Here is a 60,948-nt window from a genome sequence, read left to right as displayed (position 1 = left end):
CACATAGAACCAAACACATGAGCAGCTTCTTAATGGTGGGTGGACTAATGTGTGGAGATCAGAGGCAGGGCCAGCAGGATGCCCAACACTAGGAGCAGGGCTAGGAATGTGGCCCCATTCCTCAGTAATCTCTCCTTTCATAAAAGTAAGAGGCTCTTGTTATCTAAAGCATCTACCTTTTTTATACAAAGTTTAGAGTGAAAAGTTGACAACTCTTAATGCAGCTCTGTTATAAAACTTTTCCTCCACTCAATAAAATCTACTTTTATTTTTCACAAGATGAAACTCATTCACTTTATCCAAAATCCCAGTATTAGAGCTTGAAGAGGATGGATCAAATCTTTTCCTTCCAACTTGTATCAAACAATATTGCTCCTTCGCTTCTAAGGATTAGGATTGTATGTGGCAAAAATATTTATCTGGTTGTTCATAAGAGCATTTGATATGCTCTTATCTTGAGACCAGCTTTTAAATCCTCTTGAAATTTCTCACCAATATATCCACAGATACGACAGCAGAGTTCGCCTAAACCAAATGTAACAAAACCTTAATTAAATCAAGGACTGTTTTCATTCCATTAATCCAATCAAAGGGAGGCCTTTACTTCAATATACATTTTGGTGTGTTATTTAAAATATTTGTATATGCCTTATTGGTGCCAAATGGTGTGGCTTAGCAAAAATGTCATTAAAATAACCATCATAAAGGGGGAAACAGTAGCTCTGTAAGAACAGTTCAGTGGGAGACTCAATTACCTAGAGGGGTGGTGCGTTCTTCCTTGTTGCAGTTTTTCAAGCAGAGGGTGATCAGTCATCTTTTGGATATGCTATACCTTTGAATTTCTTCTATTAAGTAGGTGTTGAAATGGATGACCTGTAAGTCCCTTCCAAATCGTACAAACCTACGCAACAAGCACTTGTAAGGTGACATTGACAAAGAAGGATTCTGCCCTTCCATTGTCTCAAAGATGGAGCTGGATCAGATAGGAGCATCTTTATCCACACACAAAAGTTGTAGCTGGTTACCAAAGGCCTTCAAATATCACCAGATACATGCAGGAGACACCTCACTACCCATAAAAGTTCTGCTGGGAGGATTTTTGATATGTTTAGTGGGAGAGGTCAAACGCAGAGAATTCTCCTTTGTAAGGAGTATCAATGTGGAGTGTCCTACCTGCAGACGTACTGTGGGGTGTTTCAATTAAGACGTATTCATCGAATCTGCAAAGAAATAGCTATATTGTGGTTGGAGCTGGAACTTGGATCTGCAACACTATCAATTACTGCCCTGGCATTCCTCGCTTCTTTGCAATATAACAATAAGACTATTCTCAGCCCCCCCCCTTTTTTTTTTTGCAGGCTACCCTCAGGTTGATATTAAGATGCAAACCGAATCAGATTTCACTCCCATCACTGCACACAACTCAAGACACCCCTGGCACACTCTCTGTTTGACTCCAACTTTACAGTACATTTAGTGAACAACAGCTGAAAAGATGGAATATGAAGCCATCGTTCTCTTTTTTTCACATCCCAGATTGACAGCAATCCCACCAGGATTCCCTCTAGTACTACAGTTTGAAATCTTATGGCCAAAATCTTATGGTAAATGTCAAGGTTTTGAAATGTCAGCATTGCATTCTTGTTCTTATTTTCCTCCAAGTCTGTTTGCCACTGCCTTGCCTTTCATCCACACCTCAGTTTAAATCTATATGCCTCTATACAATCTGCATGCACACAGTAACCTTAATTTGCACGTAAATGAGATGTAATTACATCTGTTCTATTTGTTCTTCTGAAATAATTTTAGAAATGCATTTTAACCTTGGTTTTTGCTTCATCGAATTCGGTAAATTAGCAGCTGTTTATCTTTGCTTTTTAACTCACTGGATATCTCATTAACTTTATTGCTCCTTGCTGAATTCTTCCACAATTGCTCTGTAATTCTAGTTCTGAGCTATGAAAAATTGGATGTAATAGTACTGAATGCCATTTAAGTCACCAGAGCAATTGAGAACAGGATTTGCATTTCCACATCCATAGATGTCAAATATTCCTCTTTTCATTCAACTCACACGTTGTACATTTTATTTCATAGACATTTAATGACCTTTCCCTCCCTATCTCCTGTCTGTCAAAGATCATGAAATTCCATTGAGACTGACACAATGGTAAGATGGAAAAGAGAATGTATGGGGATAATGTATAAAAGAAGAATTCATAACTCATTTCTCCTCCAAGGCCTTCGCTGCCATTGATGCCTGGTTGTTTTTTAATATCTATTTAAAACATTTTTGGTCTGACTTTGTAGCTGCTGGATTTATTGCTGTACAGAGCAACATGCACACCCCTTATACCAGGCAGAGGGGGCAGGCATTTGAATGAGCAGAGGTATTCCTCTCTTCAGCTCTCCCAGCTAAGCCAGCTGCCTGCCGTCCACTGGTCATGTGGGTGAATGTGAGGCAGTGAAAATCCCCCAAATAAGGCATTCTGAAGGCAGGGAGGAAGCATGGCTGAGCCAAGATGCACTGGATCCTAACACAGTCTCACTGCCAACTACATAGCACCATCAGACCCAATTTGGGCTGGGCCACTGTGCTCAGCCTGGACCTGTCACAGAAATGAACCTGGATTGGGTCCAATAATCCTGTTCCCCACCTACCTTCCACCATGGGCATTATGAGCAGCAGGGTTGCTCCACACAGCTTTGCTGGCAGGTGTGTGTGTATGTAGGATTATACCCTCATTTCCCACTAAATTATATGTAGACTAGACTCACTGGAATTAATGGGTCTAGGATATCCATTCATTTCAGAGTATCTACTCTAAGTATGACTAATATTGGCTACATCTCCGGCAAATGAATTTTTCATGAATTTTGATTTTGAGAAATACATTTGCAGCGGTTTCTAAACATATATGAGAATGAGAGGTCTAAAATGAAAATGAAAAACCTACTTATAAAAAGCAATTTTATGGGGGGGAGGGGATTAGGCTGAAGCTATTTGTATTTTGTATTTGTATTTAAAATATTTATATACCACTTTTCTATAAGATATATATACAGTGCTTTTTCTGGGGGGATGGAGGGGGATGCATACCCCTAAACATTTTGTGAATCTAAGTTTGGCCTCATTGGGGGGCAGTATTTCAATATGAGTAGGAAAATGAGAGTACCCCTAAACATTATTTGGGGGGGGAGCACTGTGTGTGTGTGTGTGTGTGTGTGTGTACACACACACACACAGTGGTTTAAAACTTCAGGATAAATTGACCCTAGTTCACACATGAGCTATTGTCTTTTGTGTTCTGATTTGGGAGAATAGATAAGGAGGCATGAATGTAATTATTTGTGCATTTGGGGTGCAATGAAGGGACTTGCACCAATTTCGTGAAGACTTAAGGAGTTACTATGAAAATTACTTAATGGCCAAGTAATATATCAATCACCTGGGAAAGTGCCAAAGGGTTCAGAGCTCATAAAAGCCAGAACATGTGACAAGGGCATCTGCTGCAGTTGTCTTCCTCTTCCAGTTTGCTTAGGAATTGATCCCAACACACAATGGCTTTTTATGATCATCAGGCACTTCCCATGAGTCAGTTGGATGACATTTCCCCCCTGCAGTTCTTCAGCTCTTATTCAAAGTCTTTCCTTGCCAAGGAATGCTCAAAGCAGTGCTTTTCCAGTGATCATTCCACAACTATTATCTCAGCCCAGGGCCATCTTCTTCTTCTTCGTTAACTTTCAGGATCGAAATAACAGACTAGAGAGATTCCTGCGATAATGCTGCATAAATCCAAACAGAGCACCTAGCAAAGGGAAAAAGCAGTAAAAGCAGATAGTTTGAACATATGGAACTGTATACGGTAATTCCAAGTCAGGCTATTGGTCCATCAAGCAGTAGTAGCCAAATGCTGTCTACTTTGTCAGGGAAACAGTTCTGCAGTGTTTTAAGGCTTGATCATCCTGGTCCTTTAACTGGAAGTGCGCTGGATTGAAACTGGGCCCTTCTACATTCTAAGCATGTGCTCTGCCACTGAATTAAGGACATGAGAAGAATCCTGGTGGATCAGACCAGAAGCCTATCTCCTCCAGCATCCTGTTTCTTACAGTGGCCAAAAAGATGACTACAGACCCTTCAAGTGTCCTTCTTTTCCAGGGACATCCCTGATTTAGAGGATCTGTCCTGGTTTCTGATTTGATCCCAGAATGTCCCAGTTTTCCTTAGAATGTCCCTATTTTCATTGGAGAAATGTTGGAGGGTATGGAGTTATCTGACCCCCGAGCCATCTGAAGGCAGTCCTGTACAGAGAAGGTTTTTTCAATGTTTAATGTTTTATTATTTTTTTATATATGTTGGAAGCTGCCCTGAGTGGCTGGGGCAACCCAGTAAGATGTGTGGGGTATAAATTATCATTATGGAACGGGACATCCCTATTTTCATCAGAGAAATGTTTGGAGGGTATATGCCTATCGATAGGGCAGGTACACCTTGCTCTGATCATTTCTACCAATAGTAAAAGAAGTCACTTTATTGGGACCGGATAGCCAAATGAAGAAACAGACACAGAGGTTGGGTTGAACTAAGGTCACTTTATTTAAGAATATATTTTTTATAAAAGAAAGAAGGAAGGAAGGAAGGAAGGAAGGAAGGAAGGAAGGAAGGAAGGAAGGAAGGAAGGAAAGAAAGAAAGAAAGAAAGAAAGAAAGAAAGAAAGAAAGAAAGACAACAAAATCCACAGCAGTGACCAGAGGAGAAATAACCACTGGGAAGACCATAGAGAGAAGAAACGCCATGGTGTATCTGAAGCAGCACAACCAGAGGCCTTTGCCTGCCCCAGCTGCAACAAAACATGTCTCTCCCGCATTGGTCTAACAGCTTTACTTCACACACACCCCCAATGGTGCACTCCTTCATTGTCTCCTAAGACAGATGCATGCCAACAATAACAACAATTACAGTCATCATCATCAAACCATTAATACAATTCAGTATAAACTCACGGTAGTTCAAAATATCAGAAATGCTGGCTGCTGAGCACTATCATTCATACTTGCCCTCCAAACCAGAATTGGATATTGCATTCAAACTAGACCCTTAATTTGGTATTACCTATCAATTGCACTTATATACTTTTCATAACTTATGGAGCTGTTCTCTTGTTCTATGGTGGGTAGCAGACCTAGGTTCATCCAGTGCCTGAACAGGGCTCTCCATATGTACAGTCACATAACCAGCCCAAGACATTTTGTTTCCTGAGGTGAAGGTCTAGATGCATTCCCTGTTCCACGTACAGAAGCTGACTGGCCTAACAAGTTGGATGCTGGCAATGTCCCCACTGTGGAAGGATGTGTGGATCCAGAATTGGCCTCCACAATCACTTACAGACTCATTGTTAAAACCGTGTTTATGGAAGACAATCTTAGTGAAAGCCAAAGAAGAAGAAGATTACCTTCCATCACAGGATAGCTTAGAAGGTGAAGGGAAGGCTGCATTGGTCTCTTTCCAACCCCCCAGCATTTGCTGCCTGAAGCAGCCCCCTTCCTCTTCCAGAAAATGCGCGGAGATTGGAGGCGGAGCCTGATGCTTCTGTGATGCTCCTCCTCTTGGCATGCAATTGTTGAACACATGGAAAAGAGTGGTAGCCAATGAATGGAAAGGCATTTCATCTTCTCCGGAATAAAGAAAAGCTGTTATCTCGAGAAGGTATTTATAGTTTAATCAATTTGTGGTGCCATTTCCATTTAAAGTTGCACATATCCAGCCACTCAATAGTGTTCCTCTCTGCAGAAAAGCGAATTTCTCATATTGACAAATTAAGACTGCCAAGTGGGCAGGTACAGATTGCTGAAGAAAATAGAGCTGTGTCTATAGCAGTGACTGATTATCTGCTGAAGAACTGCATGCTTTCTTCTGGAAGTAATAACAGAAATAATTTGATTAGACTCTTATTTTAAATGTTGAAGATTCGGGGGGGGGGGGGCTGGGCTTAAATGCTATAAGTTATTGCCTGCGGCTGATAGAAAAGACATTCATCCTGGATCTCCTGGGTGTGGAATGAGTTGCAATTTGAAGAGAAAGAGAAATCCATTGCAAGTGCTCACTATTTTAAGTTCCCCAGATTTCCATGACAAATGAAGCAATTATTATATGTCAAGGATGCAAACAGTAATTCGTCAACATTTCAGCTTATTAATTCTAACATTTGCCAGTCTGTGTAACATATTTATCACATTTTATTGCTTGCTGATGAAAAATCAAGCTTTGTTCTCTCAATTATCTTTGTACCGCAGCCAGGGGTGGACGAAGGGGGGCGGGTCGCCCCGGGTGTCATCACTGAGGGGGGTGACATTTGGCGGGCCGTCCACCCGCGACTCCCAAGCCTACCCTGAGCCTTCCCCCTGTGTTTTGACAGCTCGGGGGAGGCTTGGGAGTCGCAGGCATGTGGCGCACCATTGCCCCCCACTCCCAGGCTGCTTCCGGGGGGGGTGAGCCTCCCCTGAGCTGTCAAAAGGAAGAGGGAAGGGAGGAAGGCTGCTGGCAAAGCAGCGCGTGCCCCCCCACACACACACGCTCAGGAAGCAGCCCTCCAAGGGCAGCTTGCTCCACACACACACCCCCATGGCCATCTCACCCCCATGGGACACTCGCCCCGCCCCCATGGCCCCACCTCTAGGTGCACAGTATGTGCACCGCTCCGGGTGATGGAGCAGCTAGCTCCACCTCTGACCGCAGCATCAGTGAAAAAGCATCTGAACAAATTGTTCCAGACCCCAGCCAGGTCCATAGAGCTAAAACTGTAGCCCAACTGTTGCTTGGCATTCTTATTTGAGCAAGTAGTATTGGTGGCACTCTGGAGAGGACACAATAGAGTTTGGGGAGAATATTTTTGGGGTCCCCTAAACGTGTGCTGAGAACAGTTCTAAACCCTGAAGTCTCTTTGAGCTCCCTCCAAGCTCATGCCTAGGACACTAGTCTCAATTATTGGCTTTGTATCCATTTTAGGAAATCTACACAGTTGATTGATTCATTTTTTTACAGATGGAGATTTTTTGTGTGGAAAGATAAACGAGAAAGCTAAAGCATGCATCAGGCAAAGAACTGAGGAGGTGGGTTTTTCAATAGTTAAAAGCCTCTTCCTTCTTCATCTTGTTCCCTGGTATGCTTGGGTTTCTGTATTTATTTTATTTATAAAAATGTTTGTATACCACTATTCATTGAAAAGATCAAAGTGGTTTACAACAACATGCAAAAATTTCCCCACCCCCCCAAAAATGCCAGAGATCTACTGTTACAGGTTAATGTACAGGTTATGCTTAATTGCCTGCATAAGCTTGGTGGAATAGAAACGTTTTTAGCAAACCAGTTTTTAAAGACTAGAACATGTTTTCAAAGACTAAATAAAACAAAAGGAACCTGTGAATCTTTATTGGTAGAGCATTCCTTGGGCAGTGGCAGACTTGGGTACTAAGGCGCTCTGGGCGAAGCCAACATTTTGTGTCCCCCCCCCCCGCCTTTGCGCTGCCTTCCCAAACCCAGCTAAGCAAAGCACCAGGCTGTGGGAAGAAGCTGACAGGCTTCTGTCAGTGTCCCAGAGCCCTCCCACCTCCTTTCCAAAGCTGAGAAAAGGCACTGCTAGTCACAGGGGACAATTGAGTTTCTAGTGACAGAGACATATCCAGGAAAAACCCCAAGCTACCTGCATGCTCCTTCAGAGGGAGGGAGACCCAATCCCAAGTTATTGGGTAACTTGCCTACTATCCCTGTTTGGATAATTGGAAATACTATCAGATGAATAAGAAGAAGAAGAAGAAGAATTTGGATTTGATATCCCGCCTTTCACTCCCCTTCAGGAGTCTCAAAGCAGCTAACATTCTCCTTCCCCTTCCTTCCCCACAACAAACACTCTGTGAGGTGAGTGGGGCTGAGAGACTTCAAAGAAGTGTGACTGGCCCAAGGTCACCCAGCAGCTGCATGTGGAGGAGCAGAGACGCGAACCCGGTTCCCCAGATTATGAGACTACCGCTCTTAACCACTACACCACACTGGCTCTCAATAAGGAGTTAAACTTACTTAGCCTTCCTAAATTTTGAAAATATGTTTATGCTGGCATGCTGTAATTCTCTGCCAGAAGCATAAATGGAGGCTTGAGCTAACTGGGCTCCATTGGAAAGGGCTGTCAAGAATCTCTATGTTGTGTGTTGCTGCAAAAAATTGAATAGAGTTAGGAAGTATTTGATGCTCTGTTCTGTTAAAAGAAGTTTGTTAATAAAGAGGAGAGCTCAGATGATCTTGAAGTGTGTTTGGGATGGATGCAAAGTTTTGTATGTTTTGTTTGCATTATACTGCATGCTATACTCCATGCTGTTTGGGGTCTGTTACTCCAGATGTATTTTATAATGGTTCTTTTACCATATAAGTAAATCCAATATGATATTACTCCATCAGCAGGAAGGTTTATCACATTGAAATGGTTTTGTTTCCTACAGGATGAATTTGGAATATGGCCTGGACCCTGCAATCATATGGCACCTAGGATGGCTAATTGGGCTCTGAAACTGCTTGGGGTCAGGATATCTCACTAAGTGCCTCCTCCTTTATAAAACTTCTCAAGACTTAATCAGTGTCAAAGGCTCTCTATTCCACTACCATTAGAGATTCAGCTGGTGAACTAAGGGACACACGCTGCTTTTTCACCAAAACTTTGGAATGCCATTCTTATTTAGATCCATCAGGTTCCATTTTTTCCTACGAGTTCAGGTGAACTCTGATAACTTATTAGTATAGTTGGGCTTTTTATGCCTAATAATTTGCTGATCGTGGGATGCGGGTGGCGCTGTGGGTTAAACCACAGAGCCTAGGGCTTGCCGATCAGAAGGTCGGCGGTTCGAATCCCCGCAACGGGGTGAGATCCCGTTGCTCGGTCCTTGCTCCTGCCAACCTAGCAGGTCGAAAGCACGTCAAAGTGCAAGTAGATAAATAGGTGCCGCTACATGATCCGGAAGCTGTACGCCGGCTCCCTCAGCCAGTAAAGCAAGATGAGCGCCGCAACCCCAGAATCGGCCATGAGTGGACCTAATGGTCAGGGGTCCTTTACCTTTAATTTGCTGATCCTGCTCTTTTTACTGGTTTTTATGTTTGTTAGGTTTTTATTTATTTTAGTGAGTACTTGTCTGTGTTTTCTGTTCTTTTCTGGGCATACAGTTTTAATGAAAAAGTAAAATATAAGTTGAAACAACAACAACAACAGTCTTTGATATGGTCTTGCATGGAAATACAGTCAAGAAGACCTTTCTACTTTGCAACCTTCAGAAGAAGGGCCAGTCAAGGGCAGGATGCCATAGGGCAGTTTGTGGCTTTGCTCTCTCTGTTTTACTTAGCCAGTTGTTGAAAATACTGAGGATGATTCATGTATAACCAAGATGTTGGAAGGAATTGGTGGCTCAGCTGATATTTACAGAAGAGGTGCAGGTGGGTTCAAGGGCAGAAGCCATCATTATATCAGGCAACTCTTGTTTACAGGGAATACAATATCAATACGCCTCAATACAATATCAAATGCCACAAGAACGACCTAGGAAAGAAAATAATCCGGGCAAACACTCCACCAAGGGTTTAGATAGAAACTGGCTTAGCTTAACAATGCCATCTAGTGTTGAATGTATGGCATGGAATATAAATAGAATTGATGGTGTTTATCTTGGGGTTTTTATTTTTCCTGTCTGATACTGTGTAAGATAAATTAGATACATTAAACCAAAACTATACTGGTACCAAAAGAAAAAAAGAAAAACCAATATAAATTGCAGGATATACATTGGGAAAAAACATTGTCTAATAAAATCTAAGTTGTAATATAACAAACTATTCTTGGTGGCAACTTAATTATCCATAATATGGGTACTGAATAATATGGGTGACTGTTTAGCTTGCCACATTTAAATGTCCTTGTTCTCAAGTACTTACTTACTTCCTTACTTAATTTTCTAGCAGTGATATGGGTAGTAGCATCCTGTTCTGTCAGCTAAAAGCAATGCTATATTTCTACAAAAAGGGGTGCCAGAACTCACTGTGAAAAACTCCTTTGTTCTCTTATACTGGCAATGGCACCCACCTGAGAGGCTCTGGAACTGAGTTCCAGCTGGAAAAAAAACCCTGGCTAAAAGTAACAAGAAATGTATAGTATGGTAATAAAATAATACTAACATCCCACCCTCCCTCCTGAAGGAGCTCAGAGCAGCTAACAACAATCATACAGCTAAAATCAGCATGAAAATAACAATTAAAACACACCAAAATACCAATAAGATAGTGCATAGTGTGCAGAGAACATTCAGACATTCAAGGTCCCACTATGTGCCAGAGGCCCAGACAACACTGTCATCTAAAGGAAACAAAGCATGATGGATAACCAGATCTTCTTTGAGAGGGAATTCCAAAACCAGGGTGCTGCCACCAAGAAGGCTCTGCCCTGTACCACCCTTGGGGGCCAGTGCACCCTTGGGGTCATTGAGAGAACCATTAAAAGGTAAAGGACCCCTGGACGGTTAAGTCCAGTCAAAGGTGACTATGGGCTGCGGCCCTCATCTCGCTTTCAGGCCAAGAGAGCCGGCGTTTGTCCACAGATAACTTTCCAGGTCATGTGGCCAGCATGACTAAACCGCTTCTGGCGCAACAGGACATCGTGATGGAAACCAGAGCGTACGGAAATGCCATTTACCTTCCTGCTGCATCGGTACCTGTTTATCTACTTGCACTGGTGTGCTTTCAAACTGCTAGTTTGGCAGGAGCTAGGACAGAACAACAAGAGCTCACTGTCATGTGGATTTGAACCGCTGACCTTCTAATTAGCGTGTCCAAGAGGCTCAGTGGTTTAGACCACAGTGCCACCCGCATCCTAGTCCTAGCCACAAATCTTAGAAGCTGAGATGGTATATAACTTTTTTCCCCTTTGAACTTCTACTGCCTAATGTCGTTTCATCACCACATTTTAGTGGTTAGATTTTACAATAGAAATGATGATGATGCCCACAAGATCATAACTATGCCAATATACCGGTAAGCCATGTTATATTTCCTGGAGGGTATCCATATAAAGGACAGATGTGCAAGTGCCATTATTGAATGACAACATCTAGAAAAGAAAAGAACAGAACAGCCAAATGTAACACAGAGGTGAATTACTGAAGTGACAGGAAAAGATGTCAAGTGAAGGTAGTCTTCTGCCAAGTCGGAAGAGAATTTTGTATTGTATTATATAATCTCCCATCTTAAGTCGTACTCCCTCACACCTTCTATTTTGCCTTCTACAGAATAATATCTTTCAGCACTAGATGGCACTACAATGCACTGTATTCAAGATGTGTGGGGGTAGGGCAAACAGCTCCATACAAAATGAAAACATACATAATTCTGAAGGGGACTTTTGGGCTAAGAGCAAAACTGCAACAACAACAAACAACCATTATTATACAGTGGTACCTCGGGTTACAGACGCTTCAGGTTACAGACTCCGCTAACCCAGAAATAGTACCTCAGGTTAAGAACTTCAGGATGAGAACAGAAATTGCATGGTGGCAGCGGGAGGCCCCATTAGCTAAAGTGGTACCTCAGGTTAAGAACAGTTTCAGGTTAAGAATGGACCTCCAGAATGAATTAAGTTCTTAACCTAAGGTACCACTGTAGTATTATTATTATTATTATTATTATTATTATTATTATTATTATTATCATCATCATCATCTCCAAACACTCATTTTATTTTCAGCAGTACAGTGGTGCCCCGCAAGACAAATGCCTCGCAAGACGGAAAACCCGCTAGACGAAAGGGTTTTCCGTTTCGGAGGCGCTTCGCAAGACGAATTCCCCTATGGGCTTGCTTCGCAAGACGAAAACGTCTTGCGAGTCTCGCCATTTTTTTCTCGCTTTCCCCCCCTTTTTCAAAGCCGCTAAGCCGTTAATAGCCTTTTAACAGCTTAGCCGCTAAGCCTTTAATAGCCGCTAAGCCGCTAAATCACTAATAGCGCTAATCCGCTTAGCCGCTAATGGGGTTGCTTCGCAAGACAAAAAAACTGCTAGACGAAGAGAATCGCGGAACAGATTCTTTTCGTCTTGCGAGGCACCACTGTATCTCCTCAACCGTGGATGCCTCATTTCTGCACCACCAGAGAAGCACAGCCCTACACTTTATGGTTTACCACATGGATGTCATTCAGAACAGTCTTTGTGTGGTATCCGTATCATACACACATGGTAACATATATGCCACTTTCCACATGATACTTCTGCCTAGTTTGCCAGCATCAGTCTCTGAAAAGGACTGTAACACAATATAATATGAAATGGCACCGCCAGACAAGAAGAGGGGGCTTCTCTGGCAAACTGCTCAACTTTTCAGTGAAGAAACACAAGCCTCTTTTCTTACTCTCTCTTCAATCACTTAGCAAGATCTCCATTCCAGAAATTCCTCCAGCTTAGTCCCAGCATACCTTCGAAGTCAAACTTTCCCCCAGATCCTTTCAAAGGTCATTTGTTTGCTCAATGGAAGATTAAAACAAAAATAAATCCCTTCAGAAGGCGAAGGGTGTGCTTATGTAAGGTAATCCAGCAGACACAGAGTAAATTGCATTCTCCTGGACGGGATCCATACTTTGAATACCAAACACTGGACATGGCCCACTGCCCAGGTGTAGAACTAGTGCCAGTTCCTAAGCAGGACATTGATATTCACCGTGTTATTTTTAAGATTTGCCTGCCACAGTGCATTTGAGTTTGAAATGATCGAGGATGCGGGTTGCATGAGAGAGTCACCTCGTCTCCTGCTACACATGGGGCCCAGCAACTTTAGAAATGTGGGGCTGTGTGGTTTAAGACAGATGTCCATCTCTGGCGAAGAAAAAATTGGGAAGATGGCGTCAAAGATGTTGGTTTCAAAATATTGGAGGGTATGCAGGCAGCCAGTTCCATTGGGGCTCCCTGTCAGGCCAGTCAGCTGGTTGCCAAGTAGCCCCACTTGTCGCAGAATAATTGGGCGCATGCGCTAAGCTCCCAATTGTTCCTTTATAGCCATGCCTTTAACTGGCCCACACCTGACTTCACACATGTTGGTGGAAGTGGTTTGAGGGAAATGGTTTCATGATCCAAATTCATACTGCTGCCAGGTCTAATTAGGCACATGTGCTGGAAGTTGCCCAATACAGAAATTACAGTCTATGGCAAAACTATGTTAGGTACAAGTTTGCCATTTATGTTCACAATGTTTTAAGAAATAAAAAAATTGTCCAGTAGCACCTTAGAGACCGACTATGTTTGTTCTTGGTATAAGCTTTCGTGTGCATGCACACTTCTTCAGAGACACTGAAACAGAAGTCACCAGACCCTTCTCTAAGGTGCTACTGGACATTTTTTTTTATTTTTTATGTATCGACTGCGTCAGACCAGCATGGCTACCTACCTGAATGTTTTAAGAGTTCTCCAAGTGATAGCCTCTCACCTGTAGCAAACAGGGAATGTAAGCTGCTGAACAGTCCATGGAATTGACTCCTGTTGTGTCTGAGCCTAATGTTTTGCAAATTAATCTCTCATTAAGCTGGTAATTAGCTTGTGTTTTGCCTTACCCACTACCCTGGGGCAATTTGCATGGCAACCAGTCATGTACTGATTGTGCAGTCATGGAATCAAAGATAACTAGCTGCCTCCCCCCCCCCCTTTTCAAAAGCTTGTTTGCTTTTGCTACATTGTTTTGCCACATTATTTAATGCATCATTTAAAGGTTGTAAAACAAGAAAATCCATACTAAAAGCTAACCTCAGAATGTGTCAAATGTTATCAATAAACTTTCCCACAACACTCCTACATACTGGAAAATGTGCAAAACTAGCCTTACTTACGACAGGTGGCATTCAAGCAAGATCCTTTGATATATTCATTTTGAAACGATTTATAGAGAGTAACTCATAAATTGAAATTAGTAAATAAAGAAATAATAATATAATACATATTTCAATTCTGTTCATTTTGTCCATCACTGTCTGGCACTAATCCTTTGGTATTTTCTGTACATTTTCTTAACCCTCTAGACTTGTTTGTTTGCTTTAAATAATGCAGATTTAATCCAAGTGAAGCTGTCTACAATGGGTGGTATTCTACAAAATTTTACTCAGACCAGACGCATTGAAATTAATGGACCCCAGCTTGGTCAAGTTCATTAATTCCAATGGGTCTATGCTGTGTAAAACCTATTTCAATACCACTTTATATACTCATACCTACCCCAATATATTTGGTATGACGTGAAGAAAAGGAGAAGAGGAAACCTTGAGTTGGAATTATGAAAGATCTTATTATAGCAAATATTCATGAATACAAACTATGGATTATGTTGCAGACCATGTTGCAGTCAACCCTACCTATTGGCTAAAAACCATGTTGAATTTTGTTCATTTGCAAACAGTGTATCAAACTGGGTACACCTTTAGGCACTGAAGCTTAAGAGTAAATGAATCCAATGCACTTTTGTTTTTCAGGAAATGAGAACAGCTGTTAAATCCCCCATCGACTTTAGAGCCAACAGGCAAGCAAAGGAATGTACAGTATATCCCTAGAAATGAGATCACTGCTTACCAGTATTCCACGATGCACCCAGCTTTGTAAGCAATATTATTTGTCCACCCCTGCAAAATAAAAATCCCGGGACAGCTTTGTTGCTGCATTTGGTTTTGCTGTTAATCATTTCCAAATCCATAAGTATTACTCAAGCACAGAAGAGTCTGTTCCTTTAGGATGGTTCCAAGGACCCAAGCGAAACACAGTGACTTTTGAGGTTAAAATAAAAAGGGGGGTGTCTGTTTTCCCCCACTCAGTCTGTGAAACTATACTCCATTTCACTTGCAGTGATCAGTATCTGGATTTCCATTAAGAGAGTTAACTATCTAATGGTTGCAGCATTGTTTCCTGAGGCCCATTCCTGAACTGGGTTATCACCACAGACTGATCAAAAAACCTGAGCACGTTTTAAAAATAATTATCCAAATAAACGGCACTCTTATTTAGAACCTCAGATTCATAACCCTGTTAAATATGCCACTAGCCTCTTGACTCCAGAAGCCCCCATATTGACCTGGCAGAATGTGGAAAAAAGAAGTGTAGCACACACAGCAAAACTTTGCTGACCTCGATTTAAATGGATGATGAGGTACTCACATCAGGTATGCACACCAGGCTGGGAGCTCCGGAAGACTCAAATGCCATTTTTAAAAGCTGCCTAACCTCTAACCTAATTGAGTCATTGAATACACTTTGTAATTTGATTCATTCTGGAGCCCTCATGGAAGCCTAAAAGCACCGCCACTCCCGGTCCGTTATTAGGATAATGTAACAATCATACTCTCCAACATTTCTCCGATAAAAATAGGGACAACCTATTCCAAAAGAAGAAGAAGAAGAAGAAGAAGAAGAAGAAGAAGAAGAAGAAGAAGAAGAAGAAGAAGAAGATAATACCCTACCCATCTGACTGGGTTGCCCCAGCCACTCTGGGTAGCTTCCAATACATGTATTAAAATAATAAAACATTGAACATTATTTTTTTTTTAAAAAAGCTTCCCTATACAGGGCTGCCTTCAGATATCTTCTAAAGATTATATAGTTACTTATCTCCTTGACTCAGGGGGTCACATAACTCCATACCCTCCAATATTTGTCCGATGAAAATAGGGGCACCTTAAGGGAAAGTGGGACATTCTGGGATCAAATCAGAAACCGGAAAGGCTTCTGTAAATCCTAGGATATAAGGAAATTTGAAGGGTCTGATTGTGCTAAGGTTGTCCACCAGATATCTGCACATAGGGCACGTATTTTTTGCTCTATAAGACCCACTTTTTCCCTCCTAAAAAGTAAGGGGAAATGTGTGTGTGTCTTATGGAGCGAATGCAGGCTGCGCAGCTATCCCAGAAGCCAGAACAGCAAGAGGGATTGCTGCTTTTGCTGCGCAGCAATCCCTCTTGCTGTTCTGGCTTCTGAGATTCAGAATATTTTTTTTCTTGTTTTCCTCCTCCAAAAACTAGGTGCATCTTATGGTCTGGTGCATCTTACAGAGCAAAAAAATACGGTACATTCCACACACCCTTGTACTCACTACTTGTGGCAAGGAACAAGAATCCCAGTGCCCTGCCTGCTTGGACGCCCTGCAGTACTCTAGAAAATTTCAGAAAAGGGAAACCAAAATGGCCAAGGGGCTGGAGCAACTCCCCTAGGAGGAATGGTTTCAACATTTGAGGCTTTTGAGTTTAGGAAAATGGCAAGGGGGGGGGGGACATGACAGAGATGTATGAAATAATGCAATGGCATGAATAAAGTGAAAGATTTCCTCATTCTCTCAGTATAGTAGAACCCAATGTCATCCAACAGAGGCCCAGGGCTGAGCAGTACAGGAATGGGGTGGGGTGTTTCATGTGAGAACCCACGCAGCAGCAGAGAGGCATCATCATGATTAAACTGTGATTTAAGACCAACTGTGGCTTGTCGTGTCAGTACAAATCTGAAGCCAAATCTAGTTTATAACATGCACACCAATAACAGATGGGTAGCCGTGTTGGTCTGCCATAGTCAAAACAAAAAAAATTCCTTCCAGTAGCACCTTAAAGACCAACTAAGTTAGTTCTTGGTATGAGCTTTCGTGTGCATGCACACTTCTTCAGATACCAATAGTTCAGCATGAGAAATAGTAGAGTCAGCTGCCATGTGATGAAATGGCCACAGGGAGCAGAGCTAAGAAAACCGGTAACGTGAACACAGAAGAACAATTCACTGGCATCTTAAAACTGCAATATAAAGTATAGCATCATTTTTTGTTGAGAGAGGAGTAAAAACCTGCAAGTGGGTGACTAAATGGATTGATGGATCTGAGGACACTGTGTGGTACAGTTTGGATTCAAATCCTGATATTCTATCATCGATCTACTTCGTTGTTGTTGTTGTTGTTTAGTCGTTTAGTCGTGTCCGACTCTTCGTGACCCCATGGACCAGAGCACGCCAGGCACCTCTGTCCTCCACTACCTCCAGCAGTTTGGTCAAACTCGAGCTGGTAACCTCGAAAACACTATCCAACCATCTCGTCCTCTGTCGCCCCCTTCTCCTTGTGCCCTCCATCTTTCCCAGCATCAGTGTCTTCTCCAGGGAGTCTTCTCTTCTCATGAGGTGGCCAAAGTACTGGAGCCTCAGCTTCACGATCTGTCCTTCCAGTGAGCACTCAGGTCTGATTTCCTTAAGAATGGATGCATTCCATGGGACTCTCAAGAGTCTTCTCCAGCACCATAATTCAAAAGCATCAATTCTTCGGCGATCACCCTTCTTTATGGTCCAGCTCTCACTTCCATACATCACTACTGGGAAGACCATGGCTTTAACTATACGGACCTTTGTTGGCAAGGTGACATCTCTACTTCTCAAGATGCTGTCTAGGCCTGTCATTGCCCTTCTCCCAAGAAGCAGGCGTCTTTTAATTTCGTGGCTGCTGTCACCATCTGCAGTGATCATGGAGCCCAAGAAAGTAAAATCTCTCACTGCCTCCATTTCTTCCCCTTCTATTTGCCAGGAGGTGATGGGACCAGTGGCCATGATCTTCGTTTTTTTGATATTGAGCTTCAGACCATATTTTGCGCTCTCCTCTTTCACCCTCATTAAAAGGTTCTTTAATTCCTCCTCACTTTCTGCCATCAAGGTTGTGTCATCTGCATATCTGAGGTTGTTGATATTTCTTCCGGCAATCTTAATTCCAGCTTGGGATTCATCCAGCCCAGCCTTTCGCATGATGTATTCTGCATATAAATTAAATAAGCAGGGAGACAAAATACAGCCTTGTCGTACTCCTTTCCCAATTTTGAACCAATCAGTTGTTCCATATCCAGTTCTAACTGTAGCTTCTTGTCCCACATAGAGATTTCTCAGGAGACAGATGAGGTGACCAGGCACTCCCATTTCTTTAAGAACTTGCCATAGTTTGCTGTGGTCGACACAGTCAAAGGCTTTTGCATAGTCAATGAAGCAGAAGTAGATGTCTTTCTGGAACTCTCTAGCTTTCTCCATAATCCAGCGCATGTTTGCAATCTGGTCTCTGGTTCCTCTGCCTCTTCTAAATCCAGCTTGCACTTCTGGGAGTTCTCGATCCACATACTGCTTGAGCCTTCCTTGTAGAATTTTAAGCATAACCTTGCTAGCGTGTGAAATGAGTGCAATTGTGCGGTAGTTGGAACATTCTTTGGCACTGCCCTTCTTTGGGATTGGGATGTAGACTGATCTTTTCCAATCTTCTGGCCACTGCTGAGTTTTCCAAATTTGCTGGCATATTGAGTGTAGCACCTTAACAGCATCATCTTTTAAAATTTTAAATAGTTCAGCTGGAATACCATCACTTCCACTGGCCTTGTTATTTGCAGTGCTTTCTAAGGCCCATTTGACTTCACTTTCCAGGATGTCTGGCTCAAGGTCAGCGACCACACTACCTGGGGTGTACGAGGCATCCATTTCTTTCTGGTATAGTTCCTCTGTGTATTCTTGCCACCTCTTCTTGATGTCTTCTGCTTCTGTTAGGTCCTTTCCACTTTTGTCTTTTATTATGGTAATCTTTGTACGAAATGTTCCTTTCATATCTCCAATTTTCTTGAACAGATCTCTGGTTCTTCCCATTCTGTTGTTTTCCTCTATTTGTTTGCATTGCTCATTTAAGAAGGCCTTCTTGTCTCTCCTTGCTGTTCTTTGGAAATCTGCATTCAATTTCCTGTATCTTTCACTATCTCCCTCACATTTTGCTTGCCTTCTCTCCTCCGCTATTTGTAAGGCCTCGTTGGACAGCCATTTTGCTTTCTTGCATTTCCTTTCCATTGGGATGGTTTTCGTTGCTGCCTCCTGTACAATGTTACGAGCCTCCATCCATAGTTCTTCAGGTGCTCTGTCCACCAAATCTAAATCCTTAAACCTGTTCGTCACTTCCACTGTGTATTCATAAGAGATTTGACTTAGATTGTATCTTACCGGCCCAGTGGTTTTTCCTACTTTCTTCAGTTTAAGCTTGAATTTTGCTATAAGAAGCTGATGATCTGAGTCACAGTCAGCTCCAGGTCTTGTTTTTGCTGACTGTATAGAGCTTCTCCATCTTTGGCTGCAGAGAATATAATCAATCTGATTTCGATGCTGCCCATCTGGTGATGTCCATGTGTAGAGTCGTCTCTTGTGTTGTTGGAAAAGCGTGTTTGTGATGACCAGCTTGTTCTCTTGACAGAACTCTATTAGCCTTTGCCCTGCTTCGTTTTGATTTCCAAGGCCAAACTTGCCAGTTGTTCCTTTTATCTCTTGATTCCCTACTTTAGCATTCCAGTCCCCTATAATGAGAAGAACATCCTTCTTTGGTGTCACTTCTATAAGGTGTTGTAAGTCTTCATAGAATTGGTCAATTTCAGTTTCTTCAGCACCAGTAGTTGGGGCATAAACTTGGATTACTGTGATGTTAAAAGGTCTGCCTTGGATTCGTATCGAGATCATTCTATCATTTTTGAGATTGCATCCCAGTACAGCTTTCGCCACTCTTTTGTTGACTATGAGGGCCACTCCATTTCTTTTACGGGTTTCTTGCCCACAGTAGTAGACGTGATGGTCATCCGAACTGAATTCGCCCATTCCCGTCCATTTTAGTTCACTGATGCCCAGGATGTCAATATTTATTCTTGCCATCTCATTTTTGACCACCTCCAACTTACCCAGGTTCATGGTTCTTACATTCCAGGTTCCTATGCAATATTTTCTTTACAGCATTGGACTTTCCTTTCGCTTCCAGGCATATCCGCAACTGAGCGTCCTTTCGGCTTTGGCCCAGCCACTTCATCAGCTCTGGATCTACTTGTACTTGCCCTCCGCTCTTCCCCAGTAGCATGTTGGACGCCTTCCGACCTTTCGATCTACTTCACACCCTTTCAAAAGTGGGGAAGCTTTACTCACCTTGCAGTGATGGATAAGTTATGAATGTGTTTACTTCAAGAAAGAAAAGGCAAGAGTCTGAATATGGAAAACATTTCCAGTGAAGCATTACATATATCTGTCTGTGTTCAGCCTTGGTCACTTCACATCCATGACTGTCACCTGCAAGCTCCAATTAAATTCCATGCAGCTGTTCACAATATTCCTAGCTTCCTCCAAAAAACAATGACTTTTTTATAACACCCCTCTAGTGGGAAGCAGCCAGATAAAAAATAACTCAAGCTGCAGTTTGATGCTAGTCACGACAAATCATAGTTGCACACACACATAAAGCAAAGTGTGTGACTGCTACTGTCCCACAAACCTAGACCCAAGAAGAACTTTGTAACTCTTATATGTCACTGACACAGAACACCTTCACGGTAAGGTAGGAAAGGATATCTGCCCATACCAGCTCTCACTGTGACAGCATTGAGACCACGCTGGGAGGTGATGCTTTTTTCATACACCTTTTCCATTCTTCTTCTGCAGAACAAACAAGCCACAGTCTGACCTCTGGCTTTGTCTCTACCACATTCGGCTTTTCTTGGGGGGCTTTTGACCCTTCTCAGCTCCTTCCCCAATACTCTTGCTCTTTTCCTAGCAATCCTTGCATTGAACCATGGTGTGTTAACCATGGAAGGAAGAAATGTCCCATTCTCAAGGCCAAAAGGTGGACCTTTCAGAAGCCTATTTATTTTTTGAATTTCTATCTTCCTTCAAGAATCTGAAAATGGTTTGTGGAGGCAGTGTGGGGTTTTTTGTTGTTGTTTTTTGTTGTTGTTTGTTTGTTGTTTTTTTGCAGTAAGACAATGTCATGCCTTCATATTGTTTCGGTATTCTATGTGTAAACCACCACCCCACATCAACTCTGAGTAGTACCCAGTGTGGGTCAGAGAACCACCATTTTAATTCCTCACAATGGCCCTGACACAGATTCTTTCCAAGGCATTGTGAAATCTTAAAATGGAAGCTTCCAGACTTAAAATGGAAGCTTCCAGATTAAAAGAATGCTGATGCCTGCTGTAGATGCTGTTGTTACCCTCAGGTAAATCCACCACCACTGGGAGGGAGCTCATTGATGTAGGATGAGCCTTGTAGCAAGACCTTCCCTGCCTCCACTTTATCAGTTCTGTAAACTAACTGTATACTTTCAGCCAACAATGGAATCCAATTAAAGATTTTTAAGGCTTGCTGATTGTTTTTCTTGTTAACTGGCTTGGACCCAGATTCGGAGTAATGATTGGTAATTCAGCATTCTTGTGCAGTGGCTAAAATAAATATGGGAGCAGTTGTATTTGGCTGTAATGAGCTGATCTTCTGTACCTTCGCCTTGAAACCTGCATTTGAATAAAGGATATGCTCTTTAAAAGTGAGAGGCATTTTCCCATGTTATTCATCCGTATAACTTCTCTCATTTTTGCATGTGCTAAAAGAAATTACATGAAAAATCTATTTTGCGCTCGCACAACAACTCAAGTTTGACGTTACAGGGTGTCTGAAAGACAGTGAAAATGAGAAACTAAGATTGATCAAATTGACAACAACCTTCTCATCAATATGCAAGTACAGTATTCATTTAATGGGCGCTCACAGATTTATTTTTCAAGGCAGTATCCCAGCTGCTTTGTATTGTATTTCCTTTTCTTATCGTCCCCTCCCAAAAAAGCTCTGTGTGTTCTCTGAAGCAATCAGCAAAATTTCAATATTTTTAACAGTCCCATCATTACAGTCAAGCACAGAGATACATGAGTATTTACCAATCCTGTAAGAAGCCATGGTCTTTTTCAAAAATCATTAGAGGAAAGAAAAATTACAGCACTTAAGGTTTCAAAGGCAGAAAATTAGCAGCTTGTAAAATGGACCCTGCTATTGGACAGCTCCTCATATCAAAGAGGTAGAGATAACAGAAATATCTTAATGGCCCTCCCGTATCAAGCATATTCTCAAGAGGGGAAACATCTTTCTTGTATCACTCACATCTGTCTGTCTTGTTATTATCCTGTCCAATCAATACTGAAGATAAATAGCATTTAATGAAGAAAAACAACCAATACAATCCTAGGCACTTTGTCTGCCGCTAAAACTGGGTTCTTTTCCCTTACAGAAATGCAAAATTAAATTATGATAGAAGCTTGGTTACGTTCCTCTGTTGTTTCTGGATAGGTTTGAGTGTATTCTTTGCTCTCCTGTGATCAGGCTTGGTCACAGGTTGCTCAATGTCAGCCAGTGTCATGCACATGGAGCCCCAGACATCTAAGGGCATCAGAGACCTGCTACTGCTCAGTCTTGTCCCTCTAAGTAGTTGGACGCAGACACTTCAAGGGTCACAGAATCAGTTAGCACGCCAAAGTCTCATTGCTAAATCCTTAACACTCAGAAGAAGCAAATTTAAAGTTGCACCTCAACACCAAACCTAAGGAAGTCACCTCCATCAAGAACAGTCAGACATGTCTCTTGTTAATAGGGCTCTGATCTTACATTGTGGTGATGTAATGCAAGCTGCTTCCATTTCTTCAAGCTCCTACTGTAAAGCGTTGGACAGTGGTAAATTAGCAGCTTTGACCAAGCTGCATTTTCCCTTAGTTTTAGAGGATGGCCTCAGTCAACTTAATTTTCACTCAGGTGTTGCTCTTCTGCTTCTCAGAAGCAAGTCCAAGAACTGTAGTTCAGCCAGGTGCTAGACATTTGCTCTCAGAAAACAGACTTGCTATTGTTCTTCCGCCTCCTTGCCGTTGCTTCTCTCACATAATCAACACAGCAGGAATTCAAACTCTTACCATAGTGAAGAAAATACCTGAGATTTATGACTCTAACTTCCCCCCCTTACTTCTTCATATTATACCATGGCATAGATTGCATTCATGCCGCCTGGCTCCTCATGACATTGCACAACGTCGCACGGGCAATGTCCGGACATCACATGATGTCATGTCAGGGCCCCCTCAATGTCATGAATTGTCAGGACAAAGAGGAAGAGGATTGGTGTGGCAGGAAGTACTCACAGGGTGATGGAGGATGGCAAGGAGGTGGGGGTCAATGCCCAGGAACCAGAGCAGCAGGACCCATCACCAGAGCCAGAGGGGGCCCTGTCTCCATGAACACGGTGGGCCCTGAGGCATAGGGAGCAGTGGGAGGTAAGCTCTAGGAAGCTGAGGTAGGCAAGGGCCTGCAGCCCAGATCCTTAGCTGGCCAGGTGGGGCTTGCTAGCTCTGAGAGGGGGTTGTGAGTCCTCAGCTGGAAAAGGCTCAGAACAGGTGAGGGTCACATGCCTCGTCAAGCCCAGATGTCGCAATCGGTATGCCTCGGCCCAGTATACTTGAAGGAACATCTCCACCCCCCATCATTCTGCCCGGACACTGAGGTCCAGCTCAGAGGGCCTTTTGGCAGTTTTCTCACTGCGAGAAGTGAAGCTACAGGGAACCTGGCAGAGGGCCTTCTCGGTAGTGGTGTCCACCCTGTGGAACGCCCTCCCATCAGATGTCAAGGAAATAAACAACTATCTGACTTTCAGAAGACACCTGAAAGCAGCCCTGTTTAGGGAAGTCTTTAATGTTTGATCTTTTATCGTGTTTTTAATGTTCCGTTGGGAGCAGCCCAGAGTGGCTGTGGAAACCCAGCCAGATGGGCGGGATATAACAACAACAATAATAATAATAATAATAATAATTTTTTATTATATGCCAAGTACCAAAAGGAAGCAGAGCAGAGATGCTGTTTCTGGTCACCTTCCCACAGTGGTTGGACCACAGCTTGGATGGTCCTGAGATCTCATCGGGACTGTGCTTATGCGGGGCTGACCTCCAGGTGCCCTGACCCCCAGGTAATTATTATTATTATTATTATTATTATTAATGATAATAATACCCCGCCCATCTGGCTGGGTTTCCCCAGCTGCAGAGGTGGAAACCTGGCCTGGCTAGACTTTGGACTCATTGGCTTGCCAGATTATGCACTAGCATTTGCCATGGGATTTGTGCACCCTGCCAGGTCTTGCCGCCAGGTGCCCCATGATTCAGGACAATCAGCTTGAGAAGATGGCACCTCTGCCATTATCCTGACCATGGATTATTAGTACTTTGCCCTTGAGCTAGGGAACTAGTTGAGCTCATTCCTCCAACCTACCTTATCAACCAACGGTAACGTTAACCTTGTTACACGTATGATCAGGTTCATCTTACAGGCAGTGGAAAAGTAATTAATTTAACAACTGTTTTGAGAGCAACTCTGCCTGGCATTCGTTCAAGATCAGATTAAAATGAGCCCACATACCTTGAAGATGATCCCGCAGCAGATATGCCAAGGGCAGCATTGATTGCATCTGGCCTTCTCGGATCCTCTGGATGAGAAGAACTCAATATGACTACATTCAGCGGGGGCTGCCTTCACCCGAGAGGTTTCTCTCTCTTCCGGCACTATAAACAAACAACTTCAGCAGATCAGATAAACGAAAGGGTCGTGAATGTTTGATGGACGGATCTTCTGAGAGTTAAGACAGGCTTCCTGGAAGGATTTCACTTCAGCAGAACACAAAATCAGAGTTTATCGCAGGGAGATATCGTTCCCAGAAATGCCAGTGTACAGAGTGGCCATTCTAGGAATTGAATCAGAGAACACAGCTCTAGCCAAGCTGTGAGGTAAAAAAAGAAACAAAGAAGGAAAGACCTGGATTTAAAGGCTAAACTGAAAACGACAAAAAGAATTGCCAATTGCTATAGTTGAAGTTAGGGAAGAACTGTAAATATTCTCCACATCTCCTGCTCGTATGCTTGTTTGGGCTGCAATTCTGAGGTGTGTATCTGGTTATACAATGGCAGTTTAAAAGCAGGTGTCACTGTTGCAGCATGCCTGTCCCACTCAAAAATATCTCTGAAACCTACTGCATGTGGAATGCTCCTGTTCAGGGTTCCAGAGCATCATCTTCCCCACTTCCTCCATCAGTTCAACATACTTTTCGGGGGAGAAAAGGATAACAGCCCTCACAAAGCGTGTTCTCCAATAAATGAGAGCATGTGTTGCGGTGTGGGCCACCGGGCCAGGCCTCTTGTTGCCAGGCAGGTTAATAGTTGTTGCCTGGCATTGTGATTGGATAACCGGGTTGCTGGGGCAAATTGTATGTTGCAAATTGGATGGATGGGACCATAGTCTTTAAATATTGGTGCACTCTGGTTTCTCTTTCTCTTTGCAGAGTGCATCGGATCACCCACCCGCCCGCCCTCTTTTCCGGTTGACCTTGCTTTGCCTGTCATGGGGTCGTCTGCCTTGGCGCAGGGGCCTAGTAGGAATTTTGCCATTTGGTGATTGGCTGTGCCATTTGGTTTTTGCCTACTACTCAGCAATTTGTCACAACTTGTAAGGTTGCAGTTAGGCATTGGTTATAATATGCTGTTGGTGGAGGGGTCAGGATAGGCCGTGCCTGCCCCTCCCATTGCGCTGAAGGGAATTCCGTTAAAGGAATCCTGGGGCTTGCCACGATTTCGTCCAATCCCTGTCATGGGACCAGGGCCGCCCAATCCCTGTCATGGGAATCCTTGTCATAGGATCTGGGCCGGCAAGCTTTCAGGGAGCTGCTGGGGTGAGCGGCGTGGGTCCGACGCTTAGCTCAAATGACCCCCAAGTTTGACTTTCCCTTCTACTGGCTACCGATCGGACCTCGGGATGTCAGTTCTGTCCCAGGCGGGGGGACAGATAGTCATAACCAATGTCTAAACAACCACTCACTGATTTTGTATTTTAATAAAGTTGTGGCCAAAATAGTGCCCAAAAACCAAAACTAAATTACGTGTTATGTGTGAAGTTATTTGAGGGGTGGCCTGGGGACCTACACACGCAACTTCATGACTAAGGGAAAAGTGAAGGGGGCTCAGAGGCTTTGTAGGTGCCAGGGGAAGACATCAAGAGCACGATTTCACCCATGGGTGCCCTGTTGGAAACCCCTGTCCTATGTATTTGCAGCCTACAAGCCATGCAGCAGATGCGTCATTACCACTTTGTTTTGAAACAATTGTGTGTGTGTGTGTTTTAATGCTCTGTTGCTGTGATTCATCCCTGAATATGGGAGCTGCCTATCTGAGAAATCGACAGCTACAAACATGGCCACCTTTTCAGGGAACCACAAATCAAACAGCAGGCTTGCTTTGCTTTTTAGAGAGCTGACCCTGTCCTCTGATATTGCATTTCATAGTCCATCTGCACCACCAGCTTCAGATATCATAGGGCACAACAAAACACACTGTCATTATCACTTATCCTGAGAAGTGTGGGCGTAAATAATGGGCCATTTGTGGAACTCGGATAGATCTCCATGGAAACGCTTAATCACTGACATTTAAGCTCCTGGTGGTACTACAGGGAGCAGCTGACTGACCTATTCAGTTTATCAAGGTAAAAAAAAGAGAGAGTCTCTGTTTTGAGCTGCAAGCAGCAATATGCTGACAGCCCATCTTATTGTATCTTTCTGCTTTGCTCTCTCATCAAGAATAACCTTGAATTTTCCAAACACTCCTTTCTTTGACCATTTCTCATTTGGCATTGCTCCTTATTACAGGATTATATTTGCACTGAAAGAGAACTCTGAAAGATCCGCCTTTAATGTGAGAGGTTGTTGCTCTTGTACATTACTGTAGTCCAGCAACAATTTGCAGAATTTTTATCCTTTCCTAATATCGACTCATCCTGGTTTGTAACACAAGAGATGATTATGTGCAGCTGTTGTCCACCCATTCGGGGTGCAATCAGGCTTTCTCTTTAAATCAGTGCAATAACTTGAAGTACGTCATAACTGCAAGGTTTGCTGTTTTGGTTAAAAATAGCATTTCTTAAAATCCAAAACTCTCAAGGACTTGGTAGCATAGGAGAGATTCTCACAATCAGTTCCCGTGTTTGCTGTTTCCTGGTGCGACATGTCATGTGAAACATATGCACACACACCCTTGCCCATGTGGAATGTATACAGAGGTTCCCCCATGAGAGTGACAGCGGCAGTTTCTCTATTGTGCAAACAGATCTATTTCTACTATTGCAAGATGAGAGCTTTTTAAAAAAAAAAAAACAGCTGTTGTGTTTACAACATGGTGGAGCTTTAATATGGATGTTTTTTCCGTGGACACTAATTGAACTCATCCCCTTTCAGTTTTGCAGCTTTAAAAATATTTCATTCATTTTCATTTTCATTTTAAGTGGGGAGAATGAATGTATAAACTTTCCTAAAGCATGTGAGGAAGGTGTCCTGGCTACCACCCTTGAATTCTCAGATTGGAAAAATCTCAAATGTTTTATTGAAGAATGCAGTACCTGATCTGTGCATCAGCTCAGGATACAGCTTACAAGGTTCAAAGGGCACACAGAGTCTAGGACACATAGCTAGACACAAGCAGAGATGCTGTAACAAAATTTGACACACCTCTCCTGCTCTACTTTTAAAGGATTGGGGCCTGTCATTTGCAGGGTTCCCATCGCAAGCAAGAAGACTGACTTTGCAAGTGTGGTCTCCCATGGTTGTGGTAGGGTCTGGGTCTGTTCATGTCTGCATTGTTGGCAGTGAGTCCAGCCCTCTAACTCTCCCTCCTCCTCTGAAGCTGCGACCCACACCTAGCCCCTTCAACTCTGAGAGGGCCAGGCTCCCTTCAAACAAATATCTAGGGACACCTCAGCCCCCTAGAATAGGTATGCCTGGTGTGTATGTGTAGCATTAGACAGCAAGAAGCTTAACACTTCCTAACCATAGAGAAATCTTATGTCCAGGTGCTGACCTTATTTAGCAGGCGTTAAATGCGTTTTTATTTGTAAGAGGCTCCCTCCAGGCTTGAAATATTTGGGGATTGTTTTTAAAATCTGAGAATTATGTCTTCACATTGATCAGGCATGACTCAACCTGGTGAAAAATTGGCTTTTTTTCCCAGCCTTGTTTTTTTCAATAACCCAGAAATTCCAGTTATTTTTATCAGCAACATTGTGTGCTTTCTGCCTCACGGTTGTTACATTGGGGGGGGGGGGGCAGGCACAGCTACCACAGAAAGACAGCCAGGACAGAAAGATAAATGAGGGATAAACTTAGCATCCTGCCACCTTTTGATGCTGAGCTGTGCATTAGAAAAAGGAAAGTCAGCTCCATTCAAACTTCCAGCTGTAATTAATTCTGAAGTGTCTGGGGAGATTTTGGAACATTCTGTTTTACCCGTATGCAGTTATAAATATGCTTAGCGTACTTCCAACCAGTACAAGGTATGATCTCTGCTTTAGAGTTCAGCAATAGATTATTCAGATCATTTTTATATTATTCAGAGTACAAATCAAATCTCCGGGATTTGGGGGCATTTGTCTGTACAGATTGTTCCATTATCCAATGTCATAGAACGAATCCTGTTTAACCAACAGCTAAAGAATAATTAATGTTACGAAGAACTGTGTGTCTTACTTTGTTATTGACTAATTAGAACAGCAGGGACTACCACTGATTATTTATCCTGTCTCCCACAGACGCATCTACATGGTTAATGAGGAAGAAATAAAAACGCTGTCACAATATATTACACATTCATTTCTAAGCCTGGTACATTGTTACCTAGGTGTGACATTTTTCTTAGTTTGCTTACTTAGGCGGCTGTGCCAGCTACAGCTGCTCACGGGCACAGATTGCTTTGCCATTGTAATATATGCTCTGATAATATCCCGAATTGATTACTATAATGAGCTCTTTATGGAACTGTCCTTGAAGACAGTTCAGAAATTGCAGCCAGTGAAGAATATGTCTGCAGGGTGTTAACTGGTAAAAGGTAAAGAACCCGTGGACAGTTAGGTCCAGTCAAAGGCGACTATGGGGTTGTGGTGCTCATCTCGCTTTCAGGCCGAGGGAGCCGGCATTTGTCCATAGACAGCTTTCCAGGTCATGTGACCAACATGACTAAACCGCTTCTGGTGCAACAGAACACCGTGACGGAAGCCAGAGCACCTAGAAACGCCGCTTTCCTTCCTGCTACAGTGGTACCCAGTGCCTTTTTTCGGGGGAGATGCAGGGGTATGCATACCCCTAAACATTTTGTGAATCTACTTTTGGCCTCATTGAGGGGCAGTATTTCAATATGAGTAGGAAAATGAGAGCACCCCTAAACATATTTTTAAAGAAGAAAAAGCACTGGTGGTACCTATTTATCTGCTTGCACTGGTGTGCTTTCAAACTGCTGGATTGGAAGAAGCTGGGACAGAGCAAAGGGAGCTCAATGTGTCACGTGGATTTGAACCACTGACCTTCCAATCGGCAAGCCCAAGAAGCTCAGTGGGTTAGACCACAGCGCCATATAACACCAGTCCTGAGGGATTTGCCCTGGTTACCTATGTGTTTACTAACCCAATTCAAGATGTTGGTGATGACGTATAAAGCCCTAAACAACCATAAGTCCAAATACTTGAAGGAAACCTACAACCAACAGGAGAGACCCCTTTCATGACCCCCATTCCCAGGTGAAGAGTATAGGGGCACACCAATGGATCCATATCAAGATCCTGCATCGTGTGAGGGGGAATCATGGTCCTGTGAACATGTGGGGGGAGTCCTCTGATTCCCTTCCCTAATACCACAGGAATCAGTGTCCAAATGGAAAGCTTATGAAAAACGTTAACTGAAAATGGAAACAAGCCTTTTGGTTATTACTTGTTGCAGAAGGAACAGAGACCAAGGCCCTCAAAATAACAAACAGCATGTTTTAATATTGCAAGTTCACATAAATGCTGTTTGTTTATGATAGAGGGCTGTTTTTAATAATTGACCAAAAGCATTAGGTTGGCCTTAAATTTTACCATTAAAGTTCATAAGCTGTATGCTTAAATAGCATAAATTTCATGTCACGAGGCTCCTCAGGATGTTTGCCACGTAACTGTGGTAAAATGCATCCATGGTCATGGTATTTTTATGGAATGGGCCTTCCAAGCCCAGAGTCATCAGCTGACTCAACCATATTTGGAGGAAGGACTGTAAAGACCAAGAGAAAATGATAGCGAGGATTATAGACGAAATGATGGCTATTTGCATAAAATATTGTTGCATATTTTAATCACCTAGTGATGCCGTCCTTGCTGCTTATGTTTGGACTAAGCTGGAATTTTCTGTTGCTATGTGTTTCCTGTTTCCTCATCAGTATAAAATGATGGCTGCCATCTTGGATGCCTATGATACAAGCAGGTACCAGGGCTATCCAGGAGCTCAGCAATGAAAGCAGTAAGTGGCAATGTCAGTCCATGTCAGTTAGTAAGGGGTTTCTGAATCCCTGGGGCCCCTATCATGCACCCAACCTGGCTAACCACTGGTACCGAGACTCAAAGGGAAGGGTGACACTGCAGAAAAGACCCTCTCTTAAGTGGCTGCCAACCATAGTTCCATAGCTTGTGTCACAACCATGATTGCAGATTGCTCATGACAGAGAGGTACTTTTTTGGGGTATCCTGGTTCTAAGCTATTTAAGGTTTTATATAAGATGGTGTGCGGTGATTTGCTGCTAAGATAGTTGTAATCTTCTTCTCCATTGTGGATTTGGGAAGCAGAGAGGGATATGATGAGGGACAGTTATCTAGAGCTCTCCATTGACTCCAGTGGGCATGTGTATAATTTTGCCACCTCTTGTTTTGACGGTGGGACCAACTTCTGAGCAAACAGAGGATTTTTATACAGCTGGCCTTTTCTCCCTGCTATAATGCACAACGCCATCAATTCTCATTTCTTGTGTGGCAGTGTGCTGGGGGCATAATGGTTATGAAACAGGTGAAACATTAATGCTTCACCATTCAAAGCCCACACTGTTTTGTAGCAAGGAATTTAATAGCAATCCGGTCCCTAAATCCAAGCAGGCTTAATTGGAAGATAAAAAATGCTCTGTAATGGACTAAACTATACCAAGATCTAAACACTCCCCAATGTGTGGGTACTAAAAGGATGATTTCACTCATCTCTTCAACTCATCTCTGCTGAATAGCTGCTAAGAAGCATGTTCAATTCTTAAATCTCTTGTGAGTAGCTGGCACTTGAGGGGAAAATTAGTATATAATATATTCCTCCTACACAACATTTTCAAAAGAAAGTGGAAAACAAAACATGTTTTTCTCCCACGTACCATTTTAGTTCAACAGTCATCTGACACATATTTTATTGGCTTTTTTCCTGAGCTGGAGATTAGAAATTTATGTACAGAAAATGGCTTATAGAGGAGGAAGCTAATTACATTCTCTGAACTCCCCAAAATGGAGACTTGGCCCCTAGACCCTACTCAATAAAGCTGCAACCTCGTGATTTGCACATGCGGTAAACACAGAGCAAGGCGGTAACTGCTTGATTAAATTGGCTCCACAAAAATAAGCAATAAATATCATATCCATAGTGTGATTCTACTAAATACATATCATGAAATTTGACCTAACATACATTCAAGCTAAACACAGGATCACTTTTCATTAAGTGAGTAAACAATGCCTACGGTAATTGCCTTCCCTTACAAGTGGGAAAGACACTTCGACCTAGAAATTACTTTTTACTGAGGTTGGGCCGTTCGTTCCCCTGGGGAAATCATGTCTATTCTGAGCATCCAGACTAGATGTTTGCTGGAAATTTGGCCTGCAGCTTGGTGGGGGAGGAACCCCACTGGCTCCAGGGGGGATTTTTCTCCTAAGGCTTCTAGCCGCAGATATTTTTTTTGTGGAGTGGGCAGAGGGCGGGTTCTGTTCATGCTTCCCCTACCCTTCTTATGCCTTCCTGATAATTATCTCCCCATGCCTGTCATTAAGAACAATTTAGACGGGCAGCTGTCTGTTGTGCATTGCTATAGATTGGGGAACCCCCACCCAAAAACCCCCCTAGAAATCAATAAATGGTAGGATTTTGATTATTTAGCGTATTGAAGGGACGATGGAGGTCGGTGGAAAAGTACAGGTTAAGATTCTTTTCTGAGCCAGGGCCTCACCTGGAATACAGGTGACCTCCCAGGACAAAGGAAGTTGTTGGCTCATCTGAGAGCCTGGGCCTGGACAGAGGTTGCCATGGTGATGGGGTATGGGTTTGAAGTGACAGGAAAAGAGAGTTTTTAGCAAGGTTTGCTAAGAAGGAGAAGTGGGAGGAAGAAGACTGGGATCCATCTTGGGTAGGCTGGCTGAAGGCTGGCTGGGAGAGATGCCTTGGACTTCAGGACTGCACTGCTGTAGGAGACAAGCCCCTTTTGAAATTACCATGCTGTAAGATCTGGACTCCCTCCTTGCAGACTGAAGGTGTAAATAGGTGAATAAAACATGTTTCTTAAAGCCAGGACAGTCTCTGCCATGTCTCAGTTCTCCAAAGGACCGTGGGCGAGTGCCTGGAACCTCCTTGGACTATTGCCTACTTCTCGGCAGAGAGAGGGGGAAGCAACCAACTTTTGTAACAATATTTAGGTAATGCAGTTTTCTCTGGCCTGGTGCCTTCCTGATGTTTTGGACTACAACTCCCACCAGTCCTAGCTAGCACAGTCGTGATGCTTAGGGCTGATGGTAGTCCAAAACTATAGAGGGCTTTAGGTTGGCAAATGCTGAGCTAACGTCTAGTTTGGCCCTTAAGTTTCATTAGTAAAGCTCTCATGCAGGTAGTTTAGCTGCATCCATTTCTCTTCAACACTCAGAATAAGGAAATGCAATGCAATCTGAAGCAAAAAGTAACTTCTTTCCCCACTGAATAATTCATTTTCTTCTCAGTCTCACCTATTATCATAATGATTCTTCGAGTCGTCACTTGATAGCACCTCTTCAAGGTCATGGAATTAAGAAGTGTGAAAATTGCTTATATATATATAAACCTTTCATAATTAACTAACAAAGCCAAATGTGCCAAGATAAATAGAGGTGCAAATCTGAAAGCCCTTACATTTGACTTCTGCTAACATGTACTCTACAATTATAGTGGCTTAACTTGAATCACAGCTCTTTGCCAGCTGACAGCTTCAGAGTAGAACTGGTTCTTCTACAGTCATGAGTTCCAGCATTGCATTCCTTAAAGTGGAATTCCTACTTACTCAAAGATATGTTTGAATCAGCCAAAGGATAAGTCACAGGGTTCACAGCTAAGTTCATCCATGGTTAGATCATGCAGTAGGTAAATGGACAAATTCAATGTGGCATGCTTCAACCATGTTTAATCTGGAATTCTGGAATAAAATGGAACCTTGCCAAGACATGCCAAGACCACTCGAGAGTTTTGAGAGCCATTGCACAACTTTAACTACTTATACCACATTTTTTAAAATGGAGTTCTTGGGTATCATTGTATGGTGCTCCTAATCTATGCATTCTTACAGTGAAGTAGAGGGAGATCCAGGTTGGTGGGATTGGCAAAAAGCAGGTGCACATACATCTGCTGGGTACCAACCAACTCTGCCAACCCAGAACCTCCCAGAACTCACCCCACTCTATTCCTGTCAAATCAGTGCCACTGCCTCCTCATGTACTTCTGCTGCAGTAATCTCGTAAACTTCTATATTGCTATGAGGAAATATAGACAGGCTTTGGTGAAGGTAATGTAGATAACTTTTTGCATCTGGGGGGGGGGGGTTGTTTATATGTATCTGCCCATAGATATAGATATACCAGCCTGCTCAGATAACGACTTTGGAATTCATTAAGTATATATTGTTATGGGTTTGTGGGTGGCCTGACCCCCCACTAGATTCCTGGGAGCTGGGGTTTAATCAGTGTTTTGAGAATTAAGGTGAGCTAACAGGCTCACCTGGACTTAGCAGTGTAAAAAGAAAAGGCAGGCTAAGTTTCTTTTCCAGTTCAGGGCATCACCTGGGAAGAAGCAGTTAAGGAGAATGAAAGGGCTAATCAAAGGAAGATCCTTGAAGTCTAGGCCAACGGGAGTTGTGGGGTCATGTTGTCCTTTTTATATGAGACTTGGAGAATAAGGGAGGCGAGCAGAACTTCTTGGTGGGCTGGTTGACACAGAAGGGGAGGAGTTGCTTTCTGAAAGTGCAGCTGGGAAGGAGGATAAGGAACTGGGCAGAATTCCATGCAGGGATGGAAGGACAGCAGCCATGGTGGCTGGCCGGAACAGGCTGTCACACAGACACACTTAAAATGCCTCTGAATCCAATGTAGTCCTGCTGGGAAAGACAAGCCCCTCTTGAGAATGATGTGAATGCTGCAAACTCTCTCTCCTCCTAAACTCGGGTCTAAATATGTGTAAACCAACCATATTTAATAAAGACCCTGCAGACTCCACTGTGCCTCAATTTTCCAGAAGGAAACTCAACTCTGGGTAAGCGTCTGGAACCAATCTTGCTACCGCTTAGCAGCAATTGGGGTGGCCCTGACATTGCAATCCTATGTTTGACTATTCAAAAGTACGGTAAATCCTGTTGTGCTCAATGTTACTCCCAGGTAAGAGTATAAGATTGCAGCCTAAATTGATTAGCACATGGTTTATTGATGTGCACCAGTTGCACATACCTGCTGATTACATTTGCTGATGCTAATTGCTTTTGAAATGTCTGCAAGCTGTGAATATTGCTGGATTAAGTTTGCAGTTGAGTAATGGTGTTCTGAGGTAGTTATGAGTGTTGCAGTGATCGCCGTCTATCCTGCTTCTGTGCGTAAATTAATATAAAGACATTTTCTCTATCGTGTTTGAACAGATGTAAACAAAATGCAAAATATAGATAACAGTAGGCATGAGTAAAATTGATTGGAATAAATTGCATTCATTGAATGTGCCTGGTTTTGTAAAATTCATTCACAGTCTCATGATGCCTTGCAAAGTGTAACTGCCATTCATGCAACATTTATCATGTTTAGAATTCATGTTGATGGTGAAAGACTCCAATAATATTCCTTTAGTGTAGCTTCAATCTGTCATTCCTTTTATCGCACATTATTATTCTCGGATCTTATTGCCTGAAACATAATCTCTATCAGGGGAAGTATTGTGGGCAGACGGTAATTTTTAATTTCTATCAACCTACCTATTATATTAAGTACAAACCTGTTTCTCTTATTTCCAGATGTTTCATTATATTCAATGAAGAACACAACTGGGGGAGGGGCCCGGGGATTGGAATAAGATCCAATTTCCCAACCCTGCACTATGGCTTAAATTTCCATGACCCCCATGTTAGCTATAAAAACCTACAAATATAGAAAGAGAGAGAAATCTATGTGTTAGAAGCAACAGGATTCAGGTTTTAATTAGGCACACAGGGATAACCCCACTTATCAAATTAAAATCTTCACCTACTTGTGGTTCTGGATCCTGCTTTCATTCAACAAGGGAAAGTCAGGCCCAGCCCACTGAAGAGGCAAGGTGAGGCACTTGCCTCAAACGGCAGAAGCCCAAGAGGCACTACCCTCCTTGACGAAGCTGTCTGCTCTGCCACCTCCACCACCAATGGAGAAGCAGTACCAGCAGGACTGGTTGCTGGTGAAATCTCAAACAGCTGAGGCAAAGTGGGACAAAATAGGACACCCTGCCCCCTGGGGAAAGGCAAAACGTTAGTGACCACCCAGCTGTCACAAACACATTGCCTGCAGGCACATTTAAGGAATGTGTTTGTCACGGGAGAAGCTAAAATGTCGCAGACAGCAAACACCTCTTCATTCCATTCCTACAGCAAGCGTCCTCCTTTCTCCTTCTCCTGCATGACTACAGAGATGCTCTCTGTCTGGGGCTCCCTTTGAAGACTGTTTGGAACCTTCAGCTGGTGGAGAATGCAGGCACCCAGTGACTTCTGGGGGCCAAGAAATGTGGAAATAGTTCTCCTCCCACCAGCCATGCAATGCAGCATCTGGGAGCATGTTTGCAGCCAACCAGGGAGGGGACAAGATGAGACTGCCTGATGTACATGTTGCATGCTCTGAGCATAGGCTTTAGAGGTCTTGGCCATGCTGCTATGTGGCCTCTCAGTGGTGTTTTGTTTTGTTTTAACAGCCGTAGCCATCTTATTTGATTGAAAACTGTTTAATGCAACAGATAGAAGTCCATTTCATTTCAGTGGGTCTGTTCTTAGTATTACTAAGGCTGGAGCCAGCTCTTCTCTTCATCATCAAAGCAAATAAAATGACTATTATTTATATTTAATAGCAAGGCACACAGAGAACAAAATGTTTTTAAAGTGTCAGATCAGTACTTTTAATTATTGATGCCACTCATGTATTCATCTATTTCTCCCTCTGAGGAGGAAAACAGTTTATCAACTCATAAGAAACTTCAGCGCCCTTGAGCAAACACATTTTTGTTTGAACTATTTTAGAAAATAACTTGAAATACCGCATATAAGTCACATGGCCATCCAAAGTCAGTCTTTGTCATTCCTCTTTTACATTCACAATTACATAGAGGTTAAGTATAAATCCAATCCCTATTATGCCAAGACAATGAAATATAAAACGTAACAGACATAAGACACATATTAAAGGTTTCATCGTCATTAAGTTATTCTTCCTGGCATAAAAAGAACATTAGGATATATACAGCATGTCCCAAAACTGGAAAAGCCAGTTCTGCAGTGATGGGTGGCAGTAATTTGCATATGTATTGCCCAGTCTTACCTACCAGATTACTGCAATCTGCATACATGTTTAGGATAGGCCATAGGCATGAGCTGTTGCTCATTTGCTGAGCATGTACTTTACATGCATAAAGTCAAGCTAGACTAAATATCGATCTACTCCAATTTCAGGGGACCTTTATTTCCCATATACAGTGGTACCTCGGGTTACATAAGCTTCAGGTTACATACGCTTCAGGTTACAGATTCCACTAACCCAGAAATAGTACCTCAGGTTAAGAACTTTGCTTCAGGATGAGAACAGAAATTGTGCTCCGGCGGCTCAGCAGCAGCAGGAGGCCCCATTAGCTAAAGTGGTGCTTCAGGTTAAGAACAGTTTCAGGTTAAGAACGGACCTCCGGAACAAATTAAATACCTAACCCGAGCTACCACTGTAATCTGGAGGGGAGTTATGGAAACTTTCAGGAAGTGTGAAGGATCCTAAAAATTACCACTGCTTTGTTTTCAGCATGAGGTGGCCGAGGGCTTTTCCTCTCTCGGCTTTTTCTTTTCTTTTTATTTAAAATAATTTTACTATCGTTGTATTATTAGGTAAAGGGACCCCTGACCATTAGGTCCAGTCGTGACCGACTCTGGGGTTGCAGCGCTCATCTCGCTTTATTGGCCGAGGGAGCTGGCGTACAGCTTCCAGGTCATGTGGCCAGCATGACTACTAAGCCACTTCTGGCGAACCAGAGCAGTGCACAGAAACGCCGTTTACCTTCCCACCGGAGCGGTACCTATTTATCTACTTGCACTTAACATGCTTTCAAACTGCTAGGTTGGCAGGAGCAGGGACCGAGCAACGGGAGCTCACTCCATCATGCGGATTCGAACTGCCGACCTTCTGATCAGCAAGTCCTAAGCTCTGTGGTTTAACCCGCAGCGCCACCCGCGTCCCTGTTGTTGTATTATTAAAGGTAAAGGTAAAGGTACCCCTGCCCGTACGGGCCAGTCTTGACAGACTCTAGGGTTGTGCGCCCATCTCACTCAAGAGGCCGGGGACCAGCGCTGTCCGGAGACACCTTCCGGGTCACGTGGCCAGCGTGACAAAGCTGCATCTGGCGAGCCAGAGCCGCACACGGAAACGCCGTTTACCTTCCCACTAGTAAACGGTCCCTATTTATCTACTTGCACACCGCCGACCTTTCGATCGGCAAGCCCTAGGCGCTAGCGCCACCCGCGTCGTAGCTAATACCGTTATACATCAAACATGCTTGCTTGTCAAGAAAAAAGAAAGTGTTAAGTAGGAAAGGATTTGGGGAGGGAGGAAAAAGAAAATGGGAAATGACATCTGAAGGAGGAGATGAGCAACACAGCAAAAAAGAAAAGAAAAAACCCTCTAAAGTGTGGCAAATAGATTGAAAAGAAAAATATGATCATTTACACTGTCATTCCAAAAATATAAAAGCAAAGCCCACCTCTCAATAAAATTGTTTTCTGATTATTATGCATTGCGTTTCTCTCATATGTTAGTTTTATCATTAAGATAGTTTATCATTAAGATAGTTGCCAATACTGGAATAAATATTAACTGAAATCAGCAACATAGTTCTGACTGTGCTACTTTTGGATCCCTAAGTTATACAACTGGGTTATCTAAATGACAAAGTAAGAGATTTCCATTATTTATGGGGTTCATATCTATTAAATGCTGCAAAAAATAGCAGCTGCTAAACACGGACGATAATACTCAGAGATTCCAGCAGTAACTGGATGGGTGGAAAAATATTATAGCACTATTTGCCAAACTCTCCAAAATATTTTGACTCAAGAAAGAAGAACGATATCATAGACTTTGAGCCGTTTTGGCAGTTTTGTTGAATGCTGAAACTATAAACGTGGCGCTGATTTAAATTTGTCTGCAGTTTCAGATTGATTTTCCTTGAGTGCTTTATACTGTTTAATTACATCTCCATGTAGGGCTGAAAAAATTACCTATGTTTATATATAAACTTTGTTGCTTTTGATGTTGTGTTTATTTCACACAGTGGTGTGTGCAATAAAGTTTTTGCAGCACGATAGCCTTGCAAGTTAAGTACTGCTTCAGTTCATTGTTTATGCTGGAATTTTTTCTCCCCATGGAATGTAAGTAAAACTTAGCATTTGTCACCAATAAATGGTAAATACTAAAAAAAAAAAATGTCTGGAGTTTATCAGTTTTGTAAAATGACTTTTATTTTCTTCTTATTTATGACTGAGAATGAAATTTGGAACCTATTCGATTGGAGGATAAATCTGTAAGCATTTCTAAAAACAAACAAGGTGAATGTGTTTGGGTTCCTTACCACCCACCTAAAGCCATACTGAGGTTTGCCAACTTGTGATCAGTTGCTTATATGTATGACTGCAAGCAAGCAACAATACAGTGAGTCTTGGAAGCCTGTGTTGTAGAGACATGCTTGATTTCTGTTGGAATCTATGGGAGAAGCAAGATCTTCTCAGAGTTTGAATGCTGTGAGGCCCCTCCACTGTAGCCTCGGGGTGTGTGTGTGTGTGTGTGTGTGTGTGTGTGTGTGTGTGTGTGTATCCTAAAGACTTGTTCTTCATTCCCAGGAAACCCAACCCTGAGTGAACGCCTGGAACCCCTGGAATCTCATATGGCTCTGAGATTGGGGTGGCATGCAACAATTGTATTCCCAAAAGGAAACCCAAGCAAATCAAACTAAATGCTAGAGCAGGGGATGTAAACGTGAGTACTGAGGGGTCACCTAACCCACCTCCAATGTCCTCCACCCCACAATGCCCTCATGAGCCCCATCCCTGACCTTTGCATATCAAGTGATGTCGGGGGGGGGATGCTTCTAAGGGACTGAATGCATTAAGATGCTTCTATGTGACCTTCGCGGGACGCGGGTGGCACTGTGGGTAAAAGCCTCAGCGCCTAGGGCTTGCCGATCGAAAGGTCTGCGGTTCGAATCCCCGCGGCAGGGTGCGCTTCTGTTGCTCGGTCCCAGCGCCTGCCAACCTAGCAGTTCGAAAGCACCCTCGGGTGCAAGCAGATAAATAGGGACCGCTTACTAGCGGGAAGGTAAACGGCGTTTCCTTTGTCACGCTGGCCACGTGACCCGGAAGTGTCTCCGGACAGCGCTGGCCCTGACCTCTTGAGTGAGATGGGCGCACAACCCTAGAGTCTGTCAAGACTGGCCCGTACGGGCAGGGGTACCTTTACCTTTACCTATGTGACCTTCAGATTTTTCCACTCCTTGCAGGACGGATGGAGTGGAGCCCAGCACCCCCATTTGTTTACTGTCTGAAAATATACTTATGTCTCAATCAGTTAGACAAACATTTTACCCAAGTGAGTTTTTGACAGCTTTCTAATTAATATTAATTTTCTCTTCACAAGAAGGGACTCATTTGGATGACCAGCTGTGATTACATGGGAGTCTCCTGAGGGTTCCCACCCCCCTGCTCTGATGATCCACCCATCAACTGCTGTTTTATTGCTGGTTTTATAATGATTGATTTGCCATATTGTGTTGCTTTATCATTCTCTGAGTTTATCACGAAGCACCCTGGGAGTGGTAAGCATATATGCTAATTAAATTAATTAACTTAAAATATATAAATGTTAGCTGGATACCACAATGCACGTTTTTACGTGCTTTAAAGATACGGCTTTTGTTTCAAGCAGACATTTGTTATTCGGCTCCTGTGGTTATCCCACAATTTCCCCAAAAGTGTTTTGAGTCAAAATGCATTGAGGTGGTTGGAATTCCACACCCACCCACACCCGAAAGTCACATATTAATTTTTTTTTTTTTAGTAAGGCTTACATAGGAAGCTATCGTATACCAGGGCAAGCTCTTTGTCCATCTAGTACAGCCTTTCTCAACCTGTGGGTCCCCAGATGTGGTTGAACTACAACTCCCATCACCCCTAGCTAGCAAGGCCAGAGCTCAGGGATGATGGGAGTTGTAGTCCAACAACATCTGGGGACCCACAGGTTGAGAACCACTGATCTAGTAGGACCTTCTCTGACTAGAAGTGGTTCTCCAGGGTGACAGGCAGAGAATCTTTCCCCATCATCTGATCTTGTTCACTGAATCTGCTCAACTACCTATGACTCCTCCTCTAACTTGTGCCATCAATCATATGTGCCACCAGTGGAGGCTGGCCTATTAAAGCAAATAAAGCACTGCCCCTCCAACCTCAGTTTGTCCTCAGCCACCTTCTTAATTGCAACTCATCCTGGGAGTGGCACCGCCTAAAGGGCTTCTTCCTCTTTGGTCTCAGTTTTGCCCTTGTACAACTCAACAGGGAAGAGGATGGGAACTGCCATTGGCTCTGGCTCCACCTATTGTTGGCCTTCTTGCCTGCTAGTCCCAATGGGCACCAACCAGTGGCGTAGTGGGAGGGGACTGAGGGGGCCGTGCCCTGGGCACATGTTTTGGAGGGGGCGTGACCAGGCACCCCCACAACAGGCTCCCACAGGAACCTGGCTCCTGCGTGCGAGGGAGCTGCTGAGGCAGCTTCCTCGCACCCAGCCACAGCTCCACTCCCAGGTGACGTCTGATCTGGGGATGCTGTTCTTGATAATGCTCTGCCCATCACTTCATCTGCTTGCTGCAGTCTGAAGACAGAGACATTTCTGCCCTTGAAGCAGACATTTAGGCCTGCTTAAACCACTCTTGACCAAACTTCATTAGATTCCACAGCTTCTGGAGTGATCCCCTTTACCACGCTTGCAGATTTGCCCCCAAATAACCTAACAAATGAAGAAGTGCTGGGTTAATAACCTTTCTTGAAACCAGGGAGCACATTTTGGGGGATGCATTCAGGGTCTTGAACTCTTGATCCTGAGGTTTATCTCACCCCCTTTCTAACGACCTTCCATAAGATATCCAGAATCTTCCATAAATTCTTCCTCCTGGTGTGCAATTGCCACCATTCAGTCATTTAGGCTTGAAAGCATGCTCAACAATATCAGAAATAATACCACAGCTGGAGGACATGAAGTAATGAGGGCAAAACGCAAAACTCCTAGTCAGAAAAATGGGTCACATGCAACTGATGCCCACAAAAATCAGGTTTCAAGAAAGTAACCTGCTTTTTGCAGGCATTGGCTGTGAGGGGACCACTGACTTGTGCAATGCCTAGGCCAGGGGTCAGCAAACTTTTTTAGCAGGGGGCCGGTCCACTGTCCCTCAAACATTGTGGGGGGCCGGACTATATTTTGAAGGGGGGGAATGAACACATTCCTATGCCCCACAAATAACCCAGAGATGCAGTTTAAATAAAAGGACACATTCTAGTCATGTAAAAACAAGCTGATTTCCAGACCGTCTGCGGGCCGGATTTAGAAGGCGATTGGGCCGGATCCGGCCCATGGGCCTTAGTTTGCCTACCCATGGCCTAGGCTCTCTGGCTACATATAGGCAATGTGGTGACTGGCCGCATTGTACTAAAAAGAAAGAAATATGTCTGTGATCCTATCCATCTCATGCACTCCTGGCTGGAGGATGAGAACAGGTGTTTAAAAAAAAGTTCATGACATAAAAAAGCACAGGTTGAGATACAAAAATATGCCAATAAAATGCCAGGGGTGCCACCCTGACTTCCCACATTAACCCTAGTTATAAAAAAAGAACTCTACCAAAGAAATATATTTAATGTTAACAAATAAAGCTTTGTGGGGAAAAAGGGAGAAGGAAGGGATAATTAAGTCACTGCTTTTATCAATATTACGTTTACGTTGCAGCTTGGACTTTCATTATGTTTTGTTTGAAACTTGGTTTCATCTATGAACTGATTTAAGAAAACCCTTTTGCCTTAAATTCAGGCATTACAGTTTATCTGCTATGTATGTGACTGAGCAACAGCAGCAGAGAGATTATCACTCTCCCTACAACAACTACTTTATTTCCACAGGGCAAAACCACCTCAGGTTACAAGAGATGAATAACAGTTTTGATTTTCCTGTAGGCAGCTGCAAGGAGATGAATGGCTTCATTTGGAAAACTAGCACGTTCAATTTTTAGTTCTGTGCAGTAAATTTTTTTAAAAGTTCCATCTGCCATTGTAATTGAGAAGAAAACAACAACAACTGATATTTCTTTTTATGCTAACTTCACATAAACCGTATTTTATTCCTTTCCAGATGATGACAGCTTTAAAGACTTCTGCAAGCAAATGGGTTGCAATGAAAACAACAAAAGATATTTCAATATTCTGCATTATTTATTTTTGTGAAATGTAAGAAAGTAAAACAGAACTGCAGCAGGTATTTCTGTATCAACATAATGTTATCTTGGAAGCCACATAACATTAGGCTTTAGAGGACATCTGGCATTAAAAAAAAAAATTACATGGGGACCAGCTCAACCAGAGGTTAAGCAATACCATGCCCAGTTCAATGTGGTGAGATCAGCATTGAATTCTTATCTATCTGTCTAGATATCTATCTATCTGTCTAGACACTCCATCTCATTTATATATGGACTAGGATATACAGAACCAAGTGATCTGGACTATGAAAGGCAGCAGTTTATGAACAGTGCACATTTCCTGAGAGAATCACACACACCTTGCCTGACCTTGTCTTGGGGGCTGGGAGGAACACAACAGGACAATGTTGGCCACCTATGTAGGAGACTTAAGCAAAGCTTAAAACAAAATGTTTAAAGCTACTCAGAAGCACTTGTGGCTGGCAGTTCTGGATTTGTTCAGAAAGGAGCCTTTGACCGTGATAGCAATTGGCTTCCCCTATGAGCAAATAAGCCACAAACAATTCATGTTACAGACAAACCCATCTACAATCCCATATGAAAACATTGGAGTAGGCAGGAAATGTCTGATCAATTAATTTCCATGGTTGTACAGCAGTTTAGGATATTGATCAGGCTTATGTTTTGTTTGTCTTGAAATGTCTGTAGTAAATCTTTTTCTTCCTTAATTATTCACCGAGAACAGTAGACTGAACCCAGATAATCCATATACTTACACACTTTCAAATTTATGTTCTTCTGTAATACACTGCCTCAAAAGCTAGCAGTTATTAATAAAATGTATTTAGAGGGCTTCGGGTCCAACTTCAATGTTTTCCATGTCTAACAGCAATTCAATGTCTCTACCCCCCTCTATATATGTCATGAACTAACAGAACGACAGGGAGGAGGAAGATGATCCTTGTGGGGGGTGTAGCTGGGGCACACCAGGGCAAGCAGGGGAAGGGGAATGAAGTACTCACAGAGTGAAGGAGGATGGTGAGGGGATGGGCATCAATGCACAGGAACCAGAGCAACAGGGCTCATCACCAGAACCAGAAGGGCCCCTGTCTCCACAAACACCACTGGCATAGCGAGCAGCAGGAGGGCTGCTCTAGGAGGTTGAGGCAGGCAAGGGCCCAGAGCCCAGCTCCCTAGATGGCCAGGTGGGGGTCGCTAGCTCTGGGAGGAGGGGTGTGATTCCTCAGCTGGAGGAGGCTTGGAGCAAGTGAGGGTCACATGCCTCATCAAGCACAGATGCTGCAGTCAGCTGGCAAAGTACAAAAGGGCAACAGAGCTGAGGTGCTATGTCTGTTTAGCTGCCTATATTGATGGACTTTGGCTTGGATGTTGTTGCACCTCTATGGGACTGTGCTTCATGTCTGATTCTGGACTGTATCCTGACTGCAGGACTTAGCTACTTGGACTGACCCTGGACTGTTTTTCCTGACCTTTGGATGTGTGGATTGACCCCTGAACTTTGGACTTGGCATACTGACTTGCTGGCAGGTAGGCCAAGGGTTCAGGATTATGTATATCATCTATCTATCTATCTATCTATCTATCTATCTCTATGTATATCTATCTATCTATCTATATCTATGCAATAAGTATGCCAGACTTTCAGATACTGGGATGAATTTTTGGGCCACATAAGCAAGGCACAGTTCTACACTTCAGTTAACCTGGAAATATTGCTAAACTTCCACTAAATTCTGTTAGATTTCTGGAAATGGCTTTTAGGTTGCATCCTTTGTGACCAGGAGTGCCGCTCACCAGCTGTAGCTGCTCCTGGGCAGTGATAGCCTGAGGATTGTAGCCCATGTGTTGATAACTTTATTGCTGGATTACTGTAATGCATTCTTGGTGGGGCTGCCTTTGGGTCTAATTCAGAAGCACCAGCTGGTGCAGAACGTGACAGCCAGATTACTGATAAGGGCACACTATTGTTAAGGCACTGTATACAGAAACTGTATGGAATTAAAGTCATTTGGAGGTCAAAGTACATATGATACAAGTGTATTTCTAAGATTGCTCTACATACATGCTAAAATGGAAGACAGTTGGCAGAAGTGGTAAAAGGTGGATCTGCATATGTTTTGGTTTGAAAAGCAATTAAATTATTAGGTCTTAACAGGACTGTAATCCAGTCATTCCTCAGTCCCATCAGCCACTATCTTTGCCCTTTATGCAATACAGAAGCATAAACTATATCAGTTGTGCTGTATTTTTCTGGAGGAACAGTTTAGCAAGCTGCATGTTGAACTGATACCTTCTTTACTACATGCTACTAACATGATCAGCTACCATGCAGAAAACTTTTAAGTAAAAGCTTGTTAGTTCCTGTACAGCAGTGCCTCCTGCATGCTCATGATATGGGGGAAATACTGGAGAAGGAACCATTTAAGAATTTCCCAGACTGAAGAGAAAGCAAATATTTGTGCATGAGTGTCACCTATGCTCAGTTATCTGTTTCACCAACTTTTAGACTATCAAGTCAGCTGTGGGAATAAACTTTAACCATATACTTCAGAATCATTCGAAACTAGAACCAAGCTGGCATTTTCCTGTGATTTTGAAGTATAGGCATTTCATCTGTCTTCCTGCTTCCACCAAACCATGCACATTTTCAGGACTGTGTAAATATTGATTCTGCTGCCATGCCTCTGAATGTAAGGGAAACTTGGAACAATTGGGCTGAACAAATACTTCTGCCTAAGCAGCAGAAGCTCTAGGGGGATGGCAGCCTCCTGCAAAAGAGCTATTTTTAGCAGTGGAATACAGCACAGATCTTAATAATTCATCTCATTCCCCTGTGCATGCCCCCAACACTGAATAAAGCAGGACTTAAGGCAAACAGGCCTGGTGACTGTACCATCTAGTCCCGTTAATACTTTTTATCAATTTAAAAGAGGTTCCTATTTATATCTTGGATTGTGGAGAAAATTATTATAGCTCCTCGTGACTGACCAGACAGGGAAATAAAGACACACACACACACCCTAAAGCTGGGTGAACTGGGCCACATTAATTTAGATATTTGAACCCCAAACTGAACCACAGAGACCAAGGTGCAAGATCTAACCAAGAACCAAGCTGTGGGCGAGTAAACCCAGAAAGGACCAGGGTAGCTCATCCTCTGGCCCTTGCATAAGCCCCATCCTTGCAGGTGAGTAGGGTGGTCTTCCTGTTCCACTCCACCCCAGGCCTCACAAGTCCAGGCAGGTGTTACAGGTGCTCCCTAACCATGCCATCAAATCACATAGCCCTGAAGGCAGGTCTCAGGTCTACAACCTTCCCCGTTAAAGGTGACCAAGGGTGCTCAGCAAACCCTGTCACCAGTGTGGCCAATTAACTTAACAACTGGCATACCCACTCACTCACACACACACCCCACACACACCCAAATTAAATACACTCACCACCCAGGGCTTTTTTCCCTTGGCAGTACGCAACAGTAATCAGTACCTCCATCTTTGGGGCGGGGGAAGGAGGCAGAAGGGCTCTTGGACCCCACCAGATCATCACACCTCCTTCCTGTTGCGTATTTAGCAGATTAATTGCACTGCAGAGAGCGTACTGGGGAGGCCACATGTTCAGGAAACAATGAAGAAATGCAAAAATATATTTTGCTTGGCTTTAATTACAAAAACAAAAACTCCTCTTACATTCAATCTACTGTATAAGTATGACCCATTCACCAAGGTACTGAGAGAGGGACACGCTGCTCTTTATATACTATACCCAATTGCTGGCACAGCTTAATTACCACAACTTAACAGCACCTGCTATGCTGCTTCACAGCTGTAAAACTAGGTCATGATATCTATTCTGGCCTTTAAAGAGATACACATCTTGTGAAACAATAATGAACCTTAATATTTAAATAAACCATTCAACATTTCCCTGCTTCCTGGGCTTGGGAGGAAGACACAAGGCTGACAAGATCCTGGAGCTTTGTTGTCTCCTTCCCAGAGCTGAGTGGACTTTGGGAGGTGGTGGGATATCTCTTGGACTGTTAGAGCATTGCACCAGCTTCCCTAAGCTGGGAAAGCATGTCCTGGGCTTAGGAAAGGAGGCATGAGCCCGTGTCCCAGGAGAATGTTGGGTGGTGAAAATAGGCATGCACAGTCAGGTACTGAGAGTACAGAAAAAGGTATGGTGTTGTAGCAAGTCATTGAACTACCATGCATCGTGTAATAACTATATACCAAGATCTTAATGAAGTTCTAGTAAAACATCTAATTGTTTCACATCTATTTTTCTTGACCCTGAGGAAATTTTGCGCCCAGGGTAACTACCTAGAGAATTGGCACTTTCTAGAAGGAAAGCACTACTACATCAGTACAGAGTACGTAGGTAAAATAAAAAGAAATAAGAAACCCCACCAACCAAACCAGTCAGCTGATGAGCCAGAAATCCCTACTTGGTTCCCCAGAAGATCAGCCTCGGCTTGCAGTGTTAATAGGGTGGGGGCCAACTGAATGAAGAGGTCAGGAGAGGAGTTGGGTGGGTCTAAATAGCCTGCACATCAGCCCTGCCCTCTCTCCTTCATTGATGCAATGTGTGTTTGTGCTTTGAAGCTGTACCGGATAAATAAAGACCACAATCGATGTATACTTCAATATCTCTGACTGAAGTCAGTCTGGTCTGTTTCTGAATGGACATGCAAAGGACCAGGGGACAATTCAGCTACCTTGATTTTCTGGCTTCTAGGACTAGCACGCAAAAACCTATATATTGTGTCAGTCTTTAAATGTTTCTTATAGGTGCGCAATTTCTCCCCCTTCCCCACATTTAATGTCGGCTGACATTAATTCCTGTATACTTGTTGCTAGCTGTGTGTGTGTGTGTGTGTGTTGATAATGCGCTGCTTCTCTTAATCATTGCCCTGAAATCCAGATCTAGTAAAATACACTCATTTCAAATTCTATGTGATTTCTAAGCTTCCTTTCTGCATGGGCAATCTCCCCTTTAAAGTGCTGAGAGAAAATCACATCACTTGCGGAAAATGAGAGAGATAATGAATTTCTCTTATTCTGCCAATCAATAATAAACGTGCTTATTTCCCCTCTGGCTCTTGGAATTAGATGTGACACAACACCATAATGCAATCGGTTTGTTCTGAGACCCTGAAATTAGGAGTCCATCAGCTTGCAGACATAAAGGAGAATTCATTATCTGCCTGCTAATTACTCAACAACAGCGAGGGGGGAGAACTGGGTTTGCACCACTTCTTAGATTTCAAATATGCTAGTAAAGTACCTCAATGTCTGGGAAGAGTGTGGTTCATGAAAGGTGATAATTAATGACATTTAAAGCATCTCTACAGCAAAATGTGAAGTGCGCCTTATCTTCTAACATATTAAGTGTAGCTTTGCTTGGAAATCAATGGAAGCTGCTTCTGAATTTCCCCAGCTTTTATACCTTTACAAATTTTCATTGACAATAGCTTATGAAGTAGGTCTGTGTTAGAAAGGGATACATTTCTCATACTTTGCCTGGCTCTCCATTCAGTAACTCTTCCCCATGATAAGATTACAGTGATGCATACACAATTGGCTGAGGCCTGCCATTCACACCTGGCGTGTGCTGATGTGTAGGTAGGGGAAAGCTCTTCTGGACAGTGGGGTGCTTTGGGGCAGACTTAGGCAGGCCAAATGTGGGCTGGAGAAATGGTCTTAAGTACAGTGGTACCTCGGGTTAAGTACTAAATTCGTTCCTAACCTGAAACTGTTCTTAACCTGAAGGTCCTGGACCTCTTCTGAAGGCTGGCGGGGGGCGAAAGTCTTTGCTCTCCCCCCCCCCCCGCCTGCCTTCAAAAGCCGTCCGGGATAGCGGAGAAACGAAGGCTGGCGGCGGGAGGAGGTCTCTCCGCCCCGCCGCCAGCCTTCGGAGGAGGTCCGAGGACAGTGGGGCTTTTCCCGCTGTCCCGCTGATTTCCCTATGGGCTTTCGTCTTGCGAAGGAAGCCCATAGGGAAATTCGTTTTGCGAAGCGCCTCCAAAACGGAAAACCCTTTCGTCTAGCGGGTTTTCCATCTTGCGAGGCGTTCATCTAGCGGGGCACCACTGTACCTTGTTCTGTAACTCTAGCAAGCCAGCTAAAGGATCTGTGGGTGGCTGACTGCCTCTAACAGTGATGGTAAATGTCAAGGCTCTTGTGGCTTTTTAAAAGGTCTGAATGTGACAGACTATACAAAAACACACCTCTGGGTTAAGAGAAAAGGACCAACCTTAAGGAAACCTACATACTGAAGAACCCATGGTTCTTTATAGGTCAACAAAGCCTAAGGACATCCATCACGTAACAGTTAACTAAGTAGAACACGCTGGTGTTAAAATTTCTTATAGGAATCAATAACATAAGGAAGCCCAAGGCACCTCCACCCACTTTCCTGTTGTTCACTGCAGTCTTAGACATCACCAGTTCCGGAAAATTAAGAAGCAGCATGAACTGCATTTTAAAAAAAAAACAAAAAAAAAACTTCAACCACTGTTTGAAGTGGGTTGGAGGGGGGAGCAATGGGGCCTGTTGTTGAAATCCACAAGCCCTATCATCTGTGACTCCAATTGTTTCATCGCCTTTAAAAACAGGTTGTGTGCAGTGCAAAATGTAAGAAGTAAAGGTAAAGGGACCCCTGACCATTAGGTCCAGTCATGACCGACTCTGGGGTTGCGGTGCTCATCTTGCTTTGTTGGCCAAGGGAGCCAGCGTACAGCTGAGTCATATGGCCAGCATGACTAAGCTGCTTCTGGTGAACCAGAGCAGCACACAGAAACGCCGTTTACTGCTAGAGCGGTACCTATTTATCTACTTGCACTTTGACGTGCTTTCAAACTGCTAGGTTGGCAGGAGCTGGGACCGAGCAACGGGAGCTCACCCCGTCACGGGGATTCAAACAGCCAACCTTCCGATCGGCAAGTCCTAGGCTCTGTGGTTTAACCCACAGCACCACCCGTGTCCCTAAATGTAAGGAGACCAGGCACTAAATGTAGTAGGCTTACTATGCCTTGTAGCAAGTGGGCTTCCGGAGTCTTGCTCTTAGTAATGCAAGGTAACGTGGCCTAATGTGGTGAAGCGAATGTAGAGACTTCCATTAGGAAGTCACTAGTCCAAATGTCAGCTGTGCTATGAACTCATTAGGTAGATGTAGATGAGCCAGTCTTCCCCACTCCAAACATGTATGCCACCTTGAGGTACTTGGAGGAAAAGTGAGACATAAATGCAATAAATAAATAAATGTATGGTCACTACAGGAAAAGGCCCTGTCTCTTACGCCTTCTAACCTAACTGACCTCAATCGAAGACCTGTGACATAGCACAATTACCATTTCGTTTTTAGGTTTTGGTTGTTTGACGGCTGAGACCAGCTTCCCTGTCAAATTGTCTTGTTTTTTAAAATAGGGATTCCCACCCCCCAATCACACTGGTGAATACTTGGATTTTAATTAAGTTGTCTGCTTCTTCAATGTCTCTGGAGATCCTGTTTTTCCTTAGCACAATTGTTTAATCAGTTGTTTTTCCATTGTGATTTCTGATCATTTATTCTTCTTCCTTGTCACGTATTGCTGCACTAATGCTGACATTTTCCAATTACTCTGTTATTAGTCATCATCCCTATTCCCCCTGGATAGAACTTTATACAGGCCTCCTCAGTGATGCCGATAGCGTTGTTCGTATTGCAGCTGGCCACTTGTTAACATGCCTGAACCTACTTAACTTTTTTGCTACAAAATATTGCTAGATATTCCACATTAAACCTTTCCGCAAAGCTGAAAAGGTGTACTTTATATACCTTATTTTGTTAGTGCTGACTATGCTGGAAGGCTCTTCTGCATGGGCTACTGCATCTAAGGATTACATTAAAGATATCTCAATCCCAAGGCTTGAAATTTTAATACCCAAGTTAAGGCAATAGCTCCACAGCTTCCCATTTTCAGTTTTGAACAAATGAGCCGTCACAAGGATGCAACCCGGTGTGAGCAAGTGACTGTGTTATTTTTTTAATGGTAATAATGTTTGGCCTTCATTAATCTGCCAATACCATAATCCACATCCCCAGTCTTTATAATTTTATTACAGAAGGGGACATCTTTTTTTAAATATGTATTTTATGACAGAATTATTTGCCTTGTTGGTGGCTAGAGAACTTTCCTCTCTCTCCCCCCCCTACTTTGGCTTGGCTTGCTTTGCCATGCTCCAAATGTGACTGGATCAATGGTTGACAGACCCATGAAAAAATGGAGGCATGAATACCAGTTGCTAAGAATCATGAGTGGAGAGAGTGCTGCTCCACTCGGGTCCTGTTAGTGGTCTTCCCATAGGTATCTGGTCGGTCTATGGTAAGAACACCTGGAGAGAACAGAATACTAGACTAGGTGAGCCTCTGATCCAGCAAAGTTTCTCTCACATTACACAAAAGAAATTTTGACAAATAATTGTGTGCTGCTTTTCAACAATGAAACAGAGTGGGTCAAAAGACTCTTAAATTCTCATACTCAGTGATGGCCAAACTTGGCCCTCCAGCTGTTTTGGGACTACAACTCCCATCACCCCTAGCTAGCAGGACCAGTGCTCAGGGATGATGGGAACTGTAGTCCCAAAACAGCTGGAGGGCCAAGTTTGGCCATCACTATACATGAACTATTTTTTTAAAATTCAGGCTTTTATTGATCATTTTAATAGCTCATTGATCATTTTATATATTTGATGTAAGCTACTTAGAGGTTTTTACAAATACAGTGCAACCTTGGTTGTCGAACGCAATCTGTTCTGGCAGATCGTTCAACTTCCGAAACGTTCAACAGAGGCGCATGGCCGGTCGGCAATTTCAATGGAGAAAATGGAGAAATGCGCTTCAGAAGCCATTTGACTTCTGAGGCGCGTTCGAAAATGGAAGCATTCACTTCTGGGTTTTTGCCGTTTGGGTTCTGAATCGTTCAGCTTCCAAGACGCTTGAAAACAGAGGTTCCACTGTAGGTGGTAAACAAATTCCGTGAAATAAATAAAAGGATACAGCAGTGGCGTAGCGTGGGGGGTGCAGGGGGGGCCGGCCGCACCGGCCGCAACATCTGGGGTTAGGGCAAATCCATAGGTTAGGGGGTGCAAATCCACGGGTTAGGGGGCGCAAATCCATGGGTTAGGGGGCGCAAATTACTTGCCTTGCCCCGGGTGCTGACAACCCACGCTACGCCACTGGGATACAGTAAAACTTTAGGTTCCTAAAGAGTAAAATCGTTTGTTTTTTTTAAAAAGACTTTGAGGTCCTTGAGCTTTATTTGATTAGTTATTACTTGTTCAAAGGTCTGTGTGTATGCCAAGATGCATTCCAAGGCTGCAACTGTGTCTTTTTGAATGCAGGTGAATCACATCTATTGTATTCTGTAAACCACCCTGTGATCCTAAGATGAAGGGCAGTATAAATGATGATTTTATAAACAACAATTTTCAATGATAATGCTGGCAGGATAACTGTGCTCAAAACTACAGCCAGTTTCCTTTCCTCAAGTCCCTGCCATGCAGCAGACTTGGCGTATGACCAAGCACATTCCTATCTATTTGAATCATAATGCCCTGTTGACTTCAAAAAGGCAACAATCAATCAGCACATTGCCATTTCTTTCATGAATTATGGGTGGGGGAAACGTTGGACTTTTCCACACTGGAGCAAATGTGGATTTGCCCCCTGCCTGTCTCACCATTAATGTGGGGGCATCTACCCATGTCCTCCCCACCTAGTGTTGTCCTGGACCTTTCCTCCTTTAACTGTGAAGTTTTTCAGTCCTTGGAAAGTCCAAAACAGGACTGAAAAAACATGAATGTGGACACCCCTATGTTAATCAGAAGACAGGTAGATGCAAATCCACATTTTGCTCTGGTATGAACAAGTCCTTTACAGGGATGCTTTCCTCTGAAAGTTAATATTAAAAATTTGTAGTAGCTTTGCAAAACTAAGAGCTTGTGTAAAAATCTGCAGGCGAGACTTCTCTTAGACATGTGACATTTTAATTTTTAACGCAACCCAAACTGATTTTTTCCTTCCATCCCCCAATCCCAACTTTGGATCCTTACAGGGAATCTTTATGCATTCTAGTTTCCGATGCATAAAATTAAAATGGCTTTTTTAGTTGGTTGTAAATGATAGCAAATGCAGTTAAACGACCAGACAATCAGCTTGAAGTGTTCCCATTATTCTTGCGTTTTGCATGATGAATGTAGCCTAGCTATTAGAATATTAGAGAATGAGAATATTTTAAAGAACCATCATTCAAGAGAACGGCCTACAGCCTATCTGGCAGTGAAATTAAGGGCTGTTAGTGTATACATTTTTTTTACCTCTTGGTTGCTCATCCAATAATATCTAGGTAGCAGCAAGTCTTCATGGAAGTGGTTTCTAGAAATCTCTTTTCTCTGAAAACTAGAATGATCTCATGTCATACCATTCATAGGCCCCCAACAGAAACCATTATGATGGAAGTAAATGATGCCAAAAATGTAATCAGAGCCCAAACTCTGCATAATGAGAAGAGCCCCATTTACAGTTCTGGACAAAAGTTTTGTTTCATTTCCATAATGAGTATAATTATTCATTCATACATACCTTCTTGGAATTAGCAAAGCATTCTCCTAATTTTCCTGCCACACTGTTCTAGGGATTTATTTTGCCTGCAACAAAGTAAAGCAGTGAGAGATTACTGTTTGTACTGTTTGTGCAATTTATAAGGAAGGTCTTTAATTAAAATGGTTGTTATAGAAATGCAGTTAAATATGGGTTGTGTTTGTGTGTGTGTAAAAGAGTCATGAACACTGAAGCATAATACTGTAAAAGACTGTAATATTCTCCTGGAATAATGTTGTACCAGATACATGTTAGTGGGTAAGCGTGGGGGAGGGTTTAGGGTTTCAGCATGGTTGGTGTAGGAAAATTGTGGCGTTTTGCAAGAGGTTTGAAAACAGACTGACCTTAAACATGTGAAAAACTGAAATATAAAGTGCTCTGTGTCTACTGAAGCTGGAACAATCCAATTAATGCAAGGCCCAAGTTCTACTTCTCCTTGTTAATGTAAGACAACTCCATTTTCGATATTGGTAACCTGGGAAGGTTTCTTCCCTGTGTATATTTAGGAGGTGTAATGTTATTTTGGGGCAGGGGGAGATGTATTACTTTGTTTATATTCTACATGCCTGTCAGTATGTTTGTTACTGAAACAGTTCCAAAACAAGTAGTTATTTTTTTAAAAAAAAAAAAGTTTTCACTGTTCCCTGTATAGCTTGTCATGGTTTGCATCCACTGTTTTGTCATGTCTAAACTACAGCCCTGTCAAAATGACAGCTCAATAATTTCTTTTCCCTGTGGGCAAACCTGTGGAGCAGCTAGAAGCTAGTAGGAATGCTGCGACTGAAAAAAAATCTAGTCAGAATGTTCATTTGTGAACTAATAAGTGAAAAGTAAAAATTGTCTATAATATGAGCATCTGAAGGAAGACAGACAGAGAGGGGGGGCATTACAAGCAGCATACATCTGGCAACAAAAACAGGTTTCAGAATTGCATACCCCCCAACATTTCTCAGATGGGATGCCCCATTCCATAATGATAATTTTACTATTCATACCCCACATATCTTACTGGGTCACCCCAGCCACTCTGGGCAGCTTCCAACATACCTAAAAACATAATAAAACATTAAACTTTAAAAAAAAAAATCCTCCCCTATACAGCATTGCCTTCAGATGGCTAGGCGGTCGGATAACTCCATACCCTTCAACATTTCTCCAATAGTGACATCCTAAGGAAAAGCGGGACATTCCAGGATCAAAACAGAAACCGGGACAGCTTCTCTAAATGACCCCGGTTTGTTTAACTTGGCAAAGGAGTCATAGTAGTGCCACTTGGTCAGTTCCATGGGAAGGAGAATTGGTTGTTAAACCACTTTGGGAACTATAGTTCTTCAAGGGGAATAGGTGTCTAATAGGATGGCACTGTGGTCTAAACCACTGAGCCTACGGCTTGCTGATCAGGAGGTCGCAGTTCGAATCCCGGCAACGGGGTGAGCTCCCGTTCTTTGGTCCCAGCTCCTGCCCACCTAGCAGTTCGAAAGCACATCAAAGTGCAAGTAGATAAATAGGTACCACTCCAGCAGGAAAGTAAATGGTGTTTCCGTACACTGCTCTGGTTCACCAGAAGCAGCTTAGTCCTGCTGGCCACATGACCCGGAAGCTGTCTGTGACAAAAGCCGGCTACCTTGGCCTGTAAAGTGAGATGAGTGTGCAACTCGAGTTATCCGTGACTAGACCTAACAGTCAGGGGTACCTTTACCTTTTCCTTTAACAACTCTCAAGGCTCGTAACAAACTATGCATCCTAGACTGCATCATGACTGTTTAAAGTGGTATGATACAGCTTTTACATGTATAGTTGAAATGGGACCTAAGAGTTTCTAGCAATGAGCTACCAGCTCCCACATGCTTGATGGCCCACATAAATTCAGATGTGGAAACAATGTTCACACCTGTGCACCATGTATTGAATGACATGACCATCAGACTCATGTCATTGGCAGGCGGTGGAGGGGAATGAAACATATCCATTATCCTAAACACCCAAATTAAAAAATGTAAGTTCTTTAAAATATCAGTTTTGTATTGTATGTTGAAAATAAAAGCTACGCTGAGTTTTGAGAAGTAGACTACCATGAAGAAAATAGAAATATGCTATAAAACAAGGCCATTTGTGATGAGATAGGCATATTAATACCTATGTTATAGGGTAACTTTTTGAGACATGCCCTGTTCCTGTGATCGCATTCTCCTTAAATTGAGATATTTTCACACTAGTTAGCTGACATTGGATAAAGGAGAGTTAGGGTTGTTTTTGTTGGCATTCCTGCTAGCGGGGCTGAGAAGTTTAGATAAGCAAGATATAAGCTTCCTCTTCAAATGTATGGAATGAACTACAAATTACAGAATAATTTTAACACACACAGAGGCCAGACTTTTCCGTGTACCTAGAATTTTGCTAGCAGCAGGTTCAATGAAAGAGGAGCATACATATGATAAAGCCTGAAACAAGAATTATAGTTTGCAGAACTCTTAACTGAATAGTAATATTAAGGGATATCTAGTTTTCTAGCTTTTAAACCCATTGTATTTTATCTTATTGGGACGCGGGTGGCGCTGTGGGTAAAAGCCTCAGCGCCTAGGGCTTGCCGATCGAAAGGTCGGCGGTTCGAATCCCCGCGGCGGGGTGCGCTCCCGTTGCTCAGTCCCAGCGCCTGCCAACCTAGCAGTTTGAAAGCACCTCCGGGTGCAAATAGATAAATAGGGACCGCTTACTAGCGGGAAGGTAAACGGCGCTTCCGTGTGCGGCTCTGGCTCGCCAGAGCAGCGATGTCACGCTGGCCACGTGACCCGGAAGTGTCTGCGGACAGCGCTGGCTCCCGGCCTCTTGAGTGAGATGGGCGCACAACCCTAGAGTCTGGCAAGACTGGCCCGTACGGGCAGGGGTACCTTTACCTTTACCTTTATTTTATCTTATACCTGTGTTTTTTAGATATAAGAAGATATAAGATAGATGATAGATATAAGATATAAGAAGAATAATTAGATATAAGATATTAGATATTAGATATAAGAAGAATAATTTTATTATTTATATGCCGCCTGAATATATTACTATTCATTCTTTTAAAATTCAAGAGATTGGTTTAATTCAGAACACACCCACACACACCTCCCTCTCTCTCTTCCTCTCTTTTATACACACACACACACACACACACACACACAGAGAGAGAGAGAGAGAGAGAGAGAGAGAGAGAAGAGAGAGAACCTTCAGTTTACTCATTTCATGTGTAATGCCTTGAATTGCCCAGATTCCCTTTGAAAGAGAAAATGAAAATTACTGTCCGCTTGAGCACTTTTCAAATCTTATTGAAAGATTTTCTCCCCATCCCCCCAAAAAAGTTGCTGTTTTTATTTGTTGGTGTTAAAAGCTCATGGCTCAAGATACTTGCCACTAGAGGCCACTACAACCTCAGCCCACTTCACTCCAAAGTGCTTCAAGGTTCCTGCCTGTGCTGGTGGAGGAGCTGTTGACTTAAACAAGGTGTGTTCTGTTGGTGTGCCAAATGAAATGCAAACTCCAGACTGATCACGTTTTTATCATCAGAGGACCGCATGTAGAGGAAATAGGAGGTACTGCACTGGGTAGGACAGTATTTTCAAACTACATGAAATAAGATCATCTTGGAAACATACCTCTTGCAGCCATCTCGCCACTGTGGTTAATCCGGTGTAGCAATAACTATGTTTTTTAAACAGACCAAAAACCTGTTCAATGGAGGGGGGAAATGACTGAGTCTGGCCAAGGAAGGTCATTATGAGAACAGTTGTCTCAATTATAAACTGATACGGTTCTTGACTGTTTATATTAGGCATTAACTTCTTTCCTTGTAGGATCTGTGTTTATTTTCAAGTTTCAGTCTCAGAAAGGGTATCTAAGCTTTCCAGTTTCCATATAATTCTGCAACTCTGAAAATACCTTATTCTTAGCCTTTGTGCTGATTTCTCACATCCCACTTCCAAGGGCTCCTGTGTTTGGGGAGCATGTGTAAAAGATAGAAGGCAATACCAATTTTTGTTGTTGTTGTTTAGTCATTTAGTCGTGTCCGACTCTTCGTGACCCCATGGACCAGAGCACACCAGGCACTTCTGTCTTCCACCGCCTCCCGCAGTTTGGTCAGGCTCATGTTTGTAGCTTCGAGAACACTATCCAACCATCTCGTCCTCTGTCGTCCCCTTCTCCTTGTGCCCTCCATCTTTCCCAACATCAGGGTCTTTTCCAGGGAGTCTTCTCTTCTCATGAGGTGGCCAAAGTATTGGAGCCTCAGCTTCAGGATCTGTCCTTCCAGTGAGCACTCAGGGCTGATTTCCTTAAGAATGGATAGGTTTGATCTTTTTGCAGTCCATGGGACTCTCAAGAGTCTCCTCCAGCGCCATAATTCAAAAGCATCAATTCTTCGGTGATCAGCCTTCTTGATGGCCCAGCTCTCACTTCCATACATGACTACTGGGAAAACCATAGCTTTAACTACACGGACCTTTGTTGGCAAGGTTTTTTAACCTCTGCTTTTTAAGATGCTGTCTAGGTTTGTCATTGCCTTTCTCCCAAGAAGCAGGCGTCTTTTTAAAGACCATTATATCAGGCTTTAAAATTATTTGATGCTCATGCAGGAGAGTTTGTGTGTTTTGGGAACGATAGTTGTAATATGGAAACTGTTCCCTTCTCTCCCGCAAAAAAGGGAGGCACATGGCTATCTCTTTTCTTAGTGGTTGGTGATAAGAGCCAGCTCCCACTTCACAATGACCTTGGGAGCATGTGGGTTATCATTGGGCTTGCAGCCAGGCTATGTTTACAGGGCATCATTTGTGTGTATCAATATGCCTTACGGTAGCCTCCAACATGGCAGCAGTTGCTGTGGTCCTGTATACAATATCCAGATGAGCACCGGTTCATACAAAGAGCACATGGATGGATGGGCGGAAGCCAAGTTCTTGTTTGAAAAATGAGGGTGTGTTGGAGGCAGTGGCATAGCATTGGGAGGGCCACAGGGTGGTTGCCCCGGGGACAGAATTGTTCGGGTCACAAAATTTCAACACCCAGTGCTGCCTCAATACAGCTGTGCACTTCCGTCACTGGAAACTGAAAACTGCTTCTCCATGTGAACCAGAAAGTGACCTCTCCAGGCAATGGAACGGCTCTCCTTTTTCTTGTCTCTGTAGCTGCATTCTCCTGGGTGACTCAGACGCCATTTGGCAGTTAAATGTGCGTATGAATACTCTGTCCGTTTCCCTCCCACCCACTCCCTCCGCATGGCCCCAAGCACTGGCAACCCACGCTTCGCCACCGGTGGGAGGGATGAGATGACAGACTCGGAGACAGGGCAAGAGCGAAGCCCGTGTACTCAAGTGCTGTTGCTTCCTTCCCCAATAAGGTGTGATTGTGTGTGTTTGTGTGGATATTTGTTTTTCTTAAAATTATTTCTAAGGGGTGTCTCAGATAAAAATAGAGGTTGATAATCCAGCTACCCATGCTTAGAAATGTCAACACTAAAGCAACTCTAGCAAACGAAAATAAAGAAAGTTTGCCAGGGTTTAGTGTACAGTGGTACCTCAAGTTAAGTACTTAATTCGTTCCGGAGGTCCGTACTTAACCTGAAACTGTTCTTAACCTGAAGCACCATTTTAGCTAATGGGGCCTCCTGCTGCTGCCGCACTGCCGGAGCATGATTTCTATTCTTATCCTGAAGCAAAGTTCTTAACCTGAAGCACTATTTCTGGGTTAGCGAAGTCTGTAACCTGAAGCTTATGTAACCTGAAGCGTATGTAACCCGAGGTACCACTGTATCTACTTTTTCATGCAGTTTGGCTTCAGAAAATGATAGTAGAAAACTTAGTCCAAGAGGCCCATTTAGCAGCACTGATATATTCCACCTAGTTTCTAAGGTGCAAACAGCCATTTTGGCAGGCAACAAACATTTCTAATGTTTAATTACCGCTCTCCCCACCCCACCCTGCATCCCTTTTTTATTTATTTGTTCTACAAAATCTTGATACCTGTTCAAATTGTAGAAGGAAACCAGGCAGGCATTCGCTGTCCTTTGAGAGTCCTCAACTATTTCATCATTGAACAGGAGTCCACAAGCAGTAGGTGTGGGATAATGTAAAACCTTTTTGAAATGTTTTGGCAGCAGATCATATGGGAAGGGTGTGTTGAAACTAAAATATGTTTGGACTCTATCCTCGATTGTAGAAGCATAAAGAGAGACTTGGACAGTTGACTTGTTTCTTCCAAACAGAGAGAGTGTTTAATTTGTTTCTTCTTGGTTTACTTTGCCCGAAAGGGAACAGCTGTAAATTGTAAAAATAAAATTTCTGCTGCAATGATTTTAGTACTTGAAAGTCTTGCCAGAGTCATAAACAATGACATTTGTAAGCTGTTTTTTTTTTTCTTCTTTTAAAAAAACAATTGACTGAAACTTGAAAACTACTGCAGTTTTCAAGCAGGGCTGAACTTTGGGCCTAACTGCTCGTTGATATCTACAAACCTGAAACCATGTTTGTTAAACTTATTCATATGATACAGGCAATATCAACATCCAGCTGTGCTAAGCAAAGAAAATTGTTTGTTTGGTCAAGCTTTTTAGCAGCTCTACAAGGAGAAGTTCTGTTGTTGTTTAGTCGTTTAGTCGTGTCCGACTCTTCGTGACCCCTTGGACCAGAGCATGCCAGGCACTCCTATCCTCCACTGCCTCCCGCAGTTTGGCCAGACTTATGTTGGTAGCTTCGAGAACACTGTCCAACCATCTTGTCCTCTGTCATCCCCTTCTCCTTGTGCCCTCAATCTTTCCCAACATCAGGGTCTTTTCCAGGGAGTCTTCTCTTCTCATGAGGTGGCCAAAGTGGAGAAGTTCAGTGAGTTTACAAGCTGTATCTATATTTATATGTAACAAGTGGAGACTCTTACAAAATGTAATAGAATAGGATGATTCAACACATGGCTGGCTTGAACCATTCTGTTGCCCCTTTGCCCTGGATTCTTCCCCTGCCCCTTCTCCATTCTATAATTCTCACCTTTTCCTGGCCACTACAGAGCTGAGTCCTCATTCCTCATATTATTTTGGGAGATCCCCTTTGAAGATTTCCCTTCCCCCTAAAGTTTTTGTTTCATAAACCTTCTATAAATTCCTCCTTATTTGAGGACCGTGCTTTTGAGCTCTGTAAGGACTCAAAATCAGAAAAGTGAAATAGCTGTGAGTTCATATGATTGCAGTCCATAGTCATGGTCTTCCTTTTTCTCCTTCGGTTCATGGATTTTGTGGGAAGAACTGGAATTCTTTTACAGTGGTACCTCGGGTTAAGAACTTAATTCATTTCAGAGGTCCACTCTTAACCTGAAACTGTTCTTAACCTGAGATACCACTTTAGCTAATGGGGCCTCCTGCTGCCGCCGCACGATTTCTGTTCTCATCCTGAAGCAGAGTTCTTAACCCGAGGTACTATTTCTGGGTTAGCGGAGTCTGTAACCTGAAGCATCTGTAAACTGAAGCGTCTGTAACCCGAGCTACCACTGTATGTGCTCCAATGTAAAAAACAACTACTATTCCTTCTACCATCACCACTTTCCA

General features: G+C 43.1%; 1 long non-coding RNA gene across 1 annotated transcript; it reads right to left on the bottom strand.

The window, feature by feature from the left end:
* Nucleotides 1-249: 249 nt before the first annotated feature.
* LOC144327533 (uncharacterized) lies at nt 250-24,538 on the bottom strand. Its single transcript, XR_013392643.1, has 3 exons — nt 24,278-24,538; nt 3,450-3,809; nt 250-1,220 (listed from the first exon to the last, which is right to left on the bottom strand). It is a non-coding gene; the product is annotated as an uncharacterized LOC144327533 (long non-coding RNA).
* Nucleotides 24,539-60,948: the final 36,410 nt, after the last annotated feature.

This window comes from Podarcis muralis, chromosome 4 (assembly GCF_964188315.1).
Source record: "Podarcis muralis chromosome 4, rPodMur119.hap1.1, whole genome shotgun sequence".
NCBI classification, from domain to species: Eukaryota; Metazoa; Chordata; class Lepidosauria; order Squamata; family Lacertidae; genus Podarcis; species Podarcis muralis.
Note: the sequence above shows the minus strand (reverse complement) of the source record. Positions and strands in the feature narration are given on the sequence as shown.